This window comes from Cebidichthys violaceus, unplaced genomic scaffold (assembly GCF_023349555.1).
Source record: "Cebidichthys violaceus isolate CVI_PGR_0920_01 unplaced genomic scaffold, fCebVio1.0.p SCAF_22, whole genome shotgun sequence".
NCBI classification, from domain to species: domain Eukaryota; kingdom Metazoa; phylum Chordata; class Actinopteri; order Perciformes; family Stichaeidae; genus Cebidichthys; species Cebidichthys violaceus.
The window spans coordinates 11,546,455-11,618,543 of NW_027176395.1; the positions used below are offsets into that span (position 1 = coordinate 11,546,455).

At 42.7% G+C, this 72,089-nt stretch overlaps 1 protein-coding gene across 1 annotated transcript; it reads right to left on the reverse strand.

Moving 5' to 3' along the window:
- Positions 1-1,736: 1,736 nt before the first annotated feature.
- Positions 1,737-55,638, reverse strand: hs6st1a (heparan sulfate 6-O-sulfotransferase 1a). The gene is made up of 4 exons (XM_068717948.1): positions 54,761-55,638; positions 10,291-10,513; positions 8,186-8,434; positions 1,737-6,171 (listed from the first exon to the last, which is right to left on the reverse strand). Exons 1-4 carry the CDS (start codon positions 55,258-55,260, stop codon positions 5,845-5,847), a joined length of 1,299 nt encoding a protein of 432 aa, XP_068574049.1. The 5' UTR covers positions 55,261-55,638; the 3' UTR covers positions 1,737-5,844.
- Between the last annotated feature and the right edge of the window lie 16,451 nt (positions 55,639-72,089).

Consider the following 72,089-nt stretch of genomic DNA (forward strand, 5'->3'; position numbering starts at 1 on the left):
TGGTGTTGACCCGGGAGGTTAGCCAAACCTGGAGTGGGAGGTCAGATAACTGCCCCAGTTGTCCAATATAATCATATTTATTTTATTGCTGAAGGAAAAATGTGCACTTCCACAGCGGATTGAGCTCCCTCGTTGCCCTGTGTATTTAATTTTTTTTTGACGAAACAGGGTATTGAAACTCTGCAAATTGTTTGTGTATAGAGATTCATCCACATTGTTGTGAGTTTTGACGATGAAGGTCTAAGCCATGCCACTGCTGGAAATGACTCAACCAGAGACAGAGGACCAAACTCCATGGTGACCAGTTCCAGCGCCAAAAGGGCAATCCTCCAGAACTACAATAGCCTGGCTCTGAGGCATGAGAGGGAGGCACTCAATATGAACTTATCTGCAGAATTCCACACTGAAAATAAGCGATAATAATGCCAGAGCTTCTTTGTTTGCATGAAAGAAGCACAGGACCGGCAACGAGGAGCTGCAGCCAGTTTGACCTGCTAATAATGGACGGCAGCCAGAGTCCATACAATCAACTGAGAGCCTGGATTCCCACTGCAGGAGAGAGCAGCCACTTTCTCTCCAACACTCGCATGCACATGTTCACCCAAACAAAAGCCGCCCAGCCCTCTGCAGTAGCTGAGCCATTATTGTTTGTTTAGTCCAGCTGCACTTGAAATGACAGCGACCCAGAGCTATGGGGAGGATTAAAGACTGCGTTCAGTCCAATACACCATGTACCAGCTGCCAGAGAGGCTGCACAGCCTTCCCTTTCTCTCCCGCTCCCCCTCATTCTCTGTTCATACGTCAACCACAAAAACGTCCTCTTTCCTCCTGTCTTACATGAAAGGCCCTCTCTGATTCCTCATCTCTCTTACGCTCTTGCTCTCCTTGGTGCAGTCTGTGCGCTCTGATCTCCCTCCAGCCGATTGACTCGGCCTGTTGCTGTCCAGGCAAATTATTTTTTTTATGCCCGGCCTTGAGGGGGTCAAAGTTGACGCTCACCGGACTGTTGATGAGACGGGGTAAAAGCCTGCGTTCTGCTCCCCTCTCTTCGGCGTGCTCAGCCAAGGGCAGGGAATGATATTTATACCGGCCCTGCAGCCTCTGTCCCCTGCTCAACTACCTGCCACTGCAGAGGAAGAAGCATATTTGTGCGCTCATACATGTGTTAGGCAGGCCCCGAGTGCCTGCAGATTGAATTAGGCTGTAGATCACTGTCGACAGGGCTGTCGCGGTCGTTGAGGGGGGGGCCAGGCTGCTTTATGGGGTCACGGTCTTGTGGTTAGTGTAGGCAAGTGGTAGAAATATCCTCTAGGTATAGAGGATATATATATATCTATATATAGATATATATATATAGATATATATAGATATATCTATATATATATAGATATATATATATAGATATATATAGATATATCTATATATATATAGATATATATATAGATATATCTATATATATCTATATATATATATCTATATATAGATATATCTATATATATAGAGGATTTCATCCACACTTCCTGTGGATGGAAGTGGAGAAACCTGGAGGGCAAAAAAATCCCTAACTGAATGTTTCTTAGAGGAATATGTGGCTGCCTTTCAAGTTAATTACCGTGGATGTATTTTTCCATCTAAAAAAAGTCAAAGTGGGAGATTTTTTTTCTATACTTGCTAATAGAGTGACAGAGTGGGAAACATGACAAATGATATGCAGTGACAACCAAAACACAGTCAGGTCTGTAAAAATGAAATATTTTAATTGGTGGCTTGATGATTCATTTTTTGCAATCATAAGAAACCCAGAATGATGCATACAGAAGGAGCCAGAGACAGACTGCACACCAATCCAAAAGAACAAGTCTCTATCACACAGTTTTTCAACACCTCTTTTAAAAAAATAAAAAATAACAAAAGGGATGATGTTAGCGACACATGGGCTGCTTCATTGTCACAAAGGAAACGCTGTTAAGACATCAGATATACATAGTGATGAGACATAACATATTTGAGTATAGCTTTACAGCATTAATTCCTGGAAGAAGTTCTGTGAAAGGATTTAGTTTTTTCTTTCACACACTGTTCAGGTTACAGGGGAGTATTTTTGAGGACCACTTCAAGTCCGATGGTCGCTTGAAACTGAAACGCTGAAAATAAAATCACTCTGAAGGTAGAGAATCAGTTTTGTATTCTCTCTTCAACCACTAATGCAGAGCCAGTTATTGGTTTAGAGCCAAAAACAAAAGTCTGACTTTAAGAAAAAAAGAGGTTGTGGGCAAAATGCCTGGAGCTGCAGTGTTTTCAAGTCACTGGTTTCAAAAAAACAATGAAGGGGAAGTTAATACGAAAAAAAAAAAAAAAAAGGGAGGTCTCTCTTCCCATATCCATTTGCGTTACTTTGAAGGCTACACAAAAAGCAGCATACTGACACTGGATGCATCCCAATACCTTTCATCATCCCCCCTTGTTCCTCTCCTTCCTTCATGAATCATCCCTGATTTGAAAGGAGCTGATCAAAAGGAGAGACACTGAGGATGCAGGGTGATTAGTTGAAATTTAACAAGGAGGGTGGTGGGCGGCTAAATTGTTGGCGTCTTCTTCCTTCAGACGTAAAAAAAACTAAAAAATAATATTGTTAACAGAAGGATGCAACCTATTATTTATCCTTTTCCAAGGAAGCTTGCATCCTCCCATTGCCTCCCTGGATGACACCAAACTACATTCATTTGAATTAAATCGTGCTGTGACACGTCTTTTCCCCACTTTTACATTCTCTTCTCCAGCTTCTTCTTCTTGGCATTCCCTTTTATTGCTCTGATTTTTTGGGTTCGATAACAGTTCACTGAATATGACTTCAGTATTAAATTTGCTAATTAAATCTGAATCCTTTTTGAATCCCTTATTGAACCTTCTTCAGTTTAGAGTCTTAATGAAAACTAGTTATCACCTTTTGTTCGCTGAGGTGGCAGAAACGCTTTACAAAGCATGACTAAAATGAGATTAATATGATAACAAATGAAATGTTGATTAAATGTATCTGGCACATTGAAATAACAAGTGATGCTTTTTTACTTTACAACCCATGTTTAGCAAGCAACTTGCTCAAAATGCTGGAAGTCCTGATACAGAACTATTAAAAGGATCATTTTGAAATATCATGAAAATGTTAAAATTAATGTGATGCAATCACAATAGATTCTCTAGAATAACAACCACTGAGTTGGTTTTGTTGAACTACAACCCACATTCTATTCTCTAACAAACCATCTTTGGTTGAGTACAGACCAAGTTTATTTTTTGCCATTATCGAATTAATATTTCTTGGATACATCTTGTATAATCTATAATCGTTGAACTCAGCACTCAGAATGATTTATTAAATAACGTACAGAGTATGTTTCCTACTAATCTAATGGGAAAAGTCAGAGCGTTTTTGACTGATAAAATGTTTACTCGAGATGAAACCTGCGTTTAAATCTGACATTTTCCACAGACTTCCTCTATAAGTCAGCTGCTCAGGTCATGCCATCACAATCTATGTAAATATAAGATTTAAATGTGAATTTTGCCCTTAGCGGACACCTGTACTGTCACAAGAATTCCTGCAACTGCTGCTGGATAACTATATAAAATAAAAAATAAAGTTTTGATTCACTCTGTGTAAGCTTATCACAGAAGAATGTACAGACTGCTGAGATCACCAGTCTACTTTCCGTTTGTCATCATAACAAAAGCTCTATACATGTGTTCTACAGAGCAGGAGAGACGATACATTCAATAAGAGATTAGGTTAGGATCAGAGCTCATTGAATGAGAATCTTTTACCAAACGAGAACCGGCCTTACATCAAATTCTGTAAAAAAAAAGAAAGAAAAAAAAAGAAGCTTGAACCACAAATTAAAAATACCAAAGTCAAAATTACTGATTGGGTAAAGAAACAAAACATGGTGCAATTAATGGAGCCGGCTTGTAACCCAACCCAACTTGTAGAATTTGCTGTCATGAGTAAAGACGTGTCACACATGCAGATTTATAAAAGTAGAAATTAGGATTTTGATAATTTCTAGTGATACAGTCCTCATGCGCAACGACGTCATTGGGAGGAGACAACAAAAAGGGAGGGAAGGAAAATGTTAAAGGAAAGGGCAGAGGGGAGTATTATTGGCTTGCATCACCGCAACGGTCACACTGCTGTGACATGCAGTTGGAGGGACTTTGCCCTGCTCCTCCACCACCACCACCAAAAAAATGGCAAGATAATTGGTCATGGAACCTGTCATTCACAAAAACTCATCAGGCATCCTCTCTCAGTCAGGCACACTATTTACAAAGGCATACACATACGCCAATCAAAGGCGTACTGTACATACTATTTACACACACTCAGCCACACAGACACACGAGTAGTCAGAGAAATGTAGAATAATGCAGACATAATTATGTTAACTATGATTCCAGTACATAGAGGCACTGCTACCTCGCCCCGAGCGTTCTTCAGGGTAATGCCGGTCAAACTTAATGAACTACAGGTCACCGGTGCTGCGTGTGCCCTTTCAGCAGGTGGGAAGGAGGCTTGTTTGAGACCGACGCTTTTACAAGGCAGCGCAGAGAAATTGAAAATGCCACCCACTACATTAAGGGCTCACTATTGCCAAGGTGACCAGTAGTTCCACAACTCCCATCTCAAGCATTTTTCTGAGTTCAGGTTTCCAAAGTGCTCGTCGCTCACACAGCACGGTTCCTGGCAACAACCTGCAGCAGACTCACTCCTCCCCTCCTCCTCCTCTCCCTGCCTTTGATTCTTTCGCACCTATGTGAGATTTCGACTCTGTAATTGGCTGTCGTTCTCTGCAGGAATGAGACACACAAAAAAAAAAAAAAAAAATAGAGCGGGAGGAGAGAAAATGAACTCGTTAAGCGACAGGATCTTTGAGAACCTATAAACAGAGAAACAGGCCACTTTTTCCCTCCCCCCCAAGATGCAAGGCTTCAGTAATGGCTATGGTCCATTGTACATCAATCCGATCCATTAGCTTTGACTTATAAAACCAATAAAAATAAAGGAATAAATTCTTTAGGCAGCAATATTGGTCTCAGTGTTATTACAATTCTGCTTTAAAAAAGCATAAACAAAAAGGAAAATACAAATAAAATCATCCTAAAATGAGAATGAGTCATTATTTCATGACCAAAGCGTGTTCATGGGTAAAATGGCAGATTTCTTTTTTTTTTTTTTAAGCAGAAAGCTTTATTACACAACTTTTCTTTGCTTCTTTCTTTCAGGTTCAGTCTCTCATGTACTGATTTCTTTGTTCAGCTCAGCCATTAGCATACTTTTATAGCAGTCCCAGTTCTTTTGAAACTGGAGTATCCAGGAAGTAGACTGGTCCTTTAGCAAGAGTTTGTGGGAATTCACAGACTTAATTTTATTTTCTCATGCTCCATATTAGGCCACAGAGAACGAAGAGGAATACAGGAGAAAGAGGAGGGGAGGCTGGGAGAGATGGATGAGATGCTCGGTGCTCAGCAACTCTTAAAAATATCTCTCAGGAGAGACAGAGAAACTCAGAGGGGCAGGAAAGGGAAGAAAGGGCAAGCGGGTGCTAATAACAACTGGACCTCATAATGTGAGCTGATGCAATTGACCAAGCCCAGGTCTCCATAGCCACCGCTGCAACTCTCATTTCCGTAGCCCAACTCTCCAGTAAAATCTGTTTGTCAGTCATTTGGGTCTTTTGATGCAGGCGCCACTCTGTATGTGTGTATGTGTGTATGTGTGTGTGTGTGTGTGTGTGTGTGTGTTTCACATTACATATGCATGTCTGTGTGTTTGTTCTCATTCTGCTGCTACCAGCGGTTGATGATCTGGTTCATGTAGTCCTCAGTGGGGAGCCTGGCGCCCGCCTCCTCGGTTCTGCCTCCCTCCTCGCCCTCCTCCCGCTCCTCCCTCTCCCCCTCTCCGTCCTCCAGCGTCGACACCGAGCTCTGCCGGCCGTGGGAGGGCCACAGGCTGACGCCCAGGCCCAGGCCCTGGTGGCTCTGCTGCATGTGGTTCTTGATGCGCTGCTGCCGCCTCTCCTGCTGCCTCGTGTACTGGTAACGCTGCTGGAACAGGTCTCTGGCGTAGTCGTAGAGCTCCATGTCCAGCTCATTCAGCTCCTCTATACGCTGGACCTGACAAGGAGGGGAACGGACGAAATGTTTCAGTAAAGAAGAGGTGGAAGAAAAGTGTCGTGAAATATAGAAACAACGTTTTAGCCATTTGAGACCAAATGGTTGCAGCATCCATGGAACTAAACAGAGGAACTTAAGTCTGGACCGATGATGGATTACAAAATAATGAAGGCCTTTGAGACAGCAGAATTTTCATCTGTTTTTGTTTTGATTGTGGCGCGACTCTAACGTTTGAGTGGATTAAATAAATAAATGAAAAGGAGACATGCAGAGTCGGTGGTCTCCACAGTAGACAATCTGGGCCCATATTTACTAAATGTCTCAGAGTAAGAAACATTTCCAATCTGGTCAGTGCCGCATTTTTGGTCCTTCTTTTAGGACTAGGAGTAAAAGCATTTTTTAGTTTTTGCTTCATTCAAATGAACGAGAGGCCTAAAGTGGATCTTAACATGGCCATGGAGAGTACAACCCAGAGGGCACAGTCTTTTTTTAAAACCTGCGATTATTGTACAGGAAGACACGTGGAGATTCTGAATTCCTCAAAAAGGGTCTTGGCCCCCTGGAGAACGCTCATGCTGTGGAGCGCCCTATTACATGACATCTGTTGTACAAAAGCTTTATAGGACTTCTAACACGAGAGAGAGGAACAGAGGGAAAAAAGTGTGTTGGCAATATGTGGAGCAAGATAACAGAAATGTGTTTGATGTTTGGTGCGATGCAATGCAACTGGGTTTATTGGCGTGTGTCATCTGCTGTGTGTGGATTCAACATGGAGGAGGAAAATGTGTTTAATTAAGTAAAATCCCTTTGAAAATCAGCGATGGAGTGCTAGATATTTGTGAGATGTGTGCGTCAACAGAGGGAAATGGCGCACTGCATCGGCGATAGAAAATTAGAGATGTTTGATCGGCAGCACGGGGGACACCGGCACAAAGCTAGGAAGACGGCGCTGAGCTCAAGTCGTCACAAAGACTTCACGTATCAGAGAACAGTCGTCACATTATTTGGAAACCAGTTTCAATCAAAAATGACTCACTGGGATCTTGATACACAAAGATATAAATTAGCTTTCAAAAGCTTTGCTGGGGAGTGTAGAGTAAATATTCTTCCCTTCACCTGCTGATGTAATTACTTGACATTTTAGAAATAATGAAATAGTGTCACAATTTTACACGGTGCCTTTTTAAGCATTTAATTTGAAAGCTACTTTTGAAAACAAGTTTTCATTCAAAATGCCACACACACACAGCCTGCCCAACCTGTCAGGTTTTACCAAGTAATATTTTCTCCTTTTGTGATAATAAGCACATAACCTTTCCCCAGCCTCTCTGTCAGCGGGGCATATTTTATTTTGTGGTTTTGATGTTTAAATCACCAGTCTGCTGTGTACTGGAGGATATTTTTTTTTGCTGGGAATTGAGCCTAAGAACTCCCACACTGGACCAATCAAAGTGTGAAGAACGTGTTTGAAGCTGCTGTTTCTTTAACGATGACAGTCATCCCAACTCATTTCACAGCAATATAAGACCACTGTGTTCCTGTGTTTCTCATTTTCTAGTTTTATTTTTTCGGGTTATTTTCCTTTTTCAAATATTCTTTATATTTTCTAGTCTGTAAGCGAATGTGCTACGGCTGCCATGTTTAATTTCATAGAGAGACGTTGGTCATAACATAGTACAAGTACTTGTGGTACTTACTTGCTTAGTGGTCCTAGTGGTTCCCGGTCTAGAATTAAACTACATGGTTCCCAACCGTTTTTGTAAAGGGTCACATGCCGAAAAGTTTGGGATCTACTGGTTTAATCTTTAATAACACATTTACTGTGTACAGTAACTAATAAATACATATCAAACTTAGCATAAAAAGGAAATTCTCTTGTAAAAAAAAAAAAAAAAAAAAAGGCCTAAAGTAGTGCATGTACCACGTTGCTTTCTAATCTGTCCTTTCCTGTTGAATGTTTACTTCCTGCCCACAGAACTAAATCTACATATGATGACTGAGCAGCAGCACTAACCGTAGCATTGTCCAAGTCCACCCCTGCAGCTCTGGTGCTGTTGTACTGCATGAAAGGCCGGATGAAGCGCAACCTGAAGGTTCGTTCAAACAGGAACTGGGTTTTCCTCTGGTACTCTGTCAGACCAAAGAAGGCCATGTCTCGAAGGTTCTTCTTGGCCGACTCCAGGAGAAGCTGGGCCCTCTTCTTCTCTGGAACTGTGGACATGTTGTAGCAGCCAACGAGGCTCAGGTCCGCTAGCATACGAACCTGTCGACATGAACAGGAAGTGAAGGAGGTTATAGAAATCGGGGGGTGATTTTGGAAACGACAGTCTTAAAGAATACAACTTTAAATAAAAGGCCTTGAAAGGCCAATCAAACAATCAGGTGTTGCATTGATGCTGAAATGATGAAGAATACAAAATTAACTGATGACTGGATAACTGATTAATTATCTAGCTAGGGCTGCAACTAATAATTATTTTCAATATCCATTGTAATAATACATTATTTTCTCAATCAATCATTTTGTCTACGAAAATAATTGCATTGAATTTGCTTGTTTGGTCCAACTCAAAACCTTTGCATATTCCATCTACTCCCATAAATAACAAAGACAATTTGCAAAAAAAATCATTTGAAAAGCTGGAACCCAAAAGGTTTTTTGGCCTTTTGTGCTTTAAATATTACTGAAACAATTTATCAATAGATTAATAACTGCAGCTCTACATTTAACTAAATTATGAAATATGAAATCAAATTAAAAATGACTGGTTCTCCACCCTATAATGTGTTTTATTCATGATTATTATTATATTATTGATTTGTTGTATTATTAGTGTTGGCCAGGAATGACTCCTGGGCATTTTTATTAATAATTAACTTTAATTATCACCTTCCATGCACAGAATGCAGCTCAAAGTGCTTCACATCAATAGTAAGAACAGAAAACTAAATAAAGAGCAGATCATTTAAACATTAAGAAAAAGTAAATGTGTCAGAAATCACTTTGAGTTTGTCATCATGGATGTTTTGTCTTTCTTAATTTATAATTCATTCATTTTGATATCAATAACCACTTCCCTTTCAGATTCCTTGACCAGGCATTGGACTAAAACTAAAGCAGTTTCAATTCTGGTAAATTTGTTCCAAAATGAGACATCACTTTCTCACTGAGTGTATTCTGGAGCAGGAGCAGCGACTGCATACTGATTTGGATTCACAAGAGTACAACAGGATGCCTCAAGTGTGTGTGTGTGTGTGTGTGTGTGTGTGTGTGTGTGTGTGTGTGTGTGTGTGCCACATTCATAAGCCATGGGACCCTGAGTAATAACAGCCCCAGGCTCAGGTGAGATAAGCTGGCCAACACATTTAGGTGGGATACTGAGAAAGCCATCAGAAAAGAAGGTGTGAATTTGAGGTGTTTATGGCCAGCAGGTGAACTCCTGACTGCGTGCATATGTGTGTGAGAGAGAGACAGTACATGCTTACATGTGTGCATCTCATCTTATACATTTCACATAATTTGAATTGCAGTAAGTCTGAATTAAAGAAAAAATCTTTTTGTTGAGAAATAATTATTTGGTTGTTCTTTATACATTGAAATAAATGGGTTACGAGTGTGAGGCTTTCCCAATCGCCTTCATTAAAAAAAAAAAAATCATTATCTATATGTTGTTTTTAGGTTTCCCTAAGCAATCTTTCTGCCGAGGTTTAGTCCCTGTATTGATATTTTCCAATGGGCTTGGATGTACAATACCAGCTGACAATGTCGGTGCGATGAACTGTTTGGTGACCAGAACAAAACAGTCAAGCAGGAGAGAAGTCAGGTCTGGGGCAGAGATGCATGCTAGCAAGGTGGCTGTGATGAATGGCAGCATCATGACTGAAATCAGCTGCTCTTTTCAGTGTTTGCAGTAAAAGAGAGTCTTCGCTGAGGATTTGTGGCCAATTCTGCAGCATTCTTTTACACGACTGCACTGGCTTCAGTTCAGAGGACTGTCAACGTGACAACCCTGCAACACATTCAGGCGTTTGAAGATTATAGTGTGTGTGTGTGTGTGTGTGTGTGTGTGTGTGTGCCAGTATCACAGCTACTGGTTATATTGGACTTTTCCTCTGTACCTGTCTGTTGTTGGCCAGATTGTAGGGACAGTCCATGAACTGCTGCAGGGTGCACCCTGACCAGTCGGAGCCCTCGTAGCAGGAGGGCAGCTCCTCGGGCGTTGGGGTCCGTCCATCGCACATGTGCAGGGAGGTTTTCCATGTGGCTCCCCGCTGCACATGCCGCCACTCGCTGAGGTATCGAGACACAGGGTCTCTCAGCAGAGTGATGTAGTAGAACTTCCTGAGGGGGGAAAAAAGAAATCTGTGAATCCTCTGTTGTCCATGTGGTGGCGCTGTGTACAACGCTTTACTGCAGCAGCTCGGTCTACATCCACAAAACTCAAGTCAGAGGAAGGCTAAAGACTTAGGCTGCCATACTAAATACCATATTATTTGCATTTACGAGAAGCAGCTCTGTGACACACAAATTAAATCTGTACAGCTGACAGGAAGTTAAACTACAAATGAGGAAGCAGAGGAGGTGAGGGAGAGAGTTGATTTGTCAGGCAGAGGATCGGGTCAGTGTTTCGGGGCCACGCGGTGCAGGAAAAGAAACTGCTGGCACAAGCACATCTCACTCTGCAACACACATCTCCATACTGCAAACATCCTTATGTCTCAGAAACACACACACACACACACACACACACACACACACACACACACACACACACACACACACACACACACACACACACACACACACACACACACACACACACACACACACATCCTTCCTCCTGCAAGTATTAGGTTTGCCTGCGAGAGATGACTCATCCCGCATCTAAGATATGGATGGGACTGTTTCTGTGGTGTGTGTGTGTGTGTGTGTGTGTGTGTGTGTGTGTGTGTGTGTGTAACGTAATGGTGCATAGCACACTTCAATGTCTCTCCAGAGGGGACACTCCCACCAGAGCGGAGACCTTTCCAGGCCTTCACACTCCAGCTAATTACTGCAGTCTAATCAATCAACACATCCTCATTAACCACACACACATGGAACTTTTGTGTGTGTGTGTGTGTGTGTGTGTGTGTGTGTGTGTGTGTGTGTGTGTGTGTGTGTGTGTGTGTGTGTGTGTGTTTATGTGCCTGCAGTGTGTCTGGCAGCGATGGTATGGATTTGTCTGGGCAACAGACACATGCCGCCGGTCGAAAATACACAAAGGCACACACGCTGTCCTCCTCTCCTGGGCTTGCATCACGACAGAGGAATGTATTCAGAGAGAATTTTGTGTGCTGACAGGACTCCATGAAATGGCCCGGTCCACACAAGCCGCCTCACGTATACACACAGACTCTCTGCTTCCATCACTAAATCTTTGGCTTCACACTACAAAGCTCACCCAGTGAGAGAGGGGTTGCTGGCTGGATACAAAGCTCCAAGTGTCACACAAACAGCAGCAGTGTCTGGATATTAAGAAGAAGTGGCTATACCCGCCCAAAAAAATCAGTCTGTGGCAACAGGGAGATCCCGGACAACGAAACAACTAAACCCTAAATCTAGCAACAGCGGAGAGATGCACAATAAAACAACCAAACTCCAAATCCAGGAGCGGCAAGCATATCCTGACCTGGATAATAAAACAAACCAACCCCAAAAACAAATCTGGGAGATCCTACGCAACAAAACAACCACACCCTGAATTTAGCTGCAGCACAGAGAGATCCCTTCAAATGAAACAAATCTAGCAGCAGCAGAGGGATCATGGACAATGAAACGACTAAACCCTAAATCCAGTAGCAGCTGGGAGATCCCAGGCAATGAACCAAACAGAACCTCAATCCTGGGACAGCAGGGGATCACAGCCATAGAAAGAAGTATCTAAACTCTAAATCCCATCAACCTAAACCTAAAATCTCATGCCCGATCTAATCAACATCAGGGGAGGGGGGAGGCACAGTCGCACTGGAGCCTGCAGAACCGGGTACATTATGGAGATTCCTATGATGACATTATCAGGATTCCTAACACTCCCCAGAGTGCAGTGTGTGTGTGTGTGTGTGTGTGTGTGTGTGTGTGTGTGTGTGTGTGTGTGTGTGTGTGTGAGCCTTCTGTGTGTGTTTCTGTGTTTCTGGGTAAGACTACGCCTATTAAATCAGTGATGACATTTTCCCCCTCTTGGCTTCTTTTCTACTGAAAAAACACAGAACTGTTTGGCCCTCGCAACAGAGACGGGTGGAGAGAACGAGGGAAAGGGTGAGAAACAAAGCGAGAGAGAGAGCGAGAGCGAGAGCGAGAGAGAGAGAGAGAGAAAGAGAGAGAGAGGGCGGAAGAGAATTTCAATTAGTTTTCTAATACTGTGAAAGCAGTGAGGGCCCCGAGCCCAAGTGATTTATCAAAGTTATGGCTCCAGCTATAATGAAGGCTCAGGCATATTACCAGGGAAAATAAATAAATAACACGCACATAAACAGACACACACACACGCAAAACCAAATAAATGATCTTAAACGGCATGCCTGCCTGTCGTGTCTGCTGGGTCAGGCAGACTGCAGAACTGGTGCCGTGGAGACTTTCTCGCCTTAAAGCCTAATGATGTCTGGCCGTGTACTCAGATCCCTAGGTAATGATGATTCAACCCACACACACACACACACACACACACACACACACACACACACACACACACACACACACACACACACACACACACACACACACACACACACACACACACACACACACACATATTTACCCACTCAGCAGCAAGTCCACTCCCTTTAACACACACACACACACACACACACACACACATTTACCCACTCAGCAGCAAGTCCACTCCCTTTAACACGCGCGCACACGCACACACACACACACACACACACACACACACACACACACACACACACACACACACACACACACACACACACACACACACACACACACACACACACCCTCTGAGCGGCACTTTCTTCTTTTTTTATTCACAGGTGATATTGCTTATAGTTGGAGCGTACGTGCACTTGTCAAATTAACTTCAAAGCTAATACACAGCGCTCAATCTCTCACCGTCGAGGTTTGAGCACATCATCCTCCGGCTGAACGCAGGAATTTGCAGTCTGGGAGCAGCAGCTTGGCGGTGGCCCTCTTGCAGAATACGTGTGATATCTTTTTCATAAAACTTCCCCTGTACGCCTTTTTTTGTGTTATCAAATGGAAGAATACCTCTCTAAACCGCATTTATCTGGTGTCACACATGTCAACTAATCGGCGAGATTCATCCCACCGGATCGGCAGTATTTGGAGTAGGCTGATAAAAAAGAAAAGCTAGTGTTTGGCAGGAGAGGTGTGACAAAGCTTTTTTTATGGACCACTGTGGGATTCGGACTGAACAAGGACAATTGTGTCTTTTATCTCTCGCTTTCTCTCTCTGTTTAAATATTTATTTATTTCATCCCGATCTGAGGCTGTAAGAGCGGGACATTTTTCAGAGGTAGTTTCTCACTTTTTACCCGTCTTTTCTCACCATCTCTTATCACCTCTCGTGCACATCTGTGTGTTTACACGCTCTGTAAATAAGTGAGAATGAGACACTCTTTGGCTTCTCCATCTTGCCAACAGTACAATAATCTAAGGAGACAATGAATACTTGTAGTTCTTCACCATTTTTTTTGGTATGTCCATGGTCAAACTTCAAGGATAAAGGAATAAACATCAGCAGCTTTGACCCAGTAATGACCAGCTTTGTCCCTAAAAAAACACATTGGTCAAGTGAGTACATGTGAGCTTGCTGAGCTTGTTATCAGGAGGAAACACACAGCGCCTGGGCGTGTTATGGTCCCTGAGAGCTCAGAGTAAATGAGCCCTTTGCCTGTTTCCTGTGGGTCACAAATCACCCCTTTTGCAACCTCCACCTTCTCTCTTTAACCTCTCTTCCCTTTCCGTTTAAATCTTTCCCTTTCTGTCGCTTCTCTTTCGTCAGCCCATCTCTTATGCTCGCCTCCATCTGTAGGGGTGTCTCTGCCTGATTACAATGTGTTCTCCCTTCTAGGAGGTGGTTTTGTTAAAATCTCAAACCAGAACTGTTGAGTAATGTCCTTTAGGGCACACTGCAAATTGAGGAATGGTGAGGTTTAAGTCGTTTTTGAGTTTTAGTTAGTGTTGCTGAAAAGTTAAAAACTGGAGACTGATTAATACGGGTTAGGTCTACAATTCCACATGCTGGAGTTACCATTTTTAGTTAAGGTTTCATGCAAATTAAGAGTGTTTTTGGAATCAGGAGTAACAGGAGCACGAGAAATAATGGAGGTGGTTTGTGGCTGCACTACACAAGAGATACAAAATCTTTTTTTCTCCTCAGGGGAGGGTGAAAATGTTTAGATGTCTTGTTAAAATATAAAGTTGTGCTCAGAGTATAATTTACGTACCCAGAACACACAAACATGGTGACGACAACAGCATCCCTCTGTGCAGAGCGGCCATGATTTATGAATAGTTTGCGGATGTTTGTTGAAACCAGATCCACTCAACAACACTGCTCCTTCCCAACAGCTTTTGTAAAAAAGAAGGTTTAAGGTTAGTGGCAGGATGTGCGTTTCATGGCCTGGTTTAATAAATCACTGCAGGATGCCAACAAACCAAAAGCAGTGACATTGTTTTACATTTCTGATGGGGGTCTGGGTTAGTGCTTGGTATTGAGAATCAGTTCCGAATTGGAATAACTTCATAAACGGAAAAGATTTGTTAAGAAATGTACCTTTCATTTCTTCTTAAATGCGATGATTTGCTGCTTTTTCTCCGTTTCATATCACTGTAAACTGAATATCTTTGGGTTTTGGATTGTTGGTCAGAAATATAAGCGGTTTAATATCTGTCTACATTGTTGTCAACAAACATGTATGGCGTTTTTTCACAACGGTGGACCGAAGCTGGACCGAAGTGGTGTCTTCACAAAAGCAAAGCAGTAAAAAGTATAGTTGTAGTTGAGGCGCTTAACTGCAGTATGACCACATCTGTGATTTTTTCAGCAATGAAAAGGGGCGGGTTTTGTGCCCATTGACTGATGTTTTCACTGTTTGAAGCAACAGTCGACCAGTCAGAAAACGAGGACAGGTAATGTCATCTACGTTGTTAAATTCATGACAAACGGCAGAAAAAAAGGAGACAAGCGAGGATGTGATTGACACAACTGTAGAAGATGTTCAAAGTCAACTTACAGAAATAGTAACTCTTACATTTACAGTTTCTTTAACCAATGTGAAAGATTTTAAGTGTCAACTGAAATTGACATTGGTGGGAGGCAAAACCCACTCCATGCCGATTCATTTTATATGCACCAGAATTGATACGTAGAAATCTCTTCCAAACCCAACACTTTTCCTGGGAGTACACGACAGTGTGTGTTTCTCCGTGTGTGTAGTTTAACTTTCAGGGAGAGCCCTGGAAGTCCCGACCAGTGTGCCTTCACTCCCTTTGCTTTCAGAGGAATGGTCCCTGTGGAATGTGCTAGCTGTAAATGCAGAGGAACCGTGTGTGTGTGTGTGTGTGTGTGTGTGTGTGTGTGTGTGTATTTAGAGAAGGGAGAGTGAGGAGCGACATGTCAGGACTTGAATCTCAATAGACTTCCACGAAGTCCTTCCTGTTCCATTTTCGCAGTTACACACATCATCATTTGGACACTTGATTGGGCGTAGGGCTGGGTGGTATGACCAAAAATGTATATCACAGTATTTTGTAAGATTATACCGGTTTCACGGTATATCACGGTATTTTTCTCGCGTTAACGCATTAACTAATTAACGCCGAAAATTATTATATGAGCGTTTAATTATTAAGCGGACATTTTTAAAACAAGAACCGGTCGGCAGCGAGCGGTGAACAGCTGTTTGTGTAGAGTGTCTTCCGTCTCTTCCTGCTTTCTTCACCTACATTCCCCTGAGTCCATGTACAGCTTTTTATCACCCTCTATGTACAAACGTCCATTATATAACAAATACCACACATATTACACTCTAATCAGCGTTGCATATGTGTTGAACCGGTATACCACTCAGCCCTAATTGGGCGCGCGCACACACGCGCGCACACACACACACACACACACACACACACACACACACACACACACACACACACACACACACACACACACACACACACACACACACACACACACACACACACACACACAGACAGACAGACAGACAGACAGACAGACAGACAGACAGACAGACAGACAAAAGCACCAAAACAATGGTCAGTTTGGAGATGCACCGGCCTCATGCATTAGACAATGAACAATCAGACATGGCCGTGAGCCGACAGGCTGCAGGATATCCTGTCCCTCTGTCTGCGGCGACCTCTCGAGACTGAACTTCACCCTTCACTCCTGCTCTCCTCTCCTCCGCTCACCATTTGTCATCTCATCCCGTGTCCGGTGTGTCTTCTGTTAATGACGCACCGAGACGGACAGAAATAGACCCTCCGGTTCAGACAAGCTCTCAAGGCGTCTTCTCCGCCTGCCCTCGGCTCACTCTCCCTCCATCTACTCGCTCTTTCTATCCCTCCCTCCCTCTCTCTTCGTTAGTCGATCAATAACAGCCTCAGGATTTAGACAGCTTGCCTTGGTAGTTTGAACTTTAAACAAAGAAGACGTACGAGAGACAAGTGAAAAAGCAGAGAGTAACAGAGAAGCCGGTGGCGACAGTATTGCAAAAGAGGGGACACAGAGGGGCCACGCTGGAGTGAAGCAGACATCCAGGAGATTGTGGTTCAATATGAGAAAACTTGTGGAAACTCTTTGTTCTCCCTCAGCAAAGAAAATTCCCGTTGTGCCAAGACGTTATGGTTTCTGATTTTTTCCACTGCAAGTGTTCACATTTTCTATATATCATAACATCCTGACGGAGATTTGCAGACTTCTGGATGCAATTTGATATGCTGTGTGCTGATGTGGCCGAGCAGTGGGACTGGGACAAGTGGGCCAGGTCTAGTTTTTACAATGAAATAAAATAATATGCAATAATAAAAACAACTGGCTGTAAAATTATTACCTTTATTATTGAATAATCTATCAAATGTAAAATAAAATGAAAATATGCTCATCACAGTTTCCCAGAACCAAAACCTCAAATTGCTTAAAGTTCAAAACCCAAAGATATTTAAAAACCACCATCACTTTCAAGAAGCTGTCATCTGGGAATATTGACTGAAACTATTAATAAATCATCAAAGTGGTTTCTGAATATTTTTCTGTTAAAAGAATTGTAAAATTTCATAATAAGCGACTGTTAGCTATCTCTTTGGTTTCAGAGAAAACATAATGGGCATTTTGCAATTTTTAAATTTTAATTTACACAAAATGGTGAATTGATTACTGGAAAACAAAATGCTGCCAATCATTCCAACAGTCAGTTAGCAGATAGAGATTATAATAAAAAACACAGATGGAGGCAGTTGCAGTTTATTTTAATGTTGGAATCCTGCTTAATGAACTCAAACAGCGGTGTGGCATGATTTATGATTTACATGCGGCTGCAAATAACATTTTCAATCATTAATGAATCTGAAGATTATTGTCTTAATTGATTGTTTGGTTCTAACGCCAGATACTGTCAAAGTATTCCTCTCTGCATGCAAGGTGCTCTTTACAAATAAATGCAAGCTGGCAATACAAATAAGAGTTGCCGTGCTACCGTCACTAAAGGAGCGTGTGGAAACTTAGCTTATGCCATGAGTGCAAAATAACGCATGGCTCACTGCGTTTCAGAAACAATAAAAAAAAAATTCACCCTTTCCATGATAACCAGACAAAGATAAGACGCAAACAGGGAGAAGAGCAACTCGGATGGAAGTGACCCAGCTCGAGTTGGACATTACAGTACAGGAATGGACAAAAACAAAGGAAGGGTAGAGGGAGAGAGACAGGGGAGGGAATCCCCTGAGTGCAAAGCTATGTTCAGCGGGAATGTACCGCCGCCTGTTCTCTCATGTAACTGGACTGGCAACAGCCCAGAGAGCTGTCTGACACAGACAGAGAGGGAGGGAGGGGGACATATGTAGAAAATAAGATGGATTTGGTGAGAGGGAGACGGGTGGAGGACAGGAAGGATTGCACAAGTAATCACGGATCATTTTTCATGTTTTCTAACAGTTTAAAGTTGTGTCCCTGACAGTATTGGGTAGTATGACGACATAAGATGCACTGTCAGGAGATATACATTTTTCTACTGTCAGTATACATGGTTCCTATCTCATTAACTTTTCTGAATGTATCAGGCCATCGCTGGCCAAGCTGCAAATCAATGAACAAAACTGCTTTGTGGATATTTTGGATTTAAATTATTTATTTTTTTCTTCTAATTATCGATTAATGTACTTACTGTTTTCTTGATTATTCGATGAATTGTTTTGACTATATAAGAAAAATAAAATAGTATGAAATACCCATTATAATTTCCCAGAGCCCAAGGTGAAATCTTCAAATTACAATCATATATAACAAAAAAAAGGATCAAATCCTGGAATCAGCAATCGTTTGGTGTTTTTGATTGGAAACATGACTACAATTTGTAACTGATTCTGAGAGAAGTTGTCTGTTGTTTCTTCTGCTTCCAACAGATTGATTGACTCATCGTTTCAGCACTTATTTCTTTCATATTTCTGGTTTTCATTTTAGATTTCTGTCAGATATTTTATCCATTTAAAATATAATATTTATCCATTTCACTACATTGAATTACATGAACTGTTTTCATCCACATCACCCACTTATAATCTCTGAAATATGAAATGTTCTATGTTTATGCCCATCATGTTGTATGAAAAGCAGAGTGGATTGGCTTAGCAATAGAAAAGAAAATACATCGGCCAAAAACCTCTTTGGTTTTAAGCCAGATCATGACAAACAGCTACAGATTTTTTGCCTTTGGATTGTAGCTGCGTCCCAAAGTAATAAAGAAGCCATTATTAACCAAATTAGTACATAAGGAACACAATAAGGGTGTTAAGACTGTGTGAAAAAAGGACTCTCAGCAACTTAAAGAAACACTGCACTGAGACAAATACAGTGAAAATGTATGCAAAGAAATCCAATAAAACAATCTGCTTTAGTTTCCTGAAGCTGAGACAAACAATCACGAGTGGAGGTGTGAACGCCGTAGTACGAGAAAAATACATTGACCAGAGTCCATTTTTACAATCATGCAGCTATAAAAAATGAGATGAGATATGAGCCAGAAAAATTAGCGGAATGGAGGCGGAGCTTTAGGTTGTTCAAGGTAACACAAATCAACCTGGCAGCCCTGTGTGTGTGTGTGTGTGTGTGTGTGTACAAATTCCCCTCCACTCTGCGTCATATTCATATGCCTCCAGATACTGAGGTCAAAGCAATCACTTTGTTAATATGCTGACATATGGACAAGCTGCACTCCCATTACCCCGCCCAATCCCAGCACACATGCAGTCACACACACACACACACACACACACACACACACACACACACACACACGCACACCTGCGCAGTATGACATAATCCCAGCTGTATGATGATGATGTCAGATTATTGATATGTCCCTATAGGTCATTTAACAGGATGAAGAGAAATCACCAAGAGTGACGAAGGGGGAGCAAGGACAGAAGACGAAGGAGGAGACGTGATGCAGAGTTTGGGGGCAATTAAAAGGCTGGGTAACGAGGCTAATGAGTAGACAGGTGGCCCCATTACAAAACCAGCCGCACACATTCATTAACACACTCGTACACACAAAACCTCCCCTCTGGCTGGGATTAGTGTGTGCTCGAGTGTGTGTGCGAGTGTGTGACCCCCCGTTTCCCCCGTTAATCAGTCGTCACATACGAGACCGGAGGCAACAGGGTGCTTCTGTGTGCATGCATTGTGTCTGTGTGTGTGTGACTGGAGGCGAGAGTGTGAAATTGGAGTGATAAGGCAGTTAACATTCAAACCTCCCCACCTGCCCCGTGCAACACGACACCACACACACACACACACACACACACACACACACACACACACACACACACACACACACACACACACACACACACACACACACACACACACACACACACACACCCCTCGGTGCTAGTTTCTTTCACTCTGCTCTTCACTCTCCACTCCAGCGCAACATCTGTATATTATGTATGTGTGCCAAAAAGGAGCCATTTGTTTGTATGAATAAACAGGATAATAAGATATCGCTGAGCCAGTAGTGGCGGAGAATAATATGCGTGCGTGCGTGCGTGCGTGCGTGCGTGCGTGCGTGTGTGTGTGTGTGCGTGCGTGTGTGTGTGTGTGAGAGAAAGAGGGAGAGAAAAATACAGGAGGCAGGAGCAAGACTAGGATTTTTTAAAGAAAATACTCTTTCAAGGTAGTGTCAAGTGTTTGCCCATTAAAGGGAAAAAAACAGGCTGATGTGGCTCTAATTACACAGACAAAGATGGGTATGGTGATGATTCACGTTTACCCAGAGAGCTCAGCAGATGCACAAACAAACACAAAACAGCACATGAGTCACATGAGGATAACTCTCAGTCTCTGGGTATCCTTGAAAAGTAAAAAAAAACACACACACAAAAAAAAAAAGTCTTAGAGGTAGGTTAAAATAATTCTCCAGCAACCAAGACACAAAGAAGCACAAAGAGCCAGAGAGGGACAGAAACAAGAGGAGAGAAAGATGGAGAGGTAAAGGAGAGGTGGAGAGAGATGGGGAAAAACGCAAGTGAGAGAAGCAGCTAAAACTGACATTTGGGGGATACGTCTGCATATCAATGGAGCTCGCATGGGTAGCGGTGCTTATTATCTATTGACAGAGAAGGGAAAGATGGGAGACAGAGGGACAGCCAGGAGGCCAGTCAGTCAGTCAGGCTCGGAGACAGGCCTGAGGCTGGATTTACACTCTCCGGTCCAAGAACTGCAACCTCACCCTGGGGAATAGCAAGGGGACAATTGGCCCTTTAAGAAAGGAGGGAAACGTGTGAAGGGAAAATGGGGAGGGGTGCACATGAGTGATGCATGTATGTGTGTGTCTATGTAAGGGCTCCTCCATGCCCAATTAAGCCTGACTGCATGTCGGAGGGCTGTGCCAAACATGCCCCACCTGTTTAGAGGGGGCCACGGGGCTAATGAGCTCTGCCTGGAGGAAGGAACAGCCTGAGAGCTAAAGAGGAAAAATGGGAAAGAAAATTCCAGGGAATTATAGAATAACGATGACATTCCCCACTTTTTGTCCCCGTGCCTTCTCTGTCATTATGCAGCCGCAACGCAAGAGACACAATGTCAGAGGGATTTCACAGCTAAAATTACCCTTTGTTATCATATGCAATCATACGGTGCAGGCTAGATACATGTGACAGGGCGGTGCGTGCGCGCACACACACACACACACACACACACACACACACACACACACACACACACACACACACACACACACACACACACACACACACACACACACACACACACTAATCAGTCAGACAAAAACAAGCAGCCAAGCAAATTAAAACCAGAAACGGGTGGAGAGGCAGGAGAGCAGGAAGAAGGGGGCATAATGAAATAATAAGAGCCAAATATTGTGCAACGGGACCAACAACAGTTTTTCGAGACAGAACGCCTCTGTGCTGTGTGTGTGTGTGTGTGTGTGTGTGTGTGTGTGTGTGTGTGTGTGTGTGTGTGAGTTGAGTGAAAGAAGCCCATTGTCTAGCGGTGTAATTCAAGCTCACAGCCCCAGCTTTGCCTCAAATGAGTTGCGAGGCTGTGGCATCCTTCCTTCCCTCCTTCCTTCCTTCAGTCCTCACATACTCCTTCCTTTACTCCGTTCAACCAGACCCCAATTTCTTCTCAGAGGAATATTTCAACCAGGTACCTTAGCTTAGCATAAAGACTGGAAACAGGGGAGAAAGCTTGCCTAGCTCTGTCCAAAGATCACAAAATACACACTTCTAAAACACACATCTCATTTGTTTAATCCATTAAAATCAATAAAAAGACAATGTGCAGTTTTATTGACTTGAACTTGTGTTTTCCTTTTTTTCACGAAATAAATAAACCAGATGTATTAATTAGTGAGTTTTAGAGGTGCTGGAAGGTAGATTTTGTTACTTTGGTCAAGCTGGCCATTTCCCCTTGTTTCCAGTCTTTATGCTAAGCTAAGCTAAGCTCACCCAATGCTGGATGTAGTCTTATATGTACCAAACAGATATGAGAGCTGTAAGAATCATCTCATCTAACTGTTGTCAAGAAAGCAAAGTATTTCTCAAAATTGTGAACAGTTCATCTGATTATCAATTGACCAATGGCTTCAAACAAACTAACATCCACACATTTAGGTGACCAGAGCACTGAGAGGAACTTGCTTATTTGATTTTTTCACACTACATCACACACACACATATACGCCAGCAAAACCACACACACACACACACACACACACACACACACACACACACACACACACACACACACACACACACACACACACACACACACACACACACACACACACACACACACACACACACACACACACACACAACTGGCAGCTGCTAACCCTGAGATTAAGGCCAGTGTGACAGACGTGATTTCAGGCTACATCTGTGACAGAGAGAGAAAGAGAGCAGAACAAACTCTACAACAAACGTAGAGGAACATGCAGCTAACATGCACTGAGCAGCAAATTGTTACTGGCTAGTGGAGAGGAAAAAACAAGAGGTGAAAAAAAAAAAAACAAGAGGAAGAAGAAAAGCGGCGGAGCCACTCACCATCTGTTGGGTGCATATCCACTGTATTCAGAGATTCAAAAGGGCATTCATTCTACACAAAATCCAACACAGACAAGAGGATAAGACCCAGAAATGCTCTTATCAAACAACCTTTTAATAATAAATTTGAAAATAGGAGATGTTTGACTGTGGATAGATGCAAAGTCCCTGCCCTTTTTTGATGATTCTCTATTTGGCTGAAAAGAAGAAAGGGACTTAAAAAAAACAGATGTTGTGATTGCATTTGATGCGAGCAGGCTTTTAGTAAAGGAACCTGGCCTTTGGTCATTGCTAAAATTGAATTAGATCTCCTTTTAGCCTGCGTCCATTTTCTCCTCTGCTCTCAGCGCTCTCTTCCCCCCTTTCTCTCTCTCATCTCCTCTCCTTCTTAAACCATTACGAATGACACCGAAAATAATTGAAATGCCTGCTCAGTCCTCCACAAAACTTCAAACCTGCTTTTCAAGAAAAAGGCATGGGAAAAGGGAGGGAGAGAGATAGAAGAAGAGGAAGAAGAAAAGTGAAGAAGAGAGGGGAGATCTTTTTTGGGGGGTGGGGAGGGTGCGCTGCTCATTGATATGACAAGTTGATTTTCTGGGCTCTGGTGTGAAACAGCTTAAGGGGGCATCCCTCTATTATAAGGCCTGTGACATCTAGCCTCTCCGGCTCTTCAGCCCACACCCTCCGTGTGTGTGTGTGTGTGTGTGTGTGTGTGTGTGGCTGATTATAAGCTGGTGCATGTGTGCCTCTTAAGTACATGTGTTTTTCACCGTGCGTGCGTGCGTGCGTGCGTGCGTGCGTGTCCATCTCAGGCCGACTCTCCCCTGAGTTTCCACTCCCGGATCACATGCTGGGGAATGTGAAGTCGGAGCAGCTGTCGGCCTGGCAACGCGCCTCGCTAACCAAGCGGGATAGAAACTCACCGAGCATCAACACCCCGACATTCAACACGGCAGAGGACAGGGTCTGTGTGTGTGTGTGTGTGTGTGTGTGTGTGTGTGTGTGTGTGTGTGTGTGTCTAGCTTCAAAAACCATTCATGTTGTCAGTAACTATTAGGCATTTAGCTGAAGACCCCACCCAGAATGATTGAGTCAGAATTCAAAAGCAGGATGAATGTAAATTTTGTTTTTTAAGCCATTTTAACATCAATAAATCAGAGCTAAATTAATTTTGAGCCTGGCAGCCTCTATCGGCATCTACACTGAGTGCCTTTTTACAATTTGTGCCACCTGGTTGGATTTGGCATGAAATCTGCTCGCTTGCCTTATAGAACGAAACTGGCATACGACTGCTGTTCCTCCAGCACAAACCAAGCTCAAGCTTTGGGATGTTCTGGCAACGGAAGACGAATGAAATGGAAAAAAACAACAAGTGAACGGCTGATGGAAAAAAAATAATACATCCCAGTTGACATGTTTATGTTATCCAGTAAAAAGACAGTAAACAGAGGCTGTGGGTCAAAGCCAGGGTGCTCTTTTGATATAGGCAAGAAATATTAAAATAAAAAAGGCAAGAAATATTCCCTTTAATGGTCATGTATAATAGACGATTCCTCGGTATAGAAACAAAATATTTTTCAGACAGGAACAAGATCAGGTAAACATAGGGGACTGGAAAAGGGCGCAGCATTTGGCCTCATAAACAAGGCTAACGGATGTTTCCTATTTTCATAGTTTGGGTTTTTCGTGGTATCGCAAAAACAAAGTCAGAGGGTGTTGAGAAACACAAGCAGTAAAGTTTTTACAAATCCCAAGATTTGCCAAGTAAGAAATAATTAAGGCAAATGTTTTTTTGTCTGTTGCAACACATTTTATAGAGCATGAAGTCCAAAACCAGACACGGTACCGGTTTGAGCCGGGTTGGTGTGTTTCTACTTTAAATTTGGCTAAACACCACATGCTGTGACAACTTGAATCGATGGAAAAATCCGACAAACAAAAACAGTTTCATGTACACACAAGAGAAACTAATAAACACATATTTTAAACAACTCGTCATGACTGAATCCAAATGTAGATGGTTCTTTAGTCAAAAGTCTCTCCCCATCAAATAATGGGGCAAAGAAAGGTGGTTCAACTTTGACCAAATGTGGTTGCTGTAGTTCGGGGAAATTACTGTTGGTATTTTGGGTACGCTTACTTTCACTTTGACCTCAAAGTAGATCTTGTTTCTCGCCGTGTCAGACCTTGTTGTAGCAAAGTCGGCATGTACTCAGCAATTACTTTGATGGGTACATTGTTATCACAACAGTAGAAATGATGGCCAAAGCTACGCAAATTATACCAAAGTTGTATTGTATTGCACAAAGGGTTGGGAATTTAGATATAAAAGCGAAGTCACAGCAGAGCAGAAGTCAGTTAATGGAATGTCTAACAGTAATAGTATCAGTGTATGTGTGAGTGTGTGTTGCAGCACATCCTACCCTCAACAAGGCTAACAATACAAGATTGTGTCTCCTGGGAAAATATAAAGGACTGTTTGGGCAGAGGCTGATATGTAATTAAATTCATGTGCCCAACAAGAAGAAACACGTACTGACGAGCACATGCAGGCACACAAACACACACTGATAAATAAAGGGGAGAATCAGGGTGAATCCGAGTGAATCCCAAACAAATCCTCGGATCAGATACTGTGGTAAGGGGCGCCGGAGGGAAATAAATAAAAGAGGCTAGAGTGTGTGTGAGGATTGTGTCTAAGGGTCAGAGTTGGAGTGTGTATGTTCATGTTCTGTGCACTAGAAAGAGTCAGAGTATATTATGGCTAAAACTCACAAGAGACCATGTGCCAGGGGAACAATACACTATGCAAATGAAGCTCCTCCATATGGTTGAGAGTCAACAGAGCACTCCACACACACACACACACACACACACACACACACACACACACACACACACACACACACACACACACACACACACACACACACACACACACACACACAGAGAGAGAAAGATGTCTACATTGAAGAGCCAAGTGCTTTCCCTCATTTTCATGCTAAATCTGCAAAGCCGTGTAACAGCTATCTCTGCAACGAAAAAAAAGAAGGATGGAGACCAGAGGAAAACAGAATGAGAGGACAGGAGATGGATAGGGTGGGAAGAGGCAGACGCTCAATAGAGGAAATAAGAGAAACCAGCCAATACTGTCTTCTGCTCCTCCTGATTAGCATTCAGTAGGAAGTGGAGGAAACAGTTAGCAGTGGGGACCCTTATCAGAGACTGCCTGCAAACCTCCCACACTGGGTCACCGCGCTGAAAGCTCACCGTGTCTTTTTCCCACGTCTTCCCACTGCCTATTATCTGTTAATCCACCCACACTGGTTCATCCCAGTGTAACAGGAAACAGTATTAACTGCTGAAAAAAGATCGACCTCGAGACTCGTAAGGGAAAGCTAATCGGCCAAAAGCCTGCAGGACAAGTCTGTTCATCTAGCCCACGCTGTGTCGTCTCGCCTGATAGGGAGGCCGGTCTACCTACACAACGGTTTGGACCGCGACCTCGTGAGTTCACAACTCGTCTCCAGGGGAGCGATGGCAGGACGGAGGGATAGGGAAGAAATAGGAAGGATCGGAGGAGTAAAATACAGACTTCTGTAGAGGTCAGACATGGTTCGGCACTGAGAACATGTACCAAAGAGATGCTGCTGTAACAGAGGGAACCCTGTACCCTGTACTAGATGTTGTAGTATTTAACCTCCAGTCTACCACCAGCAACTGGCAGGAGCTTCAAACTTGCAAACATAAATCCTTGTGAAAAGTAAATAAAACCATCTGTGAAAGTTGGAGGTAGCCACCACTCCCCAGCTGGGGGATAAATTCCCCTTTAAACCCCCCCCCCCCCCCCCCCCCTTCCCACCCTTCCCTCCCTTCCCTCCCTTGACGGTCGTACAGCGGAGAATGGTCCACTAGATTTGTGGATCTGTGTATGGTTTTGTGTGTTGAAGAGAAAAAGGTAAGCAGCGGTGGAATGATGATCCTGTGATTTCCCCTGAGGCCACATCTGCCCTCGTTGAGCAGGCCGCCTCTAAAAAGCCCCATCTGACATTCCTGGAGCATTCCACCAGCATTCATCACCCGAACCCAAGACCCCCTCCTCAATACCCCCACACGTCCCTGCTGTGTGCACCTCTCCCCCTCCATTTCACTAACAATCTCTGAAGCTAGATCCAGAAATGTCCAGAATGTCTGCTGTGAGACTTGCCAGAGCCGGAGCGGGATCCCTCCCTCCCTCCCTGCAGCACCGGGGTCATTGTTCAACTTTCTCTGTTCATTCCTCATCCATAGCTCACTCTATCTCTTTTCCCTTTTCGTTACCTCTGAGGGGAGTTGCGGCTATCTAATAGAGGCATCTACCATGTCCCACTAACTGCTGGAACAGCTGGAGCTGGGATGCGTGTGGAGCGCTGCCCATTGTGTGTGTGTGTGTGTGTGTGTGTGTGTGTGTGTGTGTGTGTGTGTGTGTGTGTGTGTGTGTGTGTGTGTGTGTGTGTGTATGATTGGGCGTGCACAGACGAAACATCTGTGCAGAGAGGAGCGATGGGAAATGATGGTGCGAGCGCCGAGCCAGGAGGAATATCTGTCACACTCTGACACATCAACGCGTCGACTGCACGAGCACGCACGGCCGAGGCTCAGACACGGTGACACCTACCGAACGCGGCAGCGGCTCTGGTTTTTTATCACACGCCGTAAATCACCCATCTTCTAATTGTCCCCGACTTCCCCGGTCTCTGACAATCTGCTCCTTGACAACCAGCCCATATAACTGACAAACGGTGCCCTCGACAGCCGTTGTCTCGGGTAACCCGGCGTTTATCAGAGTCCTCCATCCCATTTGGAGTGGTTTCTGCTGGCAAACCCCTGAAAGTTTGATAAGGTGGAGGTGGGCACGAAGCTCCATATTTAGCCACCGCTGTCAAGCTCTGATTTAGCACCGCAGGTAATTGCACCGAGTCGCACCAACGCAGGCGGGGAGTGAGTTAGCGGTGTGGGATGGGAAGGTGTGGGGGGGTGGGAAGGCTAAATTATGCTGAATAGCAGTGTAGTGATATCCCCCCTTTGCTGTTGAAACAATGCATCGCCGCCAACCACTTTTCATTGAGACAGCAGCATCAAAGCAAGAATAATGGATCCTTGCAGAAACCCCGGCTCGATAGTTTGGAGAAACAAAGCTCTCATTGTAATCTCTGGCTCTCTCTCCCTCCTTGTGTGCATTCATCCCTGTGTTAATTCTTTTCACATTACTTTGACTCTACTGTAGGCCATTAGAGGACGAGAATTAGAATCCTACTGTAGATTTCTAATCTGTTCCAATGCGTTCTGCTCCCATGTTCAATCGGCACTTGGCAGCAGAATAAAGAAAACAGAAGAAATCTATAGAGAAGTTAGGCGGCTACATCAGAGCCATACGAGAATGTCCATTGGGAACAAACTCTAGCGGAGTTGTATCAAATATCAGACTATACCATACGGTATTATTTTGAAGCCTGATGCAATGACACCTACGGGAATTAGATACCTATGTAGTTTCTCTGGCATTTTCGTTAGTTTGAGCTTCAAAGTTATTTCTTGATCTTGGAAAGCAGCAGTTGACAAAACATTGTCCCCTCAAGGTTCATTTTGGCATTTTGGAGCTTTTAATCATACAACATGATCTCCAAACATCAAAAACAAAAGGCATGGGTTTCCTATCCACTTGAAAGCAGTCTGTGCTGCATCCAACTGTAATTATTGCTCACATTGTGAGGCCCTGATGTACAGTCTAACTGTCCCCTTTTCTACATATTCGCAGAGAAAAATCTTCCAGTGATGGAATTGATTCCTCCTCCAACCGTCACATGTAAAAAGTTGGAGGGTCTATACAGTTGATGGTTTGACCACGGGGGTTAAAAAGAAGTGACCACAGACACAAAACTACAGGATGCTATTGAGTACAGCTCTGCAGATCCATAGCCAGCGGACTGTAACCGGCCTGTTGGGGGAAAAGGTCAGCTTCAGTGATGATGATGATGATCATCATAATGGATTTTACATGGTTTCCCGCTGAGAGCAGAAGTCCCGAATTCAGCTTTAAGGCAGTGTTTCAGGGTTTCCACATTGAGGGGCAAAGAGGCCAAAGAGCATGTGTGTACATAGACAATATTGAGAAATCCAACAACAAAACCTAAAGGAAGACATAATAATCGATAAGGCCATAACCATGATAAGTCCTGGTTTGCGTTAGACAGACTGAAGTCCAAACATTCCCCACCTCTAGTCTGTTCAGCTTATAAATGGCTACATTTAAGGACAGCATAAGCCCAAAAAATCCTCTTAATTTGAATAAAACAAAATAAATTGAATCCTTATCTTGTCTTAAGAAAACGTAATGAACAGTATTAAAGTAGAAACAGACAGTCTGGCGAGGGGAAATTAAGAAATAGCGGTTCAATGATTAATTTTGTCCGGATATTTTTTACTTTATTAAGAGTACAAGAGTTCAGTTGGGCAACATAGGGGAGCAACATGATTCAAATTTGAATTCAACACTGAGCTACAAGGACACCTCAGCCTTGGCAGCAGACATTTAGTCTGAGAATTCGGGCTCACTTGTCAGTACTAGATGACCACATTACTAATCGCCCCTGCAGGAGAGATTTAAAATTCTCTAAACTGTCATGCAGCCTGAAGCTTTTGAGCCGCTGGCATTCATTATGTGATTATAGGGGTATTCACAGTTCTCCGGGGATAGTGGAAGGTCTCTCTCCAAGGCTGCCAGGTATGGCCCAAGATTTGTAATGTGTGATACCTGAGGACACGAGAAGGCCTTAAAGAAGGACACCTCAGCCAGGGGAGTACTTGCTTTCCTGGGGGAATATGACCACAGGCCTTCCAGCTAAAGGAAGGTCTTCACTGGTAATATAACTGTGGGCATCTATTCTTTATTAAGCACCTTTTGTATTTGACATTCATAGATAATTCAAGTTTAGGGTACACATAGACACAAACAAATAAGAATCATTCTTCTTATGTAGCCAATAAACAACTTAATCAGTACTAAAAGCTACAGTTGAATCTATTGGTTGATTCGTTGATTGCTCAATCAATAGAAAGTTAAAAGAGTACTCCATCGATTTAGCATTGCACTTCCAAAACATTGTCAGACTACCAATGGACAGTTAAAAGAAAATCTAAACTGATGCAGCAAAGCCACAGATATCATCTTTTATTCCAAATTCTTCTTCCTCGTTAAAACCTTCCACCCACAATGCAACTCAATCACAGACAGTTGGGTCATAAATTTCAGTGTGATACGCTAGTAGTTGATAATGTAGCCTCGAGCCGCTATAGCCTCAAGCAGAGATGATGAGCTCACTTCTATCACATCCCAAGATTTTTTGTTTTGTTAGAAGTAATTGTACAATCATTGTTACTAGGTGCTTCAGAAACATGAGCAGGACAACATATAGCTCAAAAACAAATGAAAATAGAATTTATTTTCATCTTGTGTGTTTGTGGGTGTCTCCCTCTTGTCGACACTGAGCTCGTAACTTTGGGTAAATAATTGAGCCGACTCTGAAGACCTTGGAGATGAGAAGAGTGGCAATTTCTGTTTGATTTAGTTGACGGATGAGTATAAGATGGTGTAATTCTGTGTTGTTTATGTATACATAAACATAGCCAAAATGATAAACAGTTTTAGGGCTTCATTTATGTGCTTCTTGTCATTCTTGGGAGCAGGGAAAGTGGGTAATCACATTTTATGTTGTGCCAAAGTTCAGTTGGACTTTTTCCTATGAGAAGCTTATCAGTCAGCAGTTTTCTAACATAACATTTGTTTGTACAATAGTTCTGTATTCAATCTATTATTTTGTTTTTCTCTGCTATATGGCATTAGCATCTTAACCATTCAGAGAAAAACAGATGAATGGCTACACACAATATCTCAGATGAAGCGGTTTATCTGTTCTGATCTGCAGGGCACTCGGTTGTGAGGATAATGTCGGTGTTTTTTAAGCTTGAGCCAATACTGCCCCCCCCCCCTCTCTCCTTTATACTACTCCTGCAGGTATCTCAGCACAGTCAGCATAAATGGAAATATCTGGGCTCATTTCCCTACCTTAAGGGGAAACCATTAGCTGCCATTCATGTTCATATAGTTCTAAAAACAACTTCTAGAGGCAGATCTGTGAGAGCAAACGTGAAGTCTTAATTTGGTTTTGCAGGTGTTGCTGTGTTATTGTTGTTATATTCACTGTGCTTGCGCTGACTGTTTTCAGATGACAGCTGCATTACGTTATTCTGCTTACTGTCAATCCGCTGACACTCGCAGGGAGACACAAGTCTCTGCCAGGAAAGAGTGCTGCAAAAACACAACAGCACACCTTGCACACTCTTAAATCCATGTATTCTTGTTCGGGATGCATGTTGGGCAACAGTGGATTTCAAGCTGGATTTGTAACTGTGCACCTGCAATATAAGGATGAAATTCTGCCTAGGTTTCCTACAGTTAAATGCACTTAGATCTCTTGAAACCTACTTGCTTTGGACATCAAATAAGGAATCATTGCACTCGCTGTCGGAAAAATACATCTCTCAAAAAAGCCCCTTTGATACTTGTAGCTCTTTTTGGCTCCCAGACACGCGCAAACACAGAGGGAGTCGGGTCTGATCCGGTCTGATCCAGTCCCACGCCAGCCCACCGTGCAGCGGAGGTCAAGGACACCCCAGTGCAACCTCCACCTGTCAGCGGAGGTTGGCAAGGGAGGGATTATGGTGCGACGCTAGGGGGACAGATTAACGGGTGACACAAACAGAGATCTGGAGTGCCAATCTGCCAAGCAGCAGGACCCCCCCCCCCCCCCCCCACACACACACACACACACACACACACTTTTAGAGCTGATCAATGTCAGAGGCGCACACATGAAACGCACTCACGCACATAAGCTGGCGTGAACTGTCACGTATACACAAGCGGGCAGATGCTCAAACGAATGCCTTTATTATTGCACGTAGACGTGTAATTTAATTTGAACCGCTCCTCTCTGTAACGTCCAAGCCTGTTACTTCAGCCCGAGTCCCTGAGTCACGACGAATAGACTCACCAACTAATGCTGATACAAACTTTGCTATCTTAGCTTTAATGCGCTGCAGTTTTGAAGGCACTGCAGCAAGTAATAAGGCTCGGGGCTGGGATGTGGCGTCTGGGCTCTGAGGCTTTTGAACATACTGCCTGAGGAGCTTAGGCTGGAAAAATTAGTGCCACCTTTGGATCCACTTGTTAAGACATACTCTGTCTTGCCCGCTTTAAATATACACACGGATATACGGTTCATAAGATTGTTGTTTGATTCAGGCTGCATTCTTACATATTATTCTCCTGCAGTCATGCTTTTAATTCACCAGTTTCATCTTATAACACTATTAATCTTAATGACTTTCACTCCTCACTGTTTTGTAAAGCTCTTAAATGTGTTTTGAAAACCGCTATAAAAGTGGCGTTCACTGTAAATCAAGTCTTGCTGCTCAAGTAATTGTCTAAATCGGAATTCATGAATATAAGGGGGGGGGACGTTTTATTTCGCCTCCGCTCGCTATCTGACAGCTTAGCGCAGCAAAGAGCACAATCAGTGCCGGATGACACAGCATTAATGCCGGTTGTTACAAGGGGGAAAGCATTTCAGTGTAACAACTTTCCCTATAAGGTGATTCAGCGTCCAAATGCTGACATCAGTGGAAAATGTACAAACACACACACTTTGGGGAATGAGAAGTTGGAAAATGTTTAAGTTAAAAACGCACGCACGCACGCACGCACGCACGCACGCACGCACGCACGCACGCACGCACGCACGCACGCACGCACGCACACACACACACACACACACACACACACACACACACACACACACACACACACACACACACACACACACACACACACACACACACACACACACACACACACACACACACACGTTAATAATGCTCTTTTGAGAATACACACATTGGAGTGAGTGAGCATATTTACACACACATGCCCATGACCACACACACTCATGAACTCCATTCAACAAACACACATGCAGAGACGTGTCGACACACTGGCTGTCCCAGACACAGATTGGTTATGTCCTGAACCCTTATCGTTTAAGATACCCGGCTGTCAACAGGCCCTAATATTCTCTCTACGTCTCTCTCTTTCCAGTTTCTTGTGCTTTCTCTCCATCTCCCTGCAACTGTTTGCCACCATTCAGAAAAGCAAAATGTGAAAAACACTCTCGCTTCCAAACACTGATTTAATTAGCTGATTTAATTAACTGATTACCAAACTTCTATCTCAATGCTACAAACGGCAGCCAGCATTATTAATCTTTGTAGCAACACGCCGCTGCACTTCCCACTCACTGCTGAAGCGGTGGCACTGAGGGAAACAGGACAGCTGCCCTACTTACACACCACATACATATATAATTTCTATCAAACCGCTGTAACTTTTAAATGCACCTACTATGATATGTACTTAAGTGAACATGTGCGCGCACACACACACACACACACACACACACACACACACACACACACACACACACGCCCGCACAGCCCACCACCCTGCCTTAAGTCTGATGGGACAGATGCTGTGGACATTTTTTTTTTTTAAAAACACACTTCAGATACTGTCCCAGTGGTGCCCATAAGCTGTCACTTCTGTTCTGCTACTGCGATTAATTCTTTGACAGTGTGTATGTGTGAGTGAGAGAATGTGTGTGTGTGTGTGTGTGTGTGTGTGTGTGTGTGTGTGTGTGTGTGTGTGTGTGTGTGTGAACGTGTGCATCCAAGTCTCCATCGTCTGTTGTCTTTCTTTAACAAAGGAAAGAGAAGGTCCCAGTTAAATTAGCAAGTTTCATTCCATCAATGTTCATCATTATTTCATGGACTCCTGAATATTTTATATACTCTGAGAGTGTGTGTGCGGGTGTGTGTGTAAGCATGTCTTCCTGGCTTTGTGTGTGTGGGTGTGTACATGCCTGGCTTTGTGTGTGTGGGTGTGTACATGTGTGTTTATGATCGTGCAAGACCGCATACGGCAACTGATGCACCAAGTGTGTGTGTGTGGTTGTGCGTTTGTGTGTGCTGGGACATTAAGTATTAACTGAGCTGGGGGGCTCGGAGATGAACGTCCGGGTCCTCTACTATCCCAGCATGCTCCGCTGCTCTCCTGTCTCGCCTTTCCAGGATAGGAGCCGGGGGAGCTGTCAAGATGCACTGCACTGCTTGCTTTCTCTCTCTCTCTGTGTGTGTGTGTGTGTGTGTGTGTGTGTGTGTGTGTGTGTGTGTGTGTGTGTGTGTGTGTGTGTGTGTGTGTGTGTGTGTGTGTGTGTGTGTGTGTGTGTGTACGCATTGTCTGAGAATGGGAGGCGACTCATGCAAAACCCAGATGAGTTAATAATGCTGTTTGAGAATCCCTCTTCAAACACACACACATTCTCAGAGAGACAAGTGTGACCACACACACACACACACACACACACACACACACACACACACACACACACACACACACACACACACACACACACACACGACCCTGCCATGGTCCCTCTCTGCATGACATGTTCTCGTCTGTCTCCTCATATTCCCTCATTATTAGGTTTCACGGGCGGCAGGAGGAAAAAAAGGAAATGAGGAAAACACAGAAGAGAAGAAATGTTGAGGAGAGAGACGAGGGAGAGGAAGGAATGTGTCTGTTTCGACGGAGCGCTGACATGAAGCAGGTGTCGCCAGTAAATTTCTTGACTGCCATCCCGCCTCCTCCTTGTCTCTCAATCACACTTTTTTTGCGCTTTTTTACCTCAGCGCCCTCCCTCTGTTCCTCCTCATTCGTTCTTTCTATCTGGGTCACCCTTTCTTCTGTTCTCCAGTGTGCAGCAGGTACAGAACAAGGCGAGAAAAAATAAGGAACGAAAGGGAGGAATAAAGGAAGCTTCTGACAAAATATCCGCGGAAGAGAGTCCGGCACCCCCGGGTCTCCACAGCGCCCGTCATCGACAGTTCTTTTACCAACTCCACATGCCTAGACAATTATATATCTGTGTCTGTGTTGTGGTTGCCAGCCTGAGGAGCAGCACAACAGACTCTGGCCAGCGGAGTAGTCATGGTAGCTGCATTATTTTGGCGGTTGTTGTTGTTGTGTTGGCCTTCTAGTTAGTTGAAGAAATAAAACTGAAGAAATAAAAAAAAGAAGATGACAAAAAAGACTTGATGCTTTCATGTTGGCATCAGTGGACTGAACAAGAAGAAGCCGCGGTGGGGCCTGATGCACCAGAGACCAGGGAGAGATCCACACCCACACTGTATTCACACAGATGAATATAAACACACTTAGATGTGCGGGAGAAAGCAGGGCGCTGAGCTGGAAACACAGATTTTCCAGTTTGTATGACTGAAAACCATGAGAGAAAGGGTGGGGGATGAGAGTGAGAGAGAAGAAAGCGAATGATAAAAGAAAATGAATCAGAGAAAAGAGACGAGTGGGTGTTAGAACGTGGAGAAACACCTTTCCTGACTACACACACACACACACACACACACACACACACACACACACACACACACACAGGTGGTGTTCCTTGGCTCCGCTGCAAGGAGTAGATAAGAGACTGCAGGAAGAGGATGGCAGAAAAGAAAAAAAAAACAGAAGAAGGGATGAGGAGAATACAGAACGATGGGAAATTAGAAAAGAGGTGCTACAGGGGCGAGAGAGATCACAAGAGACAGCTCAGGGAGAAAAAAAAACAACATCCTGCAGGTGATCTCACACAGGGACTACACAATGTTCACACTTATAAAGAAATCACACAAATACAAACTAGTCCCACAGGCTGCATGCGTGGAAGGAAGGAAGAGGCCAATTCCATCTGGGAGATCAGAAATGTCCCAACAGGGGGATAACAAACACACACCACACACACACACTCAAGCAAACGCAGTGTAAAGGACAACAAACAGACACAAAGACCTTCAGACCTTCAAAGTCGAGTTAACATTTAACTAGTTTAGTAAATCAACACCAGAATAGTAATTTAACACTCGTGGAGCTTGTGTGTGCGTGTGACCTGAGATTGTAAGTGCAAGTTAGACTAACAAAGAGAGTGTGTGTGTGTGTGTGTGTGTGTGTGTGTGTGTGTGTGTGTGTGTGTGTATAAAGCCACAAGGACAGTGCAAATTGTTTGATTAACAAACCTGCATGGGGCAACTTCTTTGAGACTTTTGACAACAGAACTCTGATTTTTAGACAAACACACAGAACAGGTCAGATAAAATGCTCTTACCTGTTGCAGAAGAGGCCACGTTGAGGAGGACAATGGAACGGTCATGTAAAAGAAAAGAAAGAGAGAGAAGACTGGGTAAACAATGAGTCTCATTGGCATGGAGGCGGCTGGACACTGTTGATGCTGTGTTGTGACACTGTAAACCTTTGACAACCGAATAAAATCCCGAAGCAATCACAGCATCACAGATCGATAGCTCAAAATGCCACTCCTTGGCTCATTTAAGGGGTGCCGAAGAATTTATTTGACGGGCGACACTGTGGGAAAGAACTGAACAGCGAGACAGTCTGAGTGGCACAGGGACAGGCAGGAAGACAAACTGTAATGAAGGCCAGATGGAAGGACAAATTGTTAGGTGGATGACCCATTTCTTTGACAAAAAGAGAGAAAGGCGGTCCAGCAAAAAGACAGGCGGACAGATCGGGATAAGAGAGAGAAGGAGATGGACGAGCAGACATAGCGGACACGTTGGCCCAGACACAGACAGCATGTCAAAATCGGGGGAATTTGTGCAACCACGGGGACAGGAACGCCTGACACCTAATTATAAATGAATGAGAGATGTGTGCTCAGCAACGCCGACACGGGGGAGAAATCCCCCTCCCTGGAGTATGGCGATCATGTGGACAGGTAGAGACAGGGGAGAAAGGAAGAAGAAGTAGCAGCAGAGGGAGTGCTTCCCGGTTTACTTTTCGTGTTTGTCTTCCTCCAGATCTTCTGCTTGCGAGGGCCAGGATTCAGAAAAAAATCCAAAGTTGGATTCACACTCACTCACAAGGCAGGTACATTCAGACGGAGTCAAACAGAAGGATGGAGACATCACGGGAGAAGGTGACAAACCGAGAGAAAGTGTGAAAAGAAAGAGAGATGTGTGGGTGTGTGTGTGCCAGTGCCTGAAATAAGCCTGATGGCAGCTGTCAGGTTCTATCTGATGAAGGGAGGGAAGAAGAGCAGGAGAGAGATACACAGAGAGGAATGCGGAGAGATGACAAGAGAGAGAGAGCACAGGTGAGAGTTGGAGAGACGGGGAAGGAGACACTGAGGGAGGGACAGAGTGAGACAGGGGAGGAGGCAACGACGGCATCTCTTATTCCACAGGGACCCCACATCCCATTCTAGGTATCCACAGCAGGCAACACTGTCAGGAATATGCATAGGTGCTTGTGTGTGTATGCAATGGAGTCGTATTACTTCACCTCACTGTTTTAATTAACCAAAAGGGAGATGTGGCAAAGCTGACAGCTAACGTGCGTATGGTCATACATATGTATTACACATTAAAATGCAACATTACTATTAAACTTGCACACAGATCGGTGGATACAGAGGGATTGGGAGGCAAAAGGGAGAAGAAGCGAGTGTAAGCATTTTGGAAGCTTCCCATTAAGCTGCTTTATTTATTTATTTAGGGATATTTCTGGTTCATGACAACTTGGTATTGCTATTTTGCTCACATATTCCTCGATGTGAAAAGAAACGATCTTACAGGTTGTAACCGAGGCAAAACTTTAGCCAGATTATCTGAAGCACTTTATTTAAAAAAAGTGAAACTGGAGGTGAGCGCCATTTGAAATGTTTGCAACAATTTAAATCGAAACAGCGTCATTGTGATTTAATCATATTTTTTCCACAAAGTTTTAATCTCAATTTTAAGTGGGAGAAGGTACTTTCTTCAATTTTTTTTTTTAATTGATGACAGAAAGAAACAGATTTGACTTTTATATTATTATATATTTGTGGCTGAACTTCCCTTACAGCTAAACAAACATGAAGCATCAGCATCTGCTGCAGATGTGGATCACTGCACTGATTACCATACTCTCCTTAGAAATTGTGCCAGTTGTCTTCGTAATGTACAACAAAGGATCATCTGGTTGCTTGACATGCTAATTGAACCGCTGTGACCATTTTCTGAAAGAGTTTCTGCTTCGTCCGTACTGTTCGGTGTTGGTGTAGCTGATAGATTGACGGCAGTCAGATCTCATCCTCACAGACTTACTGAGCCCGTCCCCTCAAACAAGGTCCTGGTCTGATTGTTTTGGTCCCAAGCAAAATTACACGCCCCAATTTCTTATACGGCCCAATAAACTGAAATAAGTGAAAACACTTTGTTTGAAAAAGCTGCTTCGAGTGATCTAGCGGTATAAATCACCACAGCTAAAAGAGGCCGATACAAACTGGCGGTCTTCCCATCAGAGTGACTAGTGACCCAAGAAACACAGCAATCAGTGTAAAATGCATAAAATAAGTTGGTGCGAAAAAGACTGACCAAGTAAATTCAGCCTCTGTGCATCACAACAGGAATGTAAGAGAGCGTTAAACACAATTACTTGTGTACGTAAAGAGGGGCTAATATTCAGTACACAGTTTGTGTGTGTTGGTAATACATTTAACTTGTAAGCAGATATATGGAGCTGGAACTGTCCCCCTATGCTGGAGGCATCTGTAATGTCGCTTCAGTAATACAAGTGTAAAATATCCATTAAAGCCTACATTAAAATAATTTTTTGGCCATTGTAAAAAAGCTGTGAACACAACACCAACATATTAAAACCTTTTCAGGAGAACGCATTAGCAGACAATTGCTAATTTAAACATATCCACAGCAACATTAGCATTCTTTAGGAGTCGAGTCTCTTGCAACCTTAAGAGTGTAGGTCAAATATTCACTCTGCTTTGTTCTTCACAAGCTCCCGAGGGAAGTATCTGGCTCTTTAGCAGCTAATTCCTCTACCATGTTCACCAGCTAGTTGTTCACTTTGTCAGTCTGCTGTCTGGTGCTGGGCAGCAGTGTACAGTGGGTTTATTCTTTTAATAAACCCACTGTACAGCTGCTTGTTGCATCTGTAAACAACACTGATGACAGCCATGCGAGTGGACCAAAATAGTACATTTGCATGTAAGGAAACCATAACAACGAGCTGAAAGCTGCCAACTAGATAGAGCTGAAGGGAACCGCAGTAGGGCTGCATCTATTTTGATAATTGATTAATCTGTTGAATAATCAATCATTAACTGGGTAAATTAAGAAGTAGTCTCAGTGCGTGTTGTACATGATAACATGGACCCAACTAATTGAAGATCAAGTTCATTGCCAGCTATTTCTAGTATTGATTTGATTCTATTTAATTGATTAATTGTTGCAGCCCTAAAGTGCAGTACATACAGGTAGTAATATTGATTATAGCAGCTTTCATAATTCATTTATATACAATTCTTTGAGTCGTTTTTCAGCATCTCACCACTATGTTTAATGCCAAACTGGACAGACAACCTTACATATCTTTGACTGGTGTATATCTGATCATTTCTTATAACTGCAACCTTCAAGTCTAAAACCTGCCTCTGTATTGGGACTGCACGATGAATCATACAGAGAAAATCCAATTCAATACTGACTGCTGCAATTTCCAAATCACCTGAGGCTGGAATTTCTTTTTTAATCTTTTATTGAAAGCAAAAAATGTTTCAGACAGCTTCCTACACAAGTTAATTTAGTGCTGTGAGGAATCATCTGGCCAATAAACAAAGACACATGCTAGAAGAAAATCCTTCAGTTCATTAAAACATCGTAGTCTGGAGACTGCACCGTGTACTATTTTTAAGCAGTGAAATTTTTATTTAAATGTGGAAAAAAACCTGTGGAAACGTGATGCAACTCACGCCAATGTGCACAACTCAAAAGACAAAAAAAAGAGAAGATGTTTTTGTCAATAGTGCTCAAACCTTTTCTCTCACCCTCTGGCTACCAATAGCCTGAAATAACCTCGCAGAGCTCTTTCATAGAAATATGAAATGTACAATACATTTTTAAATTGTTGCCATGCGTGACACATTTAGATCGTTTGACTGCTTTGTGATCTACAACCCACTGTGTGCCAAAGTTAAGCCACTGGCAACAGAATTCCCTCCGTTAAATGTGTGAGGGAAGAGAAGACGAGTATAACTGTTGAAAGTTTGGATTTAAAATCCAGAATCCATGCTTTTTAAAAAGCTGACAGCTGCTCTCACAAAATACTGACACAATGTGGTGACAAAAAAAGGAAGACAACTTGTAAACAAAAGAAGGTATCTTATTAGTATCCAATAGATGAAAAACATGAACACATAATTCTTTTTTTAATCTTGAAAACTGGATATTTGATGTCTTGGAATTAAACCCTTCACGCAGTGTTTCCTTATAATGATAATGCTGTCAAAAGCGATGAATCAAAGAGCTGTTTACGGCCGGGAGTGTGTTGTGAAGAAAGTTGTAAAGGGCATTGTAATGGACCCCTGCGTGCAGTTGTTCACTTCAGACAAGGCTCCAAAAGGCCATCTCTCTCTCTCTCTCTCTCTCTCTCTCTCTCTCTCTCTCTCTCTCTCTCTCTCTCTCTCTCTCTCTCTCTCTCTCTCTCTCTCTCTCTCTCTCTCTCTCTCTCTCTCTCTCTCTCTCTCTCTCTCTCTCTCTCTCAAGCCTAAGGGGCTGACCTCTTTACGCTGATTAACATTCCATTGGGGGAGGGGGGGGAGACGAAGAGATACTTTCCCTCACCTTCTTGCCCTCTTGTTTTCCACCATTTTTTACTACATCTCTGCTTCCTTTTGACTCTCTTTACCTCCGACTGTTCACTCCATCTCACATTTCTCCCGAGCCTTTCTTTCCATTTGCCTACTCAAAACACAATTATCTCTCCATTCCAATTTCCCCCTCCATGGCGCTTTTATTAAGCTCTTTTTCTGTCTTTCTACCTCCATCTCCAATTTTCTCCTGCAGTTAATGTGACTGTTTGTCTATGTGTGTTGCTGAGGCATGTCGTGGCAGGCCCGGTACTTACAAGAACCTGACTGACTCACCACATTGGATCGAGGGTGTAATTCACACCAATTTATACCGCCGAATACTTAGAAAACGTAGTTATTCATATGTATGTGCAGCTACTTACACGTTATAGACAAGCAAGACATACACACACTACAAAAAAAACTGACTAGGTGTTCCATTAACTATTCCACACCTCTTTATTAAGACCTGTGACTTGTCTCCACACCTGCTCTCTCTCACAGCCTTTGGTGGCCATTGGTGTGCACTGGCAAATTTTCAAAAGTGCTGTGTGAATCACTCCCGAGGAACCGGAATGATCTTAAAAACTGAACTTTTCTGGTATAACCACGCATATGACACGATAAGTGATCTTACATAATAAATAACAAACTGCTTGTTGAGCAGGTGAGGCTAACCTGGGTTGGATTTACATACATACTTGCCCACGCACACAAACAAGGTGAGTCATTACAGAAATCTCCTCTCCTTCACAGACAAAGTGAACAGCCACAAAAAAACAGACTGAGGCGAGCGCCTCACGGAGCGTGACAGACTCTCAGTCATGACTTATTACTCGAGGGAGAAAAACAAATAAACGACGGAATAATGAAGAGTCAAAAGACGGATGAAAAGCAACCTGGCACACCTACAAGCAATGCATCTTTACAAGTCAGACACTCGTGTGTACAAGACCACACAACCACATGTCTGTATAAACCACTCACACAAAGAGAGCGATGAACAAAAAAAATGTGTGCATATCGGTGTGTGTTTGTGTGCAGTTGAGTGTGAGCCAGACTCCAGCTGAGAGGGGAAGCAATAGCAATTCCCTCTGACCTGAAAACCAGCTTGCCAGCCACCTCAAAATATAGAGGAATGGGGGGAAAAAAAAGAAGAAAAAAAAAAGAGGGAGAATGTCAGTGAGCTCGAAGGCGATGAAAATGCATACACAGGGCGAGATTTAGAAGAACTGGAGAGTGGCCGCCGCGTAGAAAATATTTGAAAACACACACACACACACACACACACACACACACACACACACACAGTGAGGGATTATGGGAAGGAACAGGCCTCGACACCCCTTTGTACTGCCAGCTCAAGTGAAAAGAATGAAGGAAAGAGGATATAGAAAGACGAAAGATCATGTATGCGGCATCTGCACACACCCAATAAGACAAAAAAACAAACAAAAAAGAGAGTGTGTGTAAGTGTTGAAAGTGACTCTGTATGGGTGTGTAGATGTGTGGGAGTGTGTCCCCCATTTCGCTTTTGTGACTCCCCGAGGTTCCCCGCGGTCAAGAGCGGATCCTCTTTCTCTCTCGCGCCCTCTTTTCATACACTCGTTCACCCTCTTCTTTTTTTTTTATACACTCACTCCTCGTCCCCTCCCTCTCTTTTAGCGCAGCACTGAATGGCTCTCTCTCTCTGATGAGTGACTGATGAATGAAGTAGCTCTTTGAAGTCAAGAGTCACAGCAAGGCTGGTCAAGCGTGAAGAGATCCCGGACAAAAGACGGCAGAGAGGGAGAGAGAAGGGAGTAAGGAAGGAAGGGGAGGAAAGAAAGAAAAAAACAGGGCCACGAATGTGTGTGGCAGAAAGAGTGTGAGAGAGAGCGTGGTCTGCATTTTTGCATGAGTGCCTCTGAGCATTTGCATTGTGGTGCTCAACATGCAAAAGGCCAGCGCATCACGCAAGTCATGACAGAGTGACATCTCTCTGGAACAGAGCATGCAGGACTACAGGGACAGCCCGGAGGTCTCCGTGCTTTTATCTGCCTCACATGCTTCCACTCTCTCTTGTTTTATTGCTATGGACACACATATAAACCAACAGATTGCTGATGGGATACTGGAAACATTACTCTAACAGTACCACATCACAGTCATCGTTTTGGTTTTCTGTTTTTTCTGTTGCCATCTGCAGATGATTAGCCTTTTAATCTTACGGCCCGGGTATTTTTATTTGTTTGTATGTGTTGACTAATCGAAACATGCGATAGGATGTCAGCGTACATGAGGATTTGTTTTTAACTCACTTCCCAGGTTAATAAAAAGTTTATTCAAACAGAAATCTCAGGGAATATTTTCACTGACAGTACCATCAGTGCCCATTTTCACCTTTTCCATGCCCTTAAACATAAGCTAAATGTTATTAAATATTTCTTATTATCATTGAAAAAGATTATTAAAATGAGGGGCAATAGAAGATTATGACAGAATCTTTACAACCATCAAAATGACGGACAGCAAGACGAACGCAACCTCTGCTCGGCACACCTTGCTCCACAGTGATACGTTCACCTCTGAGAGCTGCTCGGTGCTTAAAAGGCTCCTTGGTGGTGAGGTAACATTTGTTGGAAACTTTTGAGCTGGTAATGATACCAGCCTATGACATTTAAATGGCAGCAGTGTGACAGGCTGCTTGATAGTCATTGTTTTGTCCAGTAATAAGAAAGGGAGAAACAAGCACAACCCAAAGACTAAATGATTCAAATATTGAAATCGCTGTTGTGGTAGATGATGCTTCTGGATTTATCCACCAAACACAAATTTTCAGCATTTGGGCGTTTTGGGAGGTGTGAATTTTGGAACCGTGCTGCCTTCAATCACAAGTGAAAAAACATCTCAGGCTGAATTTAGCTCGGGGTCGTCCAGCGAGTTGAACGTGGCTTAACCTTTGCTGGACCACGATGTCATTTGCAAAGACACTGTGGCAGCTAATCAAACACATGCTAGGGTACAATCTTGGTCAAATTAATTTTGTTATGCCATATTTCTACTGTCAACCTCGCAATCGTTACAAACCAAAGAAAAATGATTCCTGCCGCGAGTATCATATTGGTCTGAGATAAGCCTTCAAACCCGTGGATCTATTACTCAAAATGGACTCACTGGGTCGTATTTCATGTCTCACCGGCACACGAAACAACACCCACCCACCAACGCAGGGCTGATTCAGTCTAACCCCCGGCTCAGACATAGACTTTCAAAGAGCCCGCCTCTCATGAGTCTGAAGCTAATGGCCGCTTTTAACAGAGAGCATAAAGTTTGCACACACCGACTGGCCGGCTACTTTCTCCCATTGTAATACTTTCTTCACTACACTGCTGGTGTACGACAAAGTAGTAAATGTCACTCTCTACACAGTACTAGATGGTAGTAGTTTTCTATATTCAAGAAAATACCTGGTTTGGTTTGACATCTATGAGTGGTTGATTTATTTTATTGGGGGGTTTTTTTGCAGGGAAAGAGCACAATTAAAATGAATTGCACCAGAGTGAGCTAGTATTTGCATCTGTTGTCCCTGCAGGTAGACAAAAAAAGAACCACAGCAAATACATTACATAAAACAGCACACTACATAAAAGTGATGAATGTGTATTAGCCTTGCTTTTCCATGTGTATATACTATAAACACACAGAGGCTTTTAAAATTCAAGACACTACACTGACTACTGGAAATAGTTAGCCTCAGTGGGATCGGGTTTTCCCTTCTTATTTAACTCTAAACAGCCAATCTATGTGCTCGTTAGGACAACCCAAAGGCACAATCTGAAATATTGATATACTTTTTGTCATTTTCACGTACAAGTCTTCTGACAGTGTACTTTGCATGCGTAGGCACTCCTGAAAGTGATCTAATAGATTTCTCTGCATTTATTTGACAGTGTAACATAAAGTATAACAAAATGGGAGCAGGTGGAAGTAAAAAAAAACCATTTTCTTCCTCAAAGACAATTTGACAGACAACACAAGGCTGTCTGCAGACATATTACATACTGTGACGGATCAATCCGGTGATTTCTCTGCTACAAGACTACTTCCTAGACTTCTCTTTTCTGGTTTCAAAGCAGACTCTCTAGTATTCCCTTTTTAAATTCAGCAATCACCCCAAGACCACCAGATTTTTCTATCTGTGTGCACGAGGAAAAAAAACGAGGGCATCTCCATCGTACAGTTCTCTAGGGGTGAGAAAGGGAACACTACACTCGTCCTGTGTTTATCTCAATCTCACATCAGATCAGATCACTGGCAGATAAAAGCACTTCCTGACACATCACTTCCTCTCTCTGGAGGAAGCTGACACGCGCAGGGAACCCAACGCGACAGGGTGGTGGCAGCGAGGATGAAGAACTGGAACTTTTTTTGACAGAGCTAAAAAAGGTAGAAGCAGGGTGAGAGAAGGGTAACGCAGAGGTGGAGAAAAAAAACAAAAAAGGTGGAAAAACGACATAATCATGGCCCAGATCCACAGTGCTGTGTGGGGTGAAGGAGGTAGAGCAATGAGAGACAAAGAGGTGAAGAGACACTAACTGGATTTGCTTCAACACCGATCTGTATTCAGCAGCGTGGCACTTTCTCGCTCCCTCATTTGCTCTTTATTGTCGTTACGGGAGAAGCCTACTTTTTTTTTTTCTTTATACTCTCAAGTGTGACTTAACAGTGGACTGTGTCGACATTTCCACATGAGGTGACATTTATTAAACTCTTATTTCACCAAATCAGCTGCTTACACAAAAGATTGTGTGTGTGTGTGTGTGTGTGTGTGTGTGTGTGTGTGTGTGTGTGTGTGTGTGTGTGTGTGTGTGTGTGTGTGTGTGTGTGTACACATGTGGAGAGGTGACATGTGCAACAATTGTTTTTGTACCAAAACAGAGTTTTTATTTACATTTTTAAATGTATTAATTATTTTTAATGTCTTAAGAAAATACAAACAACAAAAAAAAGTTGAGTGAAAGTACAGTTGGCAACAATTTCACCAGCTATAAAGACAACTGTCTGCAGCAAGTTTGGCCAGCTGAAGGTAATTATCATTAATTCCTTGAATCGGCCAAACTACAAATTCAAAATGCACGGCAGCTGTCTTGTTAATATGTTCTCTGCACGCTCAAGTCGGTACTATTTATGCTCAGCTAAAGATGGTTTCCCCCTGGAAAACACCGATCTGTATCACAGAGAGACAAAGAAAAACTGGAGCTTTAAGGTTTTCTTCCAGAAGAAAGAAAAACCTCATGCTAAAAACCTTATGAAACACTTTTCATAACCATGCTTAAAACTAAACACCCAGCCTGGAACAGAGCCTTTTTTCTCAACAGTATGTTGTTCAGATAAGGAAGGCCACAAATAATGCGTCTAACTATACACTGCTGCGCTGGTAAATTTTCTTTTTGATTATGAAATGTGAACCTCGGTAACACACTTTGGTTTCTGAAGGAGAAGCGCTGAAAGAAATGCTGAGTGAGGAGATTGCATCGAGTTACAGAAGTTAGTAGAACAGAGGTTTGCGTAAAACGTAAACATCATGACTTCTGGCTTTATATTCATGTCTGAGAAGAGAGTAGAGTCAGTGTCTTTCTGTTGTGCCTCTATTCCACCTAATGCTCACAATATATTTAATTCTGCTTGGCACAAGCTTATCATGTTTAATACCATGTGGTTCATCAATAAGGCCTTGACTTGAAAAATATTTTCCACCGATAATTGAGCCCCGGGTGTGAAAAGAGACTAATCAGAACAGCAAGGTAAGCAAAAGTGAGACAGTTCCTCTGCACAATCACACACTTGTGAACACAGTTCACACATGCAACCCCTGCTTGAATGCACAGATGAAGCCCCCCCCCCCCACACACACACACACACACACACACACACACACACACACACACACACACACACACACACACACACACACACACACACACACACACACACACACACAACTCTGGTGATCTACAGCTCTGCTCTGGAGCAAAGCAGACAAACCAAGTGTAGCAGAACGAAGAATCTGTTTTTTTTTTCCTTGGCTCTGTCTTTCCATGATTGGCATCAGCACTCTAGCTCTTCTGGTGGGGGCGCTCACATGCATGCACACACACACACACACACACACACACACACACACACACACACACATAAAGACAAAAGACACCGGAGTGCTGGGATGGCATGATGGGCAGAAAAGTTGAGAGGAGTGATGGGAAAAAGAAAGAGTGAGGCGTGGAAGGATGCAGACACACAACGCTATCATTCATTCTTTTTGGGGATTTTGTAAAAGTTTGCCTATTCTGTGTGTGTGTGTGTGTGTGTGTGTGTGTGTGTGTGTGTGTGTGTGTGTGTGTGTGTGTGTGTGTCCGTGTCCAAAGACGAGACAGTCCCAATCAGTTAAAACTCCTCCCCCCAATTCAAAGAGGCAGTACGGGATTTGCATTTTTCCCACAATTCAATTAACACGCCTGTCAGCGTCTCCTCTCCGTTCACATGCCTCTGTTGGTCATCTCTCGCTCACACAAACACAAACATGCTCGCACGGACACACATCAGCTCCATAAATAGATGCATTTATTCATAAACATTGCGCATGCAAAATATATATGCCTGTATTTGTTTGTTTGTTTACAAATAAATGGGAGGCGCTCAGATTGAGGGACGAGGAGAAGCTACCCGGGTCGCATCTTGTCTGGACTTGTCACATTCAGGGACGTGAAAAGACAGCGCTGCTAATGGATGCAGAGAGCAGTCCTTGGGGATGTGTCTCTCTCTTTTTGTCTCTGTCCTTCTCCGTCTGAGAAGCAGGGAAGAGACAGGGAGTGCCGTCAAAGAATAGAGCACCGTGGGGTGGGGGGTGTTCAAGGAAAGACGGACACAGGGTCGGCATGTAGCAAGAGGCCAAACCGGGTTTAGAAACTTGGAACTAGGATCAGCCGCAGACTTCGCTGCAGGGTCGGCTAATGACTTCAGCTAGCCTCTTGTCTCATTAATAGCCTGTAATCCCATTCTCATGGATAGCATACCATAGCATTCCTCTGCACCACTCATTAACCACTATAGAAATGCCCACTAATCACCCCCTCGCTTTTTAGCTAGCAAGGCTAACGCTAGGCTAGGCTAATCAATAGAGAGTAATCCTGTTGGCGGAGCCGCTGTAGCGTAGCGCCCCTCATTACACAGCCATAGAAATGCGGTGCAAATCATTCGCCGCACGGGTTATTTGTCCACAGGGCCGCGGAATCACTTGTGGTGGTGGCGGCTGGGGGGGAGGTTGACGTTTGACAGTCGGCAGCGGAGGGTGGAAGAGACAAGAGTGACGCACAGAGTCACAAAGGCTGTGTAATGATTAAGAAACACATCACTCTTGCTCTTCTTTTCTTTCCGTGTTGAGGATACAGCCGGATCGGATCTGGAAAGGCTCTGCTCAATGTCAGCGTCATTCAAGTTTGATCAATCAATGAAAAAAAAATGAAAAAAACCTCTGCGATCCATAATGGCTAATTAAAAATGAAGGCACACAGGGCAGAGCAAAGATAACCCTACACAGACTACCAATAGAGACAGTCGTCAGCGATCGAGCATATCCATCTCCCCGTCCTGTCTTTACTGTGCACTGAGGTGGAACAGCTGGGGCAAATCAATGGTGGCAACAGCCTTAACTCGACTTCACCGGAGGGGTTTGCATTCTTGTCAGTTTAATGTTGATTCTAGGATCGTCCTAAACAACACAAGAATCCATCCCATACTCAGTCCCATATACTGCTGTAAACTGGCTGTGGACTGTCGGTATGGCATGGAGTCAAACTAAAAGCTCTCTCTGTGTGTGTGTGTGTGTGTGTGTGTGTGTGTGTGTGTGTGTGTGTGTGTGTGTGTGTGTGTGTGTGTGTGTGTGGCCCAGGGGCCCAAAAGAGGTCCTCGTATCCTGTTGAGCGAAAGTCTCTCGACTCTGAATCGTGATGCTGGGTTATATGTTATGGTGACCTGAGGCTGAACCTGAGCTGAACTCTTGTATTGGAGGTGAAGCAGCATTGTAGCCGAGAGAGGGCTGTCAACACTTACCTCGAAGCTACTGAAGAGCACATAGGGGCCGTATCTCACTTGTGTGAGACTGCGTGTGAGTCGGCCATCTTTTCACTATATTGTGAAGGGCAGAGCACAAAACTTGAAGAGCCAGCTGCTTATCTGCATTAGCTAAAAAAGCTGCCTTTTTTATAGCTTTTCTCAGAACAATGTAGAAAACAAAACACATATCTATAAGGAAATGGATCAAATCTAAAGGGTTGCAGGATGATTCATTTCAGACTTTTAAGTATTTGCTTATTGTGAATTGTTGGATAACATTCAGCACTTCTGACCTTAAAAAGGTACTTAAAATAAAACAGTATGACAAGAAAGAATGATATATTGGTGGAACTGGTGACACCTTGAACACATGTGACCTGAAACAAGGGGTTGAAAGTAGACAATGCTTTGCTTTAGGGGTCACAGGCCAAAAAAAAGGTTGTGAACTGTGGCTTTGATGATTAAAATATCAAATATAAAGGCTTTTCGCCAATTACCAGAGCCCAAATAACATCTACAAATTGGGTTTTTGACTGACCGTCAGACTCACCAGTCAAAAAAACATAAAATTATTTACGTTATAATGATAGTAAAGAGTCTGGAACCAGCATGTTTGGCATTTTTACACTAGAAAAAAAATGATTGTCTACTGAAAAGCCAATTAATCTACTAATGGTTCTAGCACTTACTGTGAACACATAATTCAGAAGAGCACCATGTTTGCGAGTGTATCTATACAAAATGTTCTTTAATGCCTCTGTCTGCACGCCAATTCCTCACACACTAACTTAACATCCATCAGGTACAGTCAGGTGTCAGATCACCAGTGGTAAACCCAATTAGAGTCTGGTTTCCACTAAGACGAGGAGGCTAGTCCCGTAAATGAAGGTGATGAGCCGAGTAAACCGGGCCGGGACTAACTGGCTGGAGGGATGGTGGAATGTTTGCCGGGATTGTGGGAATGCAGGAACGCGGCGCATTGCAGTCGCGGGATGAGCGGACGTAACCCGCTTTGGAGCGCCTGGCCGCCAGCACTTAAACCCGGCTAATCTGATTGGATTAACACCAACCTGCCTGGGTCCACATGGATGTGCGCACGCATTCATACAGACATGGACTCCAACACACACACACACACACACACACCAACACACACTATATGCCAATCAGCCAGGGCTCATCTGGATTCTGGGTTGTGCTGGCTGGCTGATGGCACCATGCTGAGCTAACGCACTAGCACGCACGCATGCATGCATCTTACAGAGCGCAGTGATTTGTGCTGTGAATCTGAAACAGACCTATTGAAAGACGAGTAATGCCCGGCGCTTGACAACCGTGCTAATTGACTAGCCCCCTCCCCAGTAATGAAAGTAAACGTTTTCACCCCTCCATTTTTATCTTTTCAATCATTCCCTGACAGCTCTCCTCTTGTCCCACACTCATCCCATCCTCTTCCTCATATCACTCTTCATCACCTCCATCTCCTTCTCCCTCTCTCCTTGCCCCCCCCCCCCCCAATACTCATACATGTAATCATTCATTAGAACCAAGGCAGTTGTCCATTAGGCAAAGCAGCCATTTTGGAAATTGCAGCAAATCTTCCATGAAAAGACATTTCCTCTAATGCGGTAGTCACGCTTGGAGGGAGAAGGAGAGGAAGATGGCAAAGGAGCGAAAGAAAGACGAGTGGGCAGAGATGGAGAGAGGAGAAAAAGAGGAGAGGGAGGAAAGTGAAGGAGAAAGATAGAGAGTGAGCCCCCCGGCCATAAAGCCACCAAGCGGAAAGCAAGCCTGCTGTTTGATTATAGAGTGACACCATCATGGAGAGAAGGAGGGAGGGAGGGATTGATGGAAGGAGAGAGGAGGGAAAGTGTTTTAGAGGCAAGCAGAAGGGATGAAGAGGAGGCGGGAGGGAAAGAGATGGAGAGAGAAAAAAAAAAAACAGGGAATGATTTGAGCGGGCCGAGATAGAGGCAGTAAAATTAGCCCCCATCACTTCACTTACTAAGACGCTCTATGACACGCTAGGATTAAAAACATGCACACAGTCATGAGATGTGTGAACAGACACACATGCATCGGACAGATGGTGTGTGTCCCCCATCTGAAAGTGTGGCTCTAATTTGAGTAAAGTGGTAGATACCTCCTTAACCAATTAGAAGCCCCATATCTAAGGCCTTGAATCAGAGGCTGTGACTGTTTGTCTCGCACACTCATTAGTGTGTGTGTGTGTATTGGTGTGTCCCGTGGGATCGCTGAAGAACATTAAAACTGATAAAAGAGGTGGGAAATGACAAATCCACTCCGAGTGGTGCGCCGCCGAGTATGTGACTTCTTTTCTCCCACAATGCCGCTGTTCATCTCCATCTCCATCTCATCACCGATCAAAGACAGACCTGTCTCTCCTATTACCAACCATTCATCTCACTGCCGCTCGCTGCTGCTTAATGCGCCTCCCTCTAAAGCTGACACATTTGTCACCAGACCAAACTAAGCGTAATCCATCGTAGCATTTTTTTTCCCTTTCTCTCCCACAATGTATGATATACTGAATTTGAAAAAAAAGAAACATATTCTGTCCAATTTCCTCAATGTCTCGAAAATGGCTTTATGCTCTCTTGAAGAAGAAGCATTTTGAAGAAACTGCACAATGATACGGACCCATCTGTAGAATCAATAAATAATACAGCCATGACAACAACAGGGCCTGGAAAATGTTACACTAACAATACAAAACAGTTACACAACACATAAGTGGCTTTGGACATCCAGAGATGTTCTTTAAAGCAAATCACATAAACGTCAGACTGGCTGTCCCTGTCATTTAAAATGGCAACTTGTGAGCTTACAAAGCCATTATACTAAAAGATAGAAACAAAAGTAGAGCTAAAAACAATAATAAGATTTTTATTAGTTGATATTCAAATGCTAAATTGCAGAATTTTGATAATCGGTTAAAGTTATCTACTTCGGCCTTCTTTGCTTCCAGGTTCTCAAATGTGGATATTATTCCTTGGTGTTTTTATGATCATAAATTGAACATATTGGAATATATGAATGTCCTTTGCAGTGTTAGTCGAATGAAACAAGCTATTTAAATATGTCCACGCATGCTCTGCACTTTTTACTATTTTCTGTCACTCCTTTTGTTTGTTGCAGGCCAAAATATTGGCTCGTATATTTGTTTCCATAATCAAATGAAAGCGTAAACCAACATGACAGTAACTGTCTGTCACAACTCGACTGAGAAAGCTCATCTTTATGTGCTTTGAATCCAGCTGATGGAAACGGTCCTAATGCACATTTTTATTTTTGCAGCATTTAAAACGTTTGTGCAAAATTCACTTGACAGCTGGATGACAACACCGCTGCGGAGAGATGCTGGAGCTCAACACTAGAACGGTTCCTGCTGCTGCACAGTCGAGGATTCGTAGGTAGAGGCTCTCCTCTTTTCCGTTTCTCACAGTTATCAACACACCTACAAACCACTTCCTCCACAAAGCTTTGCAGAAACAAGGTGTGTCGAGACACGTATACACACCGACTGGGGCTGTTTATCTCCACCACACTGACAATACGCACAGCTGATCTCAAAGCTATGTGCATGCGACACTGCGCCAAGAAATCCCTCACCGTCGCTCTGTAAACACAGATGATCTTTTTCCACCCTTTCTCTGGCCTCTTCACCACACTGCCCTCAAGAACAAATGCCCTTAAACAAGCATTACCACAGTGACACAAGAAAGACAAAACAAGAGGAGGACACAAGGACTCGGACTGAAGAGAAAAAGCAGGAAATGAGAAAGAAAAAAAGAACAAAAACAGGAAGGGAAACGGAGAGTGTGATTCTAGTTTTTCTTCAAAGCCCCTCATTGCAGCGATTCACTTCTCTTTTTCTGTGGAAGTGGAGCAGTGTGTAATATGGAGCAGCGTTGTTTCTCTTCAGTGTGCTATTAAGCGTGTAGTCCCTTGTTTCTCCTGTCAGGAGTGATAGGATAGTCGATTATACCGGAGGCAAAGGGATCCTCTCCCATGCATGCATATACCTAGACCTCTCATCTGCTCTGCCTTCCCTGTCTCTTTCGGTTCCCCTGGCCTCTTCAGGTATACACACATAAATATGCACCCCGTACAATTTTTTAGGCTTTGAAACAGTGCTCACAAAGTGATGAAAGGCCGTTTATCCTGCTTCCACTGTGATATCTCGGCTCGCCATGCTGAATGGCCGGACGCGTTATCACCTCTGACCAGGGGAAACCACGGGAATCAGGACAGACGCCAGCAGCGAATACCAGCGCTGGTGTGTGTGTGTGTGTGTGTGTGTGTGTGTGTGTGTGTGTGTGTGTGTGTGTGTGTGTGTGTGTGTGTGTGTCCCAGCAGTAATAATCACCCGGATTAGAGCGGAGCCAAACCCCCGCAGGGTCCCCCCCCACCGACCCAGCCCAGCCTGCAGTTGTGATCCCCAGTTTGAGCAGCTATGGGAAGCAGAGCAGCCGGTCCCACATCCCCAATGCGTCTGGCTGCTAGACAGAGAGGCAGAGAGGCGAAAAAACACCGCTTTCTTATTTTAACCTCCCACATATTTCTACCCCCCCCTTTTATACTATTGATCACTCATAGCCAAATCAAAACGCATAACGAGCTCAGGCAATACAAAGACACACAACATATTCAACAAGCATACCCTTTAACCACAAGGGTGCAGTGAAATGGAAGCTGATACAGCCGTCAATATGTCTGAGTGAGGGATGCAATGTGTTGGCAACAACAATGGGGAGGCGCGGGAGAAGAAATGGGTTAGCCTATAACTTAATAATAATAATAATAATAATGCGTGTCTGGATACCTCGCAGTCGATGCAAGGCATTATTGCTGTGGAAATGTTGCCCAGATGTATTACACTGCCCCGTGCCTGAAATAAATTCAGCCGAAACTCAGAATGTTATTCAGTGGAAAACGCAGGGCACCCTGATATTATTAGCACCCATCAACAATTGACAGAGGCACTGTTGAGCTCCTGTGGCATCTGTCACAGCGCAGCGTTGAAATGTCGATAAACGTTTTGTCTCTCAGCATCTACTATCAACCCACCACCTCAGCAAGATGCACGCCATCCTTGACATTCTTCTCATGATTTAAAAACCATACCAACATTGTCCCACACAGTGAGGAGAAGGACCTTTGATTTGAAGACAACACAACAACCAGGGACATCCATTAAGATCCTGTGGGAACTTTAATGGGTTTGTGGTATTCAGTTATGGAGGTTATAATAACACCAGTATAATGCCTTCTGTTGTACTTTATCTTCTCTGGTATACATGAATTACATCAAACAAAATAGTTGTGCAGTCATGATAAGTTTTCATATATTGTGAGAAGAAATGCTTTTAAAATGTACCATCAAATTAGGCCTATTATTGATGTCTCTCCAGAGGAATGAACCTGCATTAAAAGCTGTTTTCTTACACCAGATACAGATGTAAGAAGCAGAACTGTTAAGAAATGTTAATCCTTTCATGAAGTTCGATTTCATTTAGTTAAATGTGATTAGATCATCTTTATCTGATCCTACAGAGACACTGTGCGAGTCTACAGTGACCTTATTGTACCTTCAGGTGAATTTTCCCTTCCGTGGCACCGTTTTAAACGACATATATTTACAGAAATGCTGTTTAAAAGTTTTAGAGGTAAAATCTTTTTTTTTTTTTTAAATATGTTACTATAGACCAATTTCTGACATTTCCTAAACCTCACACCTCGAAATTCTTCAATAAATCAAACCACCTCTGAGTGTTTTTCTTACCTTAGATTTTTCTGTTTGTTCTCCTTCTTGTTGAGGACCCCCGGCACACAGTTGGTGAGCTCGGTCCAGTCGGCGTGCAAGCCGCAGCTCCAGCCGGTGGAGAACCGGGAGAAGAGCCAGGTCTCCTTGCGGTTCGGCCGATAGCAGGTACACTTCTTCTGGCCCGGTCTGCAGTCGCAGGGGACCTCCAGGCGGACATTCTGGACCAGGTGCCTCCCGAAGGTAGTCCCACCGGTCTTCTGGATGTGCAGAAACACGATCACGTCCTCCCCTTTGATTTGGAAATCGATTGTCCTCTCCAGGTCCCTGACGGGGAAGTAGTATTTCTTAACGTAGTGGGGGTCCGGAGTGGGGAAGATGTCCCCCTCGTCTTCTTCCGTGAAATAACCGTGCGGGGAGCCGAAATTGATCACCCCGGGAGCCACGTACTGATAGAGGATCAGCATGAAACACACGGATCCGACGACGATCAACAAGAATTTGCTGCTCCTCTCGACCATGTTCCTTCCAAGTGCGGCTCCTACAGTACGCTACCATTTCCCAGTCAAGCCGACAACAGGGAGCGGGGCGCTCGGCTTCTGCATGCTCGCTCTCTCTCTCCTCCTCCGCCAAAGAAGGATTCGTTTTCTGGGGCTCAAGAGTGACTCATTCCGCTTCGAGACGACCGGCGAAGTTGGCTCATCGTGCACCGAGACCGCTCAACACCGTGAAAGACGCATTGTAACTCGCTGAAAGCCCCCCCGCAGACGACCCTCCCCCGTTTACTTTACTTTGGGTTTCCAGTCTACACAAACAGGCACACTGCATCACCATGGAGCTATGTACCCAGGATGCAGCGCGAATCCTACCTTTTCAAGGTCTCTCGCTCTCTTGCTCTCTCGCTCTCTCTCTCTCTCTGAAAACCGAGTGAAAAGGAGAGTCACTTTAATTTATTGGTTGACACGTAACGACCGCGTCATCCACTAGTAGCCAATAGCTGGTGGCCTTACAGATAGATTACAACACATTCCTCTTTACGCAAACTAAAAGTTGAATTCTTAAGTAATAAAGCACAATTTAACACACGTGTTTTGCTGCTGTACAGTCTGTACTTGGTCTAGTTAAAATACTTGTAATAGACATTTTGCTCTATAACTGGCATTACATTTACATACAGTTTTCTAAAAATGTGGTTCTTAACTATATGCTTTAATAACATTACGTTTTAACAAGTCACAAACATTTCAGTTTTTCAGAATTTAATTTCCTGCTTTATTTGTACTCCATCAGTTTAGCTCTATTTACTACTTTGCAGATCAAGTTAGAAGTTATACAAAACCTACAATGAGCGTATTAAATAAAACACATATTTTGGTATCTACAATGACAAATTGCAACCTCTACATCATAATAAGACGTAAGCAATTAGAAAATACATTTTAAGTTATAGTTTAGGCTGTATATTCCCATTCGTGATCCAATTGAAATTTTGGAATGAATTCCATCAATTAAGAAAGTTACCAAAAGATTTTAGGGCAACCCAAGCATGTTCAATTCAAAACCTGCATTTTTAGAGTTCTTGGATTCTCAATTCAAGACGTCTAATGTTTTGCCCGAAACATGCAATCATGTAGGGAAATTACCATCTTCTTTAAATGTGTATTTTTAAAGGTGTTGGGAAATTGGGAAATAGTGACTTTTTGGTGGGAAATATAGGTACATTTCAATGCAAGATAAATTATTCTATTTTGCTTCATATGTGATTTAATGCAGGCTACATTGACCTTTCATTGTTTGTCTTTTTTGCTCTATATGCATACAAATCAAACATGGAAAACAAACAAACAAAGTTAGAAATAACTTCAAAAAGATTATGAACTTCTCAAGAAACGTTTTTCTTAGCCAGTAAAGCCCCTAGAAACACATCCTTGTACAGCAATACAGACACAATAAGTAGCCTGAGAATAAACATTATCAGTAAAAGCAAACACATTGCTCTCAAATTAAAAAAAGTAATTGTAATGCACGCAAAATAGTGGCCGTTTCTATTTGAAGTCTACTGTATGTGGAACTTGTTGAATTCATAGAGAAATTAAGAGCGAAAGTATTAATAAAAGCTCATTTTTAGCTATTGTGAAATCAGTGAATTATTCCCTTTGAATGCAATTTATTTATTCAGAGTGCAAGAAAATCAAAATTGCAAAATAGGAGGCAACACAAACGTAGGAATCTGTTTGCGTATTGCAAAGCGCCAAACTAATTCTTTTAACAGAAAGCTCAAGTGTCCGACAACCATGAGATCAACCAATACCTGTTAGCTCACGTTGCTTCTCGCGTTGCTGCCGCTGGTGGTCAGCACTGAGACCTGCTGCTGCTTCTTCTTAATGCACCCGAACAACTTATCAGGCATATTTATGTTATTCCCAGGGGCGATTACTGTCGAACATATTCTCACTAATCACATCTAGTGGAAGAGCGAGACATGTTTTCCACTGCTGGATGTTGTTCAGATAAGACTCCACCAAAGCTGACAATGTGCTTTTTTTTCTCCACCCTGTGGTTAAGCTGCAATTTCTCAAGCATTTATTATTGCAGATGTTTATTGTGGTAATAGGGCAGAGCGAAATGACTGGCTGCGTGTAATGTTAGTAAGCTACCAGGCTTGAGTCCCACATGTTTCCTAAATGAAGCTCAATCAGTGAGATCAGCCCAATCAGCAGGCCCGGGGGTGTGAAGGCAGCAGTTGGTTGTGGCTGATGGCAAATGAGGATGGTAAGGGATGAGGGTATGTTTTCACTTTGAGTGGTTTGGGTTGATGATGTGTAATGTGTGTTTAGTCAGGCTGTAATTGCCCGTGTGCTTATCCACAGTTTCAACTTCCATGATTTCCCAGTTGGATGTGGTCTGTTTTCAACCTCTTCCCGAAAATCATAACTTATCTCAGGTCATATTTAGGAGGACCAGGTGTTCCAGATTTCCAGATACACCGATACTTCAGTCACACTTTCATAACATTTCCCTTCTTGTCCTTTTAAAGGTAAAACGATAAGTCGTCACCCTTTATATTATGACTTTGATAATGGTCATACATTTACTAATGCAAAATAGATAATTGTTTATGCTTTATATTGTGTAACAATGCAGTTATAAACCCATTATTAAATGCTTGTGGGTTTCACACTTTCTAATAATCCATCAAGTCTACAGTTATACATGCTAATAGTGTGTTAATAAATGGATTTTGCTCCAGATTTTTAGTAAGGAAGAGCTAAAATTGTAGGGGAGAAAAATAAAGGAACTTTTCACAACCTGGCAACCCAAAAGTTATTCTAATTAATGACTTGTTTCTGATCTATAAATAATTAGTGAATGATTGATAAGCCACAAATAAAGTCAATAGTTTCAACTTACAAACCCTTTATAAAGGGTGACTTATGAGAGAGTGGTACCAAACTTTGATTAATCGTCATTCATTGAGCTACAAAACAAGACGTTTTGCTGGTGCCAGCTTTCTCAAAAAAGAGGAGCACATCAACACAGACTGTAGACGACACCATTTTTTTAAGATAGATGTTTCGATCTTAGTTAGATCCCCTTTTTGTTCACTGGAAGATCTGACTGAGATCGAAAACTTGAACTTGTGTGGATTGTTTGTGGATTCATCCTCTTTTCATTAATGGTGTTTACCAAAAGCTTTTCACCCACATGGGATGTGTGTGTGCTCCTCATGCTGCCTTTATTCCAGCCTCCAAAATGTGAGAATTCACTGCTTGTCTGTGTTGCATATTATTGTAAATTTAATATATGTGGGTTTTGGAATGACTGTCATATACAAAACCAGCTATTTTACAATTTTAAGATGCAGACTTGGCAGATTTGGTAAGTACAATTTCTCAATAATGATAATGTCCTTTCCTCACTGGCTTAAACAATTTTTTTCAAGATCTTGTTTTTGGCATTATGCCTTTATTTATTTACTGACAGTTTAAAGCCAAGGCCACATAAGTAAGATCCAGGCTTACAGTGGGTCAAATGACAGCTGACAGCAACCGAGAGGAGAACAGATTTCAAATTTGACAGCAGCGATTTGATTGGCTGTTGGAGATCGTGGCAAGTTCTGGTTTGGTTTAACAAAAAGAGTGAACGCCCATCATCAGTAGTAGGGAGCATTTACATTACATTACATTACAGTCATTTAGCAGACGCTTTTATCAAAAGCAACAAGTGTATTCAACATAGGTATTCAAGAAAGCATAAACCGTAAACAGACATTTTTTTACTGATTAATTGCTCTATAAAATGTCTGGAAACAGTGATTAGTGCCACTCACACAATTTACCAGAGCCCAGGATGACTTATTCAGTTCATTAGTTTCGTTCAACCAGCAATTTCAAACCCAAAGATGTATTGTTAACTGTAATTTGAGACGGATAGAAGCAGCAATTTTTACATTTGAAAAGTTGAAACCAAAGAATTGGTCCCTTTTGCTTACTCAATCAACGAATCATTGAATCGACTTATTGTTTCACCTTTCCTTTACATCTGGTCACATCTCCTCTGAGCTTACCACGGCCTTGTGGCCTCCACATGTGCATCGCCATGACTTCATCCAACCCGGAATTTATATTCATGTCACGTAACTATACTATACATTTGTTGGATAACAACCTCCTGCTCTGCCTCAGTCTTGTGTTTGGACTGTTTTGCACCTTGACGGAAGAAGACATTATTTTTTTCGTTGCGTCCCATCCCTTCCTGAGATTATCCTGGCATGCCTGGAGCTGAGCGGGCGAGGGCAACCAGCGGGTGTGAGCCGGTCTCAGTTTTGAATAATTCTGCTTCTTATTTACATGTTCTTTACTTACACTGAAGCAGCATCCGCCTGTCACACTGCTGTTAAACACACTCCTGATTATGACTTCTGCCTCGCCCCTGGCATTACCCACTTGTATTAAATACTGGGAGATTTGTGAGAGTGTGTATGCATGTGTATGCATGTGTATGCGCTGTGCTTGTAAGACAGAGAGAAAGCGACTGAGGATATTAGTACCGCGTGGTTATGAGTGTTAACTTGTGTGTGTTTATGACAAGACATTGGTGTGTGTGTGTGTGTGTGTGTCTGTTTTTCTCTCACCATGCACAGTGTCATTATAAGCGGCGTTACTTAAAGAAGATGGATGTCACAGAGTGTGTTGCCCTCTGGCTCGGGTATAGAGATATGACAGTCTGTTTATCATCAGAACCAGTTTATTGTTGCTTTTGCATAATGATCCTGTTTAGATGGATATTTTCACACTGTTTCCAGAGGCTCTGAGCTGTGTATTATGTCCTGCCTCAGTGTCTCACATGCACACAATGTGTCTCTTTGTTTCATTTATGCTTATTATGTATTTCTGGCCCATTTTTTATCAGTGAAGTGTGTCTTGTGATAGTGAAATAAGAGTCACATATACATTTATAGGAAGAAACACACTGAACACGTGCCATGGACAACACACACATACAAATATTTACATATGTATGAGGCCCATGAAATGCCCCCAATTAAAATGCTGTGTTTATTAATAAATAAACAGGTGGTCAGTGGATTATAGCTGGTTCTCATGTTGACTCAAGCAAAACAGAATTCATTCATGGCGCTTACATCTTTGTCTTGATTTTTAGGAATCTGCTCTCAGCTTGCTAATGTCCACCCTGCGTGCGCACTCGCACACACACACACACACACACACACACACACACACACATCATGCTCAGACATGCCCCGTCTGTTCGTGCTTTATTTTTCATTCAGCCAGCGGCCAGGGCCGGATTCCACTGAGGGAAAAACAGAAAAACAAAAAGCAATAGGGTATTAAAACAAACACACAAAAAAACACACACACACACACAGTTTTCCAACTCCCTGCTGAACTTCCATTATTTGTGAATCAGCACCATATTTTTTCGTTCTTTGTGAGTAAACAGCCAACAATGGAGTCAAAAAAAGTGACCAAACTGTTTTCATCATGGAGCCCTGAAGTTAATTATTCCCTGAACTTTCGGAGTGTTTCAGACACAAATATTTTCTTTGGATGTGCCTTCGGAGGAAGTGCACACTGTAGAAAGAAAACACAACTGGGCGCCATCTATTTCCTACATTCCAGAGTCTGTTAGTGTTTGAGTGTGTGTGTTTGTGTGTGTGTGTGTGTTTGAGGAAGAGCGGACAAAACTGAGGAAGTTTAGGAGTGTGTGTGTGTGTGTGTGTGTGTGTGTGTGTGTGTGTGAGTGTTTATAAATTATGTTAGATTTGATTTTTCAAGAGCTATAAGTTATCGTGTGGACATTGTATTGCAAGTGAATACTCTAGTAGAATAATTGCAGATACACTCCTCGTACTTGTAAAATGATTTGTTGTAGCGTCAAGGGAATTGAATCACTACTAAGCCTTATGCTCGTACCAGCCAGCCTGATCTCACACAAATACATTAAATGACCACAAACTCTTTACAGCACAATACGTAGTGGTGGTTACGTGTTTACTTGTTTTAAGCCCCCCCATGATGTTTTTCTTAAAGCTTATCAAGTTGTTTTGTTGCCTAAAGCTGATGTTAAATTGTTTCCGTGGCAGCGGTACATGACGTGCCACCGCCATGTAATACGCTGTGAAGAGGTCTTGGTCATTTCACGCATTTCTGTTAGATCATGTTGTTCCAGCAAATAAGAAAGACTTTCACATACTCTGAATGTTTTCACATGCCAACAGCAAGAAAGAAAGAAAGCAGACTTTGCTTGAAATTTAACTCTTTTTTTTGTTCAAGCCTCCATAAGGTTAGTAGTAATACAGGTAGACAGACATTTCTCACCTCACTAAAAACATCATAATGCTTCAAACAAAGTGCTTGTCTGAAACCCTGTCTCTCTACACTTCACTGACTCTGACTTTGGATTTGAGGAAATATGTCCGGCAATTTTAGTAACTTTTGCAAACCAACAATCCGAAAAGCATGCCCACTACATGCAATGTTTTTCTTAAACCTCACCAAGTGGTTTTGTTGCCTAAAACTAATGTTAGGCTATAGTAGAAAGTAGCTTTCGAACTTCTCTCTCAAGCTCTCCCCTTTCATTCCACTTCCATCACTTTTGGTGTGCACAATCGAGTGCAACCCTATAAATGCCTTTAAGGAGAGACTTTGCGTCGTTATCCTCATTTGAACAAATCATTCCGTCCTGCCTTCTCTATCAAAGCAGTCGCCCCCTCCTTCGAGTGTGGCCATTCAGAACAGGTACAGACTCTTTTTGACGACACCACTTTGTTTCAAGCTTTTCTTCAGGCTTGCACTTCCTCATGTCATCTGCCTCACGCTGCTTAAACATTCCTCTGTGCGTGTGTGCACACACACATTTATGAGAGCTTGTGCATGCATGTGCTGTACTTTTCCCTGCAGAGTTGTTATTTCCTAGTGACAAGTTGACCCTTGAACATTTTGCCAGAGGACATATGTTTTCAATGGGTGTGTCAGGTTTAACACTTAATTCTCTCTCACAGACATAAGGGATTAAAGTCAATAGGCGTGTGTGTCTATAGGGAATTGGATTATCTCATGTTTCAAGGCAGTTGTTCATGATTAAGGCTGTATTTAAAATGCTTCGCATAACCACTGTCTACTGGCCACAGAGCATGTATTGATTTGTGGAGATTACTTGGGCTTAAAAGCTGATGTCTCACAAATAAGATTGAATTCAATAATGTTGTTTAAAAGTATGTATTACCTAAAACATGATCAACAAAGCTGCACTTTTTCTTTAGAAAGATGCCATTGTAGGGTAGGTAAAAGATTTATAAAGCAAAGTGAGTTTTATTGTACAGTGAGTTTAATTTCATTGCAAATGGGCGTCTAAATTAAGTCAATCTTTATGTCCTCTTTCACTAGACAGAGGCTCAGTCTAATGTTAATGCAGATGATCGCAGCACAGACATCATGGATCCGAAACTTGGTTAAGGAAATGCTTTGTGATTGGTATTAATATTGCACTCAATATCAATTTTCTCTGTCAACATTTGCCTTGGGAAATTTAGCTGGTACAATGGCAGAGGACTCAAATAACCAAAGCTCTTTGTTTGAGTGGAGTGCAATCTGATCTAGCTGCTGCTCCAGTTCTTGGAAGACAACGGATGGTTAATGGAAGCAGCGTAACCTCACACTGTCTCACTCTCTTCCCTCCGTACTCCCTCCCCCATTCTTTCTCCCTTTTCTGTTCTACCACTTTCTTTTTCTCTCCCTCCCCTTGCCACATCCTTCCTCCCTTTCATTGTCAGACACGTAAGGTTCTCACAGGGAGAAATCTACACTATCCTCTGTCACACCGCTTATCTCCTTTGAAATAAATAGACAATAATTACTGGGCTGTTGGTGGTTTTCACCTCAGAGTCTGTTTCATCTGAGCCTCAACCACCCTCTGCCCTCTATCGTAACTTCCGTCTCATGTCAATTACACATTATTGGCATGACTGATTGGCAAATACAATATTGTTCTAAAGATAGCTGCAGAGTCTGACTTCAGTGTTGCCTCTCTGCCGCGAGCACATTGAATCCACAGCTCTGTTTCAATCGTGCAGTGGACCCGCTACGGCATCTCTTTGTGAAAACAGATGTCTGCCTCTCAGTGTTGACGACGGTCAGATGTGATCAATGCCAAGATGCTGTAGCTTCAATTTGGGGTGTTTCCAAAGTGAACATTTATATACCCTTAATCCATGAGTTTGATCACAACTGTTAAAAGAAAAAGATTTTGGGAAATGCGCTTGCTCTCTTGCCGAGCCGCCTAGTTTCCCAAAAATTACGTTCCCATTCAACAAGTCTGACATGTATCAGACATGGCTGTGCTGAGAGTAAGACACTACTCTCATGTCTGTGAGTAAGTAAAAATCCACAGACATGAACATTTCCTTAAGAATGATGATCTATCAGTGGGTGTTTCAAGGCCTGGAGTGAAGCGTTGAGTTGCCCATTAAACACTTTCGAAATCTCGAACTACATTGAAAGAGAATGAAAGTAAAAAGATCAGCAAACATGGACATTGTGAAAATAATGAGGACAATGTAAATGTTGTTGTTTTTTCTCCTTCTTGCTAACTATAAGGAATACTTCGATATTTCTGAAAAATACACTTATTTGTGTTCTTGCCGATTTATACCACTCTCATGTCTTTTCATTAAATATGAAGCTACAGCCAGGAGCTGATTAGCTTAGCAGGGAAAAAGCGAGCCTGGCTCTGTCTAAAAGTAACAACATCTGCCTCCAAGCATCTCAAAAGCTCACTAATTAACACATTATATGTTGTTTGTTTAATCCATTCAAAAACCAAAGTTTAAAACTTAAATGTTGCAGTAGTAGTTAGATAAGCTCATTACCTAATGGCTGGTAGCTTCATATGTAGCAGATATTGATTGGTAAGAGTGGTATTGGTCTGTTCAGAATATCAAACTATTTCTTTAAGTCTGGATGTTTGAGCTTCCCATCAGCACACCAAGCCTGATTTAAAAAGAAAATATTTCTTTTCAATTGAATTATCACAAGGTAATTTTGACTTCATGGTTATAGTGACTTAATGTCACTAATGCCTATCAACAATTTTCCTGCATCTGCAAATTGATTTTCATGAAATGAAAACAAATGCAGTGCAGAAGGAAGTAAACATACACCCATCAATGTACAAATCTATCATGAACTTGAGGAAATGGTTGGTAGTGAAACAAACAATTTGTAGTAAATGGACCAAAACACTGGTATGTTCCTTTAAGACAATGACAAAAGCTCTAGTTTATTTTGTTTGGTAGGATGACGTCTCACACAGTAAATGCAGCAGGAGATTGATCTTGGAATAAAAATAATTGAATATATTTCCCCCTATAATTTTTTTTGTTTCTTTCTTTCTCTGCATTTTGTCAGATGGACGCAGAAGATAAAGTCCATGATGTGATATTGAAAGATGGAAGCCAGACTGCTAAGCTCCTCCCCACTCTCCTCCCCCTCCCTCCCCTCCCTCGTCGGCTCTTCTGCCTCCTAAGTATAAGCAGATTAAAGTTAATGATCTAAAGTGAATTAGATATTTAATCATCTTATCATCTTAGCGTAGTCAGGCCATAACTCTGTGCTGATCTGAAATCCCGTCTGTTTGACAGCGCACAGTAAACGCACAATAAACCAAATTCAGAAGGTCGGTTTGTAGCCTCCAGTAGGGTCCACAAAATCAATTTGGAGATTGAGAAATTAAATTTCCCCCATAACTTTTTTTCCTGCTTTTGCATGATGCAAAACCTTTGTGATTGAGGACAAACAGTAATGGAGCAGAACTGACCCACAAAAGATAAAAAAAACAACCTGAGAGACATCTCCACTGATTCATTTAATTTCCTCGCTCCTTTTTAAACTGCTCTCTTCATCCTCCCCTTTGCTACACTTTCTATCACCCTCCATCTGAACTCTCACTGATTGAGGTGCAAGCACTTTGATTTTGCACGCTTGGATGCCCTTCTCGCGTGCGTGCATGCGCGCGTGCGCACACACACACACACACACACACACACACACACACACACACACACACACACACACACACACACACTCACACTCACACTCCCTTCCTCTCAATTGTATCTCGTTGAGTTTCTCCCTCTTCTCGATCGGGTTAAGATGCACTCTTTAGTCCTAATTTCATTGCATCACCTCTTTCCTCTGTCGATACATCTGAATTAATTTCCATCTGTTCATCGCTACCCACTTTACATCCTCTCAGCAAGGGAAATTTAAACACTGCATACAGAGGATGTCACATGTGTACAGATTGTAAAGCTAACCAACCCAACCAACGAAGTCAACGAGCACCTTGGGCCAGGGGTGATGCTGAGGGAACATGGCGCCAAGGGAACATAGGGCTGAGGGAAGATAGGGTCTAATTTGGAAGGGAGAAATATTCATAGAGGCTGAGGGAAGATAGGCCTGACCCCATTGTATTCACGTGCATCTGTGTGTGAGTTTCTCTGCTCTGTATCTCAGAAAAAAAACATGCATGCAGTAGTTCTTGAAAATTCCGTGCAGAAAAAAACAAAAAGCTGTCATGTTTCCAATACTCAGTTGTATGACTCATATTACCAATTCACCATGATCGTTCGTCTTGGGTTGCTCAAGGTTCACAGTCATCTGATGATGGAGTTTTTTAGTGACAGAGCGAAGTGAGGAGGAAGACATGCAGAGATAGACATAGTGAAACATGGGTGTAAGATGGAGGGAAAAACGGGAAAAGTAGTGATATTGCTGCATACTCGAGATAACCTCTGCTGGTCCAGTAACACATTGGGTTGTGTAAGTCTCAGCAGCAGCCTTATGAGGATGGAAGCTCATCGAGAACACAAACATCAAAAGTGCTGCAGCTTGCGTGTCTGTTTGTGTGCAACTAAAGCAGAGCGTGCACCTCTCATAGTTAGGCACATAGTCAACCCAATTTTTAAGCACACACATAAGCATTTGAAAAAAAAAAGCACCTCACACTCTCACACCCTCACATTCTCACAGAGGCGTATTTGCACACATTTGCACACATTCGTGTACAGTGGAGGCAGCGTCCCGCCAGCACGCCTCGTGAATTTGTTTAAATGTCATATTTCTGAGGCAGCCACATGTGCCTTTCCTCAACAGGCACTCAGATAAAAGGGGAATAAAAAGTATTCATACAGAAAAGGTGTATTCTGGTGTATGGTTATGTTGTGTCTTTGGTGTACCCCTTTGTGGTTTTGCTGCAGTCTCCACCTTATCTTTCTTCCCCACAGGAGATAAGTATGTTTCGGAGGAAATTAATGATTTTTACTGTGTCCATGCTTTGTTGTTTATAATAAGGTGGCAAGGGAAGGTGCCCAAATCTTGTGCTAATTTAGTGTTTTTGCAACAGTTTTCTGTTTAAAGTCATTATTAACAAATAATATATCCTAGTGCATAAAACAGCATGTAGTTACTCTTTTTCATTATGAAAGCAATACGGAAATAATCAGAACTGTGGTTCCCCTGCAGATAAAGAAAATGAACCTCTTTATTGCCATGGGGTAGACTTCATTTATACTAGAGTGTGCTTCTGTTTTCTCTAGTACAGAATGAAATACATGGTCAAAAGCCAGGAGCATATTCATGTAATGGCTGTGTGTTTCCCCCCACATCTTTAATGGGATTCAGACATATTTTTCTTAATTTTGAAATGTTCTTTGGTGAGAGCAACATCTGTTTGTGCTTTGTACCATTTGTAAACTCAAAATATGCACAAATAGACTTTATATTTCACTGGAGCTAATTTCAACATTTGGCCTGACATTTTCACGACATGATGCTGTACATCTGAATAGCAAAATAGAACAGTTCAAATCAGGCCAAACTGCAGGTGATTTTCATGGTAATTTGAAGGTGCATGATGTAAGATAAGTCCCCATTTCTGTCCAGTACACTACTCCACAGCAAACCACAGAAACAATTTCGATCGGTACAACACACCAGACCTGATCCACTCATCCAATTCAGTTGTCTGACAGTTCCCTTACAGTGGGCAGGATGCTACACTTGGCAGCCGACAGATGTTTTTTGGTCCCTGGTTTTAAATCAAACCCCTTCCTTTATCTTCTTCACACATGTGCAGTTTTAGTTGCAATAACTGCACCAGTGACATCCTGGGTCACATCCTGGGATTTCTTAAATCAGATATAGGAAGTTCTTATTTTTTTTCTCTTTTGTTTTTTACTGACACGAAAATGAGCAAATCAAACAAACCACAGCCATACTAGTGCCATCATGCTTCATGATGAAAAGGGTCCCTTGCACTTTGAGGTTCAGTCAGAGAGTTAATTAGCATTGATGGATGTCCCTTTGTCAATATAAAGCATGGCAGCAATCAAATGACAGTTCAACACTGATCGACCAGACAAAAAACAAGCAGGCTGGTCAGTCACATAAAATGTACACTTTTTGAACCAGTATTGGCATATTGCAAGTGTTTGAAGGATATCCTTTAAGTGTGATGCGGCTGCTGCTTTAAGAGATTTATTCGGACTGATGGTGCAGTGAGAGGATGAGAGGACAGGCTCTGCAGTGGGAGAGGTTTTCATTACTGTGGACACGTGTTTGAGTTTTATAAAGCTTCGCTGTTCAGCAGTGGAAATCCACTCATTTAATGGTTCAACTTGACAGTTTCTTACAGTAAATTCAACACATGTTTCGTTTGGTCTCAGCTGGCATTTAGATGGAATTATTTTGGATGCAACAGTGCACAGCTACAAGTTCTCATTCTCTCTTTCATCCCACCAAGTTGTTGCTGGCACACACTTACAATCTCTTTAAAAAGCACAAGTTTAAGTGTATGCATGGCCCAAGAATCAGGCTTCTCCAGGAGGAATTTACATTGGTTAACCACGTTTCGCCCAATCCATCAACCTATCAAAGGAAACCAAAGGATAATAAACCAAGTAAGTGCCTTGGTTATTGTGAGCTCTCTGTAGTAACCTGATTTATTAGATGTCAAGAAAATGAATAACCTGATTCCCTTAAAGATGCAACGTGTAAGATCTGCACCTTTAATTAGGTAACCCAAATCCAATCTTACAGTAACGTATATGCTTGAAAAGGTTTCTTACTGTGTTTTTTCATGTGGTTATACCTCATACAGAGAAAAACTGTTGCAGCAGTGCAGAGGGATGAAAGGAAAGATCATTACTTGTAGCTGTATCCAGAATAATTCAAATCAAAGTCTGACTAAAACTGAATAGGTTGGAATATATCTACAGTAAGCTGAACAGAAAGTTATTTGTCACATTTAGACACATCCAACAGAAAGTGAAACTGCTCTGCAGAGCCTGTCCTCTCACTGTGTCTTCAGTCCAAATGCAACAAATGTTTTGTTCGTGATAGGAGGAAAAATGTGATTACTCACCATGTAAACACAGGTTTTACTGTAACCAGCTTATTGCAGTGCATAGAAACACATCGAATGTGGTTTCTCAAGAAAGTTGTATCCAAAAAAGTCAATATCCACTTTGAATATCCAGTAAAGTAATACTTTTTTGTCCTAATTGAACAGCGGATGCAATCATATATATTGTTGCTTTGCATGCATGTGTTTTTGTTCTTCTTAATCTGTCAATTCACTGCTTTTGGATCAGCAATGCCAAAAGACTGCAGTTGAAATTCAACCGGCTGGCTAACAAGGCCACATTGAAAGAAATGCTAATCAATGTGAGTCGTTCTTATTGATGAAAAAAATAAATAAGGCATATGTAATTTGGTGTTCATCTAATTAGGTTGAATTACGATTACTTGTTAACTACCAGTTGCTCCATGTGAAAGTAAAATGGCAACAGCTGAAGCATGTTCGCCAGTAAATAACAATGAACAGATTTCTTTCTTTTTAATTTTCCAGTGTTATTTACTTAATCACATGCATGTTAAAACAAAGGACACTTTTTACTGGCAAATAACAAAGATGTGTTTTTTATTAAACAAAGTGCAAACATGAATTTGTTGTTCTACTCTTTCATGAAATACAAATAGGTGTAAAAGAGAAAAATATATTCCTGAAGCCACAATCGTTCTTCTAATCGAGACGTAGGTATCTGTAGTATTGATATTTTCAGATCGATACCTTTTCGACCACAATTTCTATTTGTTCAATACTTTGGTTTATGACCAAAAAACGTATGACATTCCCTTCAATCTCTGCTGTACCTTGTGTTTAGAGTTAATTAGCGAATGTTAGCATACTAACATGCTAATCTAAGATGGTGATCGTGCTTACCATAATAAACGGATGTTAGCGCCGCTGTACTTCAGTACAGCCTCTTAGAGCAGTATGCATGGCTGTGGACTTGTAATGTTGTTACTTATTTGCTGCTTTGTACAGTTTTCAATGCACCAGTTTAACAAAGTGTTGGCTATAAGTTGTCAATTTTGGGGCAGAGCTGCATTTTCATGTGTAGATCACTCCTACAATTTTGCATGACGAGAGAAAAACGACCAACATGAGAGTCACAACCTCGATCAATGATCGCTCCGAGAGCAGTCCTGACAGATGCATTACTTTGAATTCATGTTTCCACTGTTAATACATGACAATCAGTTATGGTGTATTATTTGTTGCAGTTTCAACTCCATTGAAAGGGATGCATACGACAGGTCTGCGATTACAGTGAAATAATGACTACTTTAAACATGAAAGATTAAATTGCATTCAACTTCAGAGATTCCATACCAGCTAAATAATTGTAATGTACTTTGATAACCATGTTTACATAGTGATCTATAGGTCACAGTGTCTGCAATTTGTTTTGATAAGTGGTCAATTTATGTGTCTCAAAGAAAAAACATTCCCTCTTTTTCTTCCTTTCGTCACCTTCTTGCTCTCTCACTCCTTCCCTCTTCCTCCCTCTGTGCTCTATGGATGAGTAGTTACATCATTAGTATGCCATTAGTCTGATCATTGATTCCTCCTGCAGATCTCCCCCTCCTTTCCGTTCGCTGACACGGAATTCTGAGGAGATCCGTGAACTTTATCACCTTCAGCGTTTTGGTTTCCTCCTCAGAATTCCCACTGGATCAGCACTTTCCTCCCCTCCAGACCTTTTCTAATTATCCTGTTCCTGCCTTTCAATAAATAATTACAATAAAGGTCATCAATCAAAAGCGAAACATTGATAACTGAAGAGAAAGTCCAATATCCCCTTGGCACAGCAGTCCTTCTGTCATAAATACAATGACGGACTGTGTGCGTTGGTGTGTGTGCATCCTGGCGGGAGTGTGTTTGTAGCGGCAAATCATTTTCACATAAATCATGTGTTATGAGATAGATGAGAAGGAGCAGGAAATGCAGTGCACACACGCGGAGCTGTGATTAAGCTTTGTCTGTTTGTGTGTGCGCTCTGAGGCACGTTTGTGTGTAGTTTCCAGACGATAAAGGTGACAAAAGTAAACAAAATATGATCAAACACTTCAGTTTGACCGTGAGTTAAGCTCAGGCTAAGCCCACACACATTGCACGCTAAGCAGCCGCACTTCACTTAGATAAGCACACACGCACACCTGAATATGCTAATGTAAGTCTGCAGCGAGAGCCGTGGGGCAGTCTCTTTGGTGCCGGTGATTGGTTGCTATCTGTCTCGCCTGGAGGAACAGCAAGGCAGCCGGTCCTCCCGCCAGGCTTGGCCCGGAGAGGAGCTCTGATAACGAGGTAAAAATGTGAGCCGTCCGCGGCGTCAGCCTGAAGGAACCTCTGCCTTGGGCCTCTTCTGAACTGAAGCTGCAGCCTAAATGAGTTTCTGTGCCTGACAGCTCAGTAGAGCTCAACACAGTTACACTCTAATGGTCTGCGCACGCACACACACAAACATACACACGCGTACACCTGGTCAGACACTTTGCGGAGGCAAATTAGAAAATCAGAGCTGAACATTGTCTGTTCAAAAGAGTAAACAGCCTCGCTAGTTGTGTTTGAACGTGGGAGCCCAAACGCATTCATTATCCTGTTGTTTATGGAGGCATTGTGCTCTGCATGTCAACACTCCGCCACCCCTGTACACTCATCATAATGCAAAGCCAATCACACACACACACACACACACACACACACACACACACACACACACACACACACACACACACAGCTTCAATGACACCAAAATGAGGAAATGACTTCCTTTGGACTCTAAAATATTCTTATCCTTTTTCTTGTGCCTCCCCCCTCACATCACTTCCCCCTTTCTATCCGTCTCCTTCGTTCACGTCTAATTGGTCCAAATACATGCCGGCGGTGCCACAAACAGCACTAAATTAGTTTCCATCAAAACACAATTCCACCTGAATTCAATCTGCAAAAGTGCTGAACACATAGAGATAAAGTGGTTAGGCTTTCAGAGGCGTTGAGCCAAGAGAAGTGACGGTTAGGAAGACACAGATTTGCTGAAATGAAGATTTTTTTGGGGGGGCGGGGGTGGGGGTTAGTATTGGGTAGAAAAACAGGTTTCTATTAGGGAACGGTGCTGGGTAGAGTTATGCATGTCTACAGGAGAGGGAGAGGGTTTCTCAGGCGCTGCTGAAGAGACAGAGCGTGAAACAGTTTGCGAGGCATGTCTAAAGATAGAGAGAAGTGCTGAGAGGGACGGGAGGAGAAGGTTGTCAGTGGGTGGTTAACCAGCCGATAACACTGCATTCTAAACAGGTAAAAAATGCGTCACAGAGCAGATCCTCGTCCAAGCTGACGATGACTTCTCATCATGATGATTATTCATTGTAAAGCTTGACGTTTTTACCTGGTGACATTCATAATAATGGCTTAATATTGTGGT

Excerpts from the sequence above, each read along its gene's own strand:
- hs6st1a (XM_068717948.1), bottom strand. The coding sequence starts at position 55,260 with ATGGTCGAGAGGAGCAGCAAATTCTTGTTGATCGTCGTCGGATCCGTG. Across the intron at positions 10,514-54,760 it reads AACAAACAGAAAAATCTAAG|GAAGTTCTACTACATCACTC; the intron begins GTAAGAAAAACA and ends TTCCCCCCTCAG. Across the intron at positions 6,172-8,185 it reads TGGACTTGGACAATGCTACG|GTCCAGCGTATAGAGGAGCT; the intron begins GTTAGTGCTGCT and ends CCTCCTTGTCAG.